This window comes from Myotis yumanensis, unplaced genomic scaffold (assembly GCF_028538775.1).
Source record: "Myotis yumanensis isolate MYYU_CA2020_CCGP unplaced genomic scaffold, mMyoYum1.0.hap1 SCAF_23, whole genome shotgun sequence".
NCBI lineage: Eukaryota > Metazoa > Chordata > Mammalia > Chiroptera > Vespertilionidae > Myotis > Myotis yumanensis.
In genome coordinates this window covers 12,604,263-12,665,910 of record NW_027223774.1, presented here as the reverse complement: position 1 = coordinate 12,665,910, position 61,648 = coordinate 12,604,263, and the positions used below count along the sequence as shown (strand labels likewise).

The following is a 61,648-nucleotide window of genomic DNA, read 5'->3' as shown; positions in this document are numbered from 1 at the left end:
GAAACACCTAGATCAGCTGCCTCCTGCAAGAGCCCTGACCAGGGCCTGGGCAGGGGAGGAGCCTGCAACAGAGGTACGTGCCCTTGACTGGAATCTAACCTGGGACCCTTTGGTTCACAGTCCCGCACTCTGTCCACTGAGCCAAACCAGCCAGGGCCGGCCAGGGAACCTTAACCCTTTCTTCAACCCTAAACCAAATTCTGGTGGTACTGATTGCTACTGATCTCCCCCCCCCCCTTTTTTTTTGGTTAATGATCACCTGAGGATATTTCCGTTTTTTTTTGTTGTTGTTGTTTGTTTGTTTTAATAGAGAGAGAATGGAATGGAGAGGGAGAGACCGAGAGAAACATCGATGTGAGAGAGACACATCAACTGGTTTCCTCCCGCACGTGCCCTGACCAGGGCCGAGGATCCAGCCAGCATGCACCTTGACTGAAATCAAACCTGGGGCCCTTCAGTCTGTGGGCCAAAGTTCTATCCACTGAGCCAAAGTGGTTAAGGCCTGATCCTTACTCTTAGCCTTAACCTGATTGATTTCTAATCCTAATTGGAACCAAACTCCAGTCCTAAGAGCTTTATGTGCCAAGAAGTCATCCCTGATTCTTCTTCGTCTCTCTCTCACTCCCCACAGCCAGTTGGCCAGCAAATGCCACCATGTTGCCTTCAAATTCTCCCAGCGTCCAGCCATTCCTCTCTTCCGCCACAGCCACCAGCATCTTCTTCCTGGACTTCTGCGGGCATCCTCTCACTGGGCTCCCGTTTTATTCCAGTCTCCTAGCCCCCATCCCCTTCAGCCCGTTCCCCACACAACAACCAGAGGAATCCTGTTAAAATCTGAGTGAGGCCCATCTGGCATGGCTCAGTGGTGGAGTGTCGACCCATGAACCAGGAGGTCCCAGTTCAGTTCCTGGTTGTGGGCTCGATCTCCAGTGTGGGGCATGCAGGAGGCAGCCGATCAATGGTTCTCTCTAATCACTGATGTTTTTGTCTCTCTCTCTCTCCCTTTCTCTCTGAAATCAATAAAAATGTATTTGAAAATATAAAATAGGCTGGGGAGGGGTCGATGGCGGGAAAAGGAGACATATGTAATACTTTAAACAATAAAGAATTAAAAAAAATTAAACCTGAGTTAGCTCACATCCTTCTGCTCAGAACCCTCCATGGCTTCCACCTCACAAGATATAGAAGTCAAAGTCCCACATTGGCCCTCAAGACCCTAATTAATAGGGGCCCCTTTGTCTCCTCTCTGATCTCACCCTCCCCCCCACCCTCCCGCTCACTCTGCTCAGCCACTCTTGCTTTCTTGCTGTTCCACATATACTCTAGGCCCGTGGTCGGCAAACTGTGGCTCGCAAGCCACATGCGGCTCTTTGGCCCCTTGAGTGTGGCTCTTCCACAAAATACCACGTGCGGGCACGCACGTACAGTGTGATTGAACCTTCGTGGCCCACGCGCAGAAGTCGGTATTTTGTGGAAGAGCCACACTCAAGGAGCCAAAGAGCCGCATGTGGCTCGCGAGCCGCAGTTTGCCGACCACTGCTCCACGCACTTTCTACCCCAGGGCCTTGTCACTTGCCGTTCCCTCTGCCTGGAGTGCTCTTTCCCCAGGTACCCACATTCTCACTCCCCCCTCTCCTTCAGGCCTTTACTCACGTGTCACCTTTTCAGTGAAGCCTTCCCGTTAACCGTACTGAAAATGATAATGCCCCTCGCTTCCAGCACTATTTCCCTTCTCTGTCTCATTTTTCTTCATGCCATGCATGGTCATCTAGTGCTCTGTATAACTTATTTACCTTGTTCATTGTCTGTTCCTCAGTGAGGTGTCAGTTCTTAAGGACAGGGACACTTGCTGTCCCCTTTGTTCCCTAGTGTCTAGAACAGTGCCTGGCAGTGAATCGAGGGCACATAGCAAATACTTGTGGTGCTTCCTGAGAAGGACAGAGCTCCATTGCCCTGCAGTTCCAAGATCATCAGGGGAGGGAAGGAGCAGTGAGTGAAGAGGCAGGGGGCCGAGGGAGCCACAGCTTCTAGGAGAGCAGGTTGGTTGAGTTGTCAATGACATCTGGCTGACAGAGGGCCTGGCTTTGTCCCCAAACCGCTGTGGCCAGTCCAGCTCCAGCCAGAAACTCACCAACCTCTTTGGGTTCACGTTGCCTACCTGGAGGGACTGGGTTTTCCCACTTGTGTGGAGAGCAGCTGAGAAATGCCAAAGTCTGGGTCCTTTTCCTGGCTCGTATGCAGAATCGGGGGCACCGATACCTTCCCTCCCTACAGCTCTGAGCCTCCGTTCAGCTGGCGATGGGGTGAAGGCTGAGAGGGAGACTCCCCTCCATGCTGGAGCTGGACCTGGCGATAAGGGTGAGGGCGAGGCAGGGAGACTGTGGGGTTCCGTGCTGAGCAGCCAGCCATGAATAAAGAGGACCAGAGAAGGCCATAGAGACGGCAGGACTGAAATAAAACTGGACCGTGAAAAAGAGGCAAAAAAACAGAGACAAAGCCCTAGCTGGTTGGGCTCAGTGGATAGAGCATTGGCCTGTGGACGGAAGGGTCCCAGGTTCGATTCGGGTCAAGGGCACATGCCCAGGTTGTGGGCTCGATCGCCAGTAGGGGGCGTGCAGGAGGCATCTGATCAATGACTATCTCTCATTAATGGATGTTTCTATCTCTCTCTCCTTCTCCCTTCCTCTCCGAAATAAAAAATAAAAAAAGAGTCAAAGAGAAGGCGTGAATGAGAGAAACATATGAACATAGAGAGATAGGACTACAGCATAGGGAATATAGTCAATAATATTGTAATTACTATGTATGGTGCCAGGTGGGTACTAGACTTAAGGGGAGATCACTTTGTAAGTTATATAAACGTCTAACCAGTATGCTGTACATACCTCTTTCTCTCTATGAATGTAATATTGAATGTCAACTGTAATTGAAAATTTTATGTTTAAAATTGAATGTCAATTGTAATAAAATTTAAAAAAACACACACACACACAAATGGACAGTGAGAGAGTGCGTGCAATAATGGGGAGAAAATGGACCCCCCGCAACATTTTATTCCGCGTCACATCTATTTAATTCTCCTACTGCACTAATTGCTGGCTGGGCAGGGTAAAACTACAATTCCCAGAATGCCTTGTGGTTGGGGGCGTGACAGAAATGTACGTTCCACCAATCACATGCCTTCGCGGGAAGCTTGGCTTTCTAATTAAAGCTCAGGTGGGAGAAGGGCAGCTGGTTGGAGTGAGCCGGTGTGGGAGTGAGCCGGCTTCTGATCGCGCCGGGGAGCAGCCCTCCTGGGTGGCCTTTTCTGGGCGGCGGACTGGGCAGTACCCTGGAGGCTCAGCCTTGAGTCTGTGTCTCCTGACCGGAACTGTGTCCCTTCATAAGTCCCAATAAGTCCCTTTCTCCTTTCACTGGCCCACTGGGTCCTGTTGGCTGCCACTGAGTAATCAGGGGGACACAGATAGAGAGAAAGAGGTAGCGATTCAGAGAGCCACACCGAGACCCCACCCCCAGCAGAGACGGGGGAGACCCAACCAGCTCAGGGATACAGCGGATGAAATTGAAAAAATAAAATAAAATAAGTGATAGAAGAAGGAAGATGTGAGACGGACACCCAGAGAAGTACTGAAGGGAAACTGAGGCAGAGAGGAGTGTTAGCAGAGGCAAGGGCAGGGTGCTGGAAACAGTGACAGAGTCCTCCCAGGTTGCTGGAGCAGCCGTGTGGGAAGGGGACCCTTTACTAAAGGTGGTTCTCAACCTTCCTAATGCAGTGACCCCTTAATACAGTTCCTCATGTTATGGTGACCCCCAATTTCATTGTTACAAATTGAACATAATTAAAGCATAGTGATTCACCACAAAAACAATATGTAATTATATATGTGTTTTCCGATGGTCTTAGGCGCCTCCTGTGAAAGGGTCGTTCGACCCCCAAAGGGGTCGCGACCCACAGGTTGAGAACCGCTGCTGTAGAGCCTGGACTCCAGCGGGCATAGCAGTTGGAGGCAAGAGGATGGGAGGACATTGGAGAGGGCCGGACTTGTTGGAATCAGCAAGGCCTTGCCGCCGATGGAGCGTTCTGGCAAAATGTCTTTTTCGAGCCCCAAGCTTCAACAGCCCGACTGAGGGGGGTCGTGTCCCCGAGTGCACTCCCAACCTCTCTGTCACATGCCCGCGGGGCCTTGTCCCTGAAGTCCCAGCCTCCGCTTGATGACCTGGGTGACCCAACTATTTCTGATGTCTGAGGCAGACTCCTGAGGGTAGAGGAAGACTGAGGAACTGAGAGAAGTGGAGGGGACGGAGTCAGGGTCTCCGAGAATAGGAGACAGAGTGGAAAAGAGAGGTGCCCGGGGATAGAGCTGGGAAGACGGAGGCAGAGAGAGCGGAGACCAGGGGCAGAGAGAGGGGCAGTGCGCAAGGCACGCCCGATTTAGGGCTCCAGACAGTGGGCCTGGATGACTTGGCTCCTCTCATAAGTTCTCTTGGCTTCATTATTGCCCCTCTGATCTTTGTTCTCCATCAGGGGTTGCCAGATAAAATGCAGGACAGCTAGTTACGTTTCAATGTTAGATATTTTAGTGTAAGTCTGGCCCCCAAGATTGCATGGGACAATCTTAGACTTAAGAAATGACTGCCCTAGCTTGCTTGGTGGGTGTGGTAGAGTGGTTGAGCTTTGACCCAGGAACCAGCAGTCCCACTTGGATTCCCAGTCAAGGCACATGGCCTGGTTGCGGGCTCAATGCCCAGTAGGGGGCGTGCAGGAGGCAGCCAATCAATGATTCTCTCTCATCATTGATGTTTCTATCTCTCTCTCCCTCTCCCGGAAATCAATAAAAACATGTTTAAAAAAAGAAGAAGAAATTACTGCCCTGGTCGGTGTGGCTTAGTTGGTTGGAGCATCATCTCATGCACCGAAAGGTTGCTGGTTCGATTCCTGGTCCGGGAACATGCCTAGGTTTCGGGTTCACATACTGGAGGCAATCGATCAATGTTTCTCTCATACATTGATGTTTCTCTCTCTTTCTCCCTTCCCCTCGCTCTAAAATCAGTAAAACATATCTTTTGGGTGAGGATTAACAAATACATTACTCATTAAAAATAACCTGAAATTCAAATCTCACCAGACATACTACATTTCGCTAAACCTGGCATTCCCTCTCCATCTCTGTTCTCTTTCTGCTTGCTTTGTTTTGTTTGCTCTTGTCTTTCCCTCTGCCAGTCCACTTTCACCATCTCTGTTCTCTTAATGACCTTGCCCCAAGGTCAGAGCCATCCCTAAGCCCCTGACACCCCAACTAGGTCCCCTCCCCCCCCCCCTCCTCCCAGCCCAGCCCTGTCTCTAGGGCCATCTTTTCCCTCCAGGGACCTCTTCTGTCTTCTTTCTTCATCTCTCTTCTCATCGAGGACCCGGACCTCTGCAATTCTTCCTCCCACCCCCACCCCTGCCCCTAAGAGGAGGTTTGGAGGCTTTGAGGGAGTAAGGAATCCACCATTACTCACCTGCATCCTGGCCTCATGTCCTTTCCTTTCCATCTCCTAGGCCAGAGAGGTCATGAGAATTTCCCAAAGTCACACAGCAGAACAGAGACAAAACGCCACCCTCTCCTCCAAATCCCTTCCAAGTTCCCGGCTTCCTGGTGGAAAATTCCTCTACTCTGCCCTGAAAATGGCCCGACTTGGTGATATTTCTAAATACCAGGCAATATGTGACGGTCACAAGTCAGGACCAGAGGTGCCGGTGAGCAAGGCATGGTAGATTTTTGAGCATCTACTATGTCCTAAAAGTTGGGGATATGGCTCACAGGCTCTTAACACAAGACCAGTGACTTGTCATGGCTGTTGCCATATCCCTAGGCCTGAGAACATAGTAGGTGCTCCATAAACGCCTGTTGAATGAAAGAACGAGTGAACAAATGAAAAACCATACCCCAAGCGGTTGAGGACGCCTTTCCACGTCTCCCCTTGTCTTTATCCCCATCGCTGTCTCTTACTTTGTCCTCGCCTGTCTCCTTTTCCCTCCTGCCCCCCTCCCCCCCCTTGGCTTGTCATTCTCTAGAATCCCGTTGTCAATTTTTCATCCAAGGGGGTTCTCTCCAGTGACCACTATCTGCTGGGCATCTCCTCTGTGTCAGGTGATTCACTGGTGGAATCCTTCTGGAATATTCCAGAAGTAAGGACAGCTTCTGCCGGTTGTTTTCCAAATGTGGAGGCTGAGAGCCAGAAAAAAGGGAGGTGCCCCGGTCACTTCAGAACCAGCGCGTCTGGCCTCTCCCTAGACATGTCTCTTGTCTCTCCCTCTCCCACTCTACCTTTCCTCCTGCTGGACACCTCATCACCTGTCACCTCCAGGCATGGAAGGAGGTTAGTATCACATAGCACGGGGGCTGCAAATCCCAATGCGCCCGGGGGCCAGACCTGTGACACAGCCCCCTGCCCAGGAAGATGGGCAGTGACTCTCCAACTCATCCAGTTATCTCCACCCCAAGAGACCACATCTAGTTTCTCAAGAGGGGCTGGAAAGCCACATTTCCCGAAGTCTCCCCAGGATGAAATGCTGGGATTGAATTCACACAAACGCTGTTTGGCCCGAACGAGATGACGTGTGCCCCAGCCAGGCCGGCTGGCGGCGGCTTGCAGCCTCTGAGTTGATTTTAGTTCCATGTGCCAGCTTCTGTGCTGAGGAATTTCCAGATTCCAGTAGAATAGGCTGAGGCGTGTGGGTCTGTTGTTAATTGCTTTATCCCCAGCACCTAGCACAGCGCCTTACCCATCATAGCTGCTCCATATATCTTTGGAGTGAGTGGTGTATTAAATCCTAGCAGATGCCATAGAAATAACAATAAAAAAAAAATCTCCATTTTGCAGATGGGGAGATGGAGACACAGAGGGGCAAAGTCCCAGGGTTCCATAGCAGCACTGGGACTTGAACCCGGATCTCAACGGACTCCCACACCGTAACCCTAGGCCAGTGGTCGGCAAACTGCGGCTCGCGAGCCACACGCGGCTCTTTGGCCCCTTGAGTGTGGCCACGAAGTTTCCACCGTACTGTACGTGCGCGCCCGCACGTGGTATTTTGTGCAAGAGCCACACTCAAGGGGCCGCAGTTTGCCGACCACCGCCCTAGGCTATCCTGGCGCTGGTGGGGTTGTGCCTGTGCAATGCTGTGTGTGGGGGTGTGTGCCCGGGAGCGTGTCTGTGGGACCGTGGTGCCGAGGATGTGCCATGTGGTGGTGGCCATCCTCCTGGTTGGACACGGAGGCCTGGAAATGAAACTCGGAGCACCTGCTCCCCTCAGACACACCTGCTCTGGGTGCTCATCCCGTCCAGAGAGAACGTTCAGCCCCGCCCGTCCGTCACCCATCCTCAGGGGTCCGCCCACCCGCCTCCCCTAGATGCCCAGACCCCTGGGGGAGAGGGGGAAAGAATCCAGGATGAGGGTGGAGGTGTGGGGAGGAGGGAGAGGGAAGGGGATGGGTTAAGAAGGAGTGTGTGATGTCAAGCAAAAAAGACAACATTAGACACAGATGCTGAGATGGCGTTTATCGCGGCAAAAAAAGGTGAAGTCGCCGAGGGAGGGGGGTGGGGGGAGGGGGTGTGGTGGGGGCCGGGGTGGGGGCCATGGAAGCTAATACATGGTGCACTAGGTCACACACGGACACTGGGGGTGGGTGGTGGGGTGGGCGTGGCCCAGGCATGGCAATGGGGGGGGGGGGGGGAGGAGAGGCAGCGGGCCCCAGCCGGGAGCTTCTGGAGGTGGTGGGGAGGAGGTGGTGCGTCTCTGTTGCAGAGGATGGAAGGAATCAGTTAGAGGGGGTTGAATGGAGGCACTGGAGGCATGGCCACAAGGCGGCTGGTCTGGGCCCAAGAAATGGAATGTGGGGATGGGGTAGCAGACAGGGGGCCAGCCCTGGGCTTGGGCCTCCAATCCAAGGGACCTTCAAGGTCCTCCAGTCCCCCATTTTCCTAGGGAGAGAACAAGCTGGGAGAGGCTAGCTTAGGGTCCTAATCAGGATTTAGCAATCAGTTCTCCAGCCCTCTCCCTACCCCGATTCTTCTCCTACCCTGTCTGTCCCAAGCGGAAACAGGGGAGAGACTCGAACTCCTCTGACTCCACACCATGATCTCCTGGAGGCTCCTCAGGGAGCCCGGAGGACGAGCCCATTTCACAGATGGGGAAAACTGAGTCGTCCTGTCCCGACTACACGCTTTCACACTTCTCCCACCTCCCTGCCCGAGGATCTGTGCAGCCCCTCCCTCTGGGGCGAATACTGATCATCTTGAAACCCTTAGCATTGGGCGCGGGGGAGGGCACGCACCTTGGGATTCTCCCAGATCACACCGGGCTGTGGGCCATGCCTCCAGGCGCCTGAGATGCCAACACAAAGAAAAAAAAATGACTCCCCACGTCCTCTGGCTCAAACCCAGTACAAAAGTGACTATTTACAATGAAGGGGTGGGGAGTGGGGAGGGGGCACAGGAAGGGGTGGGGCCAGAGTGAGCTCTCCGCTGGGGGGGGGAGGCCACGCCCCTGGCCCCCCGCCTTGGAAAGGGACAAAGCCAGACAGATTGTATAAAGGGTCTCTATCCCCAGGGCGGGGAGGACCCTAGGGGGGGAGGGATGGGGGCGGGGCGTGGGATGGGGTGCGGGTGGGCAGGCACGGGCGGTGGGAGGAGATGGAGGAAAGGTAGCTACTGCCCCTCGCCTCCCCCCTCCCGCACCCCCCGCCGGACACACAGTTTTCCGTGGGATGGATACAGAAAGGGTTAATTAAAAAAGTTCGATGAGCGAAGTCTGACTGTCGAGTGGGGCGGGCTGGAGCAATGAGGCCGCAGGTCCCGGTGGCCGGTGGTGATGGAGTCACTCAGGAAATGAGAGGTTGGTGGTTTGGGGGGTGGGGGTGGAGGGGAAAAGAGGGGGAGGGGAGGGGGGTTAGGCGGTCCCCCCAATGATCTCTGGGAGACAAGAGTATCCTGGACTGGCTGAGAAGGGGTTAAAAACCAGCAGCCTACCCCCCCCCCCCCCACACACAGAGACTCCCCCATTTCCCTCCCGGCACCCAGCGCAGACACCTTGCGCACCTGCAGCGGCGCCGCGGGGGGGAATGTCCCCCCCCCCCTCGCCCCGTGGCGTCCAGGCCGCTGACCGAGGCGGAGAGGGATCGCCATGGCAGGGCGACCCCACGAGCCCTAGGCCAGGTCCTGGGCATCGCGATCCCGGTCTCCCCTTCGTGACACCCAGCTCGGGCTTGGGCGACAGACAGACAGACAGACAGCCGGAAGGGGTGCCAGAGCGCCGGGCAGGTGCGTGGCGACCGCCAAGACCCGCGGGGCTGTCGGCACAGGGTGCCCCCAGGGCCCCCAGTCAGCAGCCTGGACGCGCGCGTGGCGGCCTCCTGGCCACTCTCGGCTAACACTTTCCCCACCGCTCGCGCTCTCTCTCTCTCTCTCTCTCAACCTCCAATCCTGGTCTTGCCAGAGCAAGAAATCAATGCAGGGGAATCCGCTCACTTTCCAAACAGTAGGCCACCAACTCAGAAACGAGATGAGGAGGGTGTGGGATGAGGACCGGGGAGGAGGAACAGATCAAGGGGATACTGAGGGGGTTTGGGGGTTAAGCAGGGGAGGAAAATACCAGGCAGATAAAAGCGGGTCCCTGTTGGGTCCCCAACCATCTACAAATGGACTCTTAAACGCCAATGGTGATGCATGTCATGCTCACCGACAAGTCCAGGGCAGGGGTCAGGGCAGACACAGATGGCACGACCTTTGCCTTCTCATCCCTAATAATTATTGCAGCGGAGCCCCCTCGCCCATGCGGAGAAGGCTGGGCGGGGGCAGAAGAAGGTGGCTGGGGCAGGTTGGCTCAGCGCCCCCTCAGACGGGGGACGGAGGAGGTGAATTTGGCACGTTGAACCCCTTCTTCTCGTAAGTGCTTGAGGTCCTTCTCTGCCATCCTTTGGGCCAGCAGAGGAAGGGCTGAGTTTGTCTCCGCTCTCCCCCAATTGCTACAGCTTTGCCCCAAGGAGGCAAGTGGGGGTTCTCCCTGGCTGGTGGCATTTGGGGGACTCAAAAGGTTAGGGGTCAGCCGAAGGGGAATTTTTTTTCTTTTTTTTTTTTCTTTTCTTACAAAGATTCTAAGAAAAACTCAGGGTGGGAGGGGTGAGGAAGGGGGACCCAATTTAGCTAAGTGTCCACAGACTTTTTCAATGCCTCGTAGGGGCCTCCCCCAAGATCAATGGTCCCGTTTCCTGCCCCCTAGCTGAGGTTCCCTCCCCCCCAGAGCGGCTCAGTTCTAAGGAAGTTTGGCACTTTTTTTTTTTTTTTTAATCAGTGGGGAAATTGGGCGGGAGTTGAGAGAGTTGAGAGGAGAAGGGGAAATCAGACATAGAGACGGGACAGATGACTTTGGGAACCACAGGGAGAGGAAGTAGAAAGCCATAGGGAGTCAGAGAAAGAAAGAGAGAGGGAAATGCTGGGGGGTGGGGGGGAATGTTGGGAGTCGGAGGGCAAATGGGAAAGGAATAGGGAGACAATTCAATGCAGCAAACACTTATTAAGCACCAAATGGGTGCTGAGGAGCAGGGTGCGAGGAAGCCACTCAGCGTCTCTGAGACCCGACCGGCTAACAGGGAGAGAGGGGAGGAAAGAGGCGATGCGTTTGTCGATGATCCCCATTTCTGATTCCACGCCCGCGTCCCCTCTGGACAAGCCGCAGCACAAAAAGATTGAGGTCAGATTGCAGAAGGGACTTTCAGGAGAGGCGGAAGATGGTGGAGTGCATTTCCCAGGTGACAGGGAGAAAGGCGGGTGGTGGTCCGCTCTCCAGCAGGGCGAATAAACCCGCTCACTGAGCTAGCAAGCTACCTTCCAGATAACCCTGGCTGGCGGGCTGGGGGCGGGGGGGGGGGGGGGGGGGGGCGGGGGAGAAGGGGGGTATTCCCCCGGAAATGTGAATAGGGAGGGGGCTGTCACACAGATATCCCAAAGGAACACTTTCCAGGAGGCCCAGCCTCCAGAGACGTGTCCGTGTGACAGGATACTGGACCCCCAGAAATGGGTACAGAAAACATCTGACAAGCAGAGGGCAGCTGAGGATGCAAACGGTATGCAAATGAGCACTTTCAAACCCCACCTCCCCACTCCCAGACCTTACTGTTACCTCTCCCTGGCTCCTCGCTCCTCCTGGGGGGCCTGGGGATGGGAGTTGTAGGGGGGGATATTCCAGTTAGACGCTGCAATGCCCACATGTGGGTGGAGTTACTGTGAAATACTGTAAGGTCTTTTTGCCAGGCGGAGAGGAGCAATGGCCCCCAGGGCCGCCTCCACCCCCAATCTCAGGAGCACCCCCTTGCAGAAGATATGTACAAAGTTACATCAAGAATTGTTTTGGCACTCAGATCTCCATCGGGGTTCAGTCTGGAGATTGGGGGTGGGCGGGGGCAGCAGCGGCAGGAGGTAGGGGATGGGGAGGTGGGGCCCGCCCTCCACCCTGGAGATGGAGAGGGCCTGGAAAAGGTAACCCTAGTGCCCAAGCTACAGCCTCCCGTCAGGTGGAAGGGCCAGGGTGGGAAATTCAGTGCAAGGTACCTTGAAGGCTATTGCTTTCTAGGGATTTTTCACATTTTGATTTGGGGGTGGCTCTCTAGCAAGGGGCAGTGGTCTCCTGGGCTTTAGGGGGGCGGGGAATTGTCTCGGGCTTTTCTTCCCTCCTTGTTTGGGAGAGAGAGAGACGAGGAGGCCGATTCCCCCAAAGCCGCAGAGAAGAGAAGGGTCTGGAAGACCTAGGAGGGGACAAATGGGGGAGAGGGTGGGCATGGGGTGCCCCTCCCCCAGAGATGCTGATGATGGAACCAGGGCCCTGGGGGCCCTGCTTGGGGTTGGAGGAAGTGGAGATGGTCTCCGAGCGGGAGGGGGAGATGGATGGGGATAGAAGTGGGTCTCAGCTACCCTGTCGACAGGGTTGTCAGGTCCTGACATCTCAGCCTGCCAACAAGCCTTCCATGTGACCACAGCCGCCGAGCTCAGGGAGCCACTCCCACACCAACTCTCAGGGCTGCCTGGCTTGGCAGACGCCATCAGAACATCCTAGCTCCTCAGGGCCTATGGTGAGAGCGTCAAAACTTTCCGACTCATCAGATACCACCAAAGTGCTCCAGCTCGCGGGACACCACAAGCCAATCTCACCCACTCGGCCACACGAAGCCTTCTGGCCTAGGGCCCCTACCATGGCTCACTGACCTCGACAGCGGGCCACGCCGGCCTGACAGAGCCACCACACACGTGGCTCACCAGACTCAATGACACAAAGCCACGCAGACAGAGCATGCACACACAAGGTGGGGGGTAGGGATGGGGGTCTTTGACAGGCGTTCCCACTAGCTCCATCTCCCGCCCCTCCCCGCCCCGTGAGTTCACAGACAGTGTGTTTGGACGGAGGCGACCCTGACAATATTGGGTCTTTTTCCTTGGAGTCCTTCAGGTCAGACCCAAGTCCCACCCCTTATTCTCCTCCTAGGAAGACCCCCAGGCCAAGACCCACCACAGAGGGGGCGAGGGCGGAGAAAGAGGGTCAGTGACTAACTGGCCATGGCCCAACACAGGAAGTGCATGCTTCGTCCCCGTGACATCACAGGAAGTACCCCGGAAACACCACAGGCAGTCCATGCCCCCAGGATATCATGAAAGCAACCTTCAAGGAAGGCTCACGGGAGACGTCATAGCAAGTACCTATCTCTCCTAGCATCACGGGAAGTGACCTCTGGGGAACGACTTCCTGTGACATCACAAGGAATGCCGGAAGCGCCCCAGAAAGTACTTGACTCAGTGACATCACAACAGGGACTTCCGTTCCTATTACTTTAGGAAAAGCCATAGGAGATGCCATAGGCAGTGGCTCCAGCCTTTCACAAGGGTCTCGCCCACTGGACCGGCCCAGTCTGAGAGCCGGCCTCATTCCCAGCAGCACAGGCCCCCCCCACCCCCCATAAACCTGACAACAAAAAGTTAAAAGCCCCACCTCGGAGGGGTGACTGCAGTGGGGGGAGAGTAGCTGAGGAACTGGGGTTCCTGCTGCAAACGCCTCATTTCAGCTACCTCTCCTCCCACTGCATCCCTCGAGCTGGACCTGAAAGCAGGAGAGGTGGGTGTGGCTTGGGGGAGGCCCTTCATTCTAGGTCACCCAGAGGCTCCCTCCCCTCTTCCCATATGGAAACAAAAACATATATATCAAGGGGGGGAAAACAAAATCCTTACCGGAAAAAAAAGGAGGGAAAGAAAGAGAAAATAACGCTTTGTTTTCTATTAAAATCAACAAAATGCAATATATACAGATATCACACAGACCTGGGCCCTGGGGGAGGGGAGTCCGGCCCAGCCAAGCGTAGGAAGGAGGGAAGGAAGGAAGGAGGGGTCAGTTCAGGGCCAGGGAGGGAGCTGTGGGCTCCATCCCCAGCCATCTCTCAATCCTGCCTATGAGCTACCAGAAGGGAGGGGGGTGCAGTCAGACCAACCCCAGCCCCAATCCCAGGAGGAGCAGGACCACACCGAGCTGAGGTCAAGAGTTGGGGAGGAGAAGGAAGAGGGGGAGGAGAAGGAAGAGGAGGAGGAGGAGGAGGAAGAGGAGGAGGGAGAGGAGGAGGAGGAGGCATAGGGAGAAGGGTGGGGGCACACACCACAGGCCTCATCCCACTTTCTGGGGGTTTGAGGCCCTCACTCCCTGCTCGTAGGTGACCCGCTGGCTGATGAGGTATTGAGCGGCTTGCGTGGCCGCGGGGCTGCCGGTGATGGTGACCCGCCGGTTCCGCGTGCCTGGCAGGAACTCGCCCTTTTTAGAGATCTGGATTCGGGCGCCTGTCAGCTCCTGGTACTCCACCAACGTCTTGCCCCCCTTGCCCAGGATGGCTCCCACCAGGTTCTCAGGCACCGCGATCTCCACCAGCTCCTTGGCACTCTCAGCTGCCAACTTCTCTGCCGTCAGGAAGCCACCAGCCGCCCCCGCGGCCGCTGCAGCGGCCACCAGCGGGCCGCCCCCGCCGCCTGCCCCACCGCCCGCCCCGGCCCCAAGGTAGCCATTGGCGGCTGCGGCCAATGCGAAGGACCCCAAGGCTCCGGGTGGCGGGGGTGGAGGTGGGGCAGCCCCTCCGGCGGGCCCGGCCCCGGCCTCACCCGCGTAGGATGCCAGGAGGTTGGCGGCGGCGGCAGCGGCAGGGTTGGCACCGGCGGCCACTGCGGCCAGGACCCCGGAGGCTGCGGCCGAGTTGAGGCCCAGGCCGAGGGAGTTGGTGTTGTAGCCATAACTGGCCAGCGTGTTAAGGGCGGTGCTGATGGCCAGCAGGTCGGTGCCCGAGAAGGCAGGCAGGGCGGCGGGAAAGGCGCCCACGCTGGCCAGCCCCGCGGGGCCCAGCAGGCCGGAGGCAGCAGCGGCCGAGGCAGCGGCCGCCGCGGGCAGCACGTCGGCGGGGCTGGCGTACGGTGAGCCGGTGGGGTTGGAGTTGGCCACGGGGCCAGCCACGTTGGCGTAGCTGATGTTGAGGCAGCTGCTGCTCTGGGGGTCTTCCTGTACCTTCTGGACGATGGCGCTCACGGCCTTGTGCACCTGCTCGGGCTCGCCGCTGACCGTCACCACGCGCTCCTGCAGGTTGATGCCCTCCGGCTTCTGGGACAGCTGCACCCAGGCCCCCGACTGTTCCATCACGGCTTTCACCGTGGCGCCTCCCTTGCCGATGATCAGGCCCGCCGTGCTGTTGGGGACGATCAGCTTGGCCTGCGAGGAGCGAGCGAGCGGGAGGATCGTTAGGGTGTTCATTGCAGCCTGAACATTAACAGTTGTGTCACTCTCACCTTTGCTCTCAAGTGTCCCAAATCAGGCCCCCGTGAGAGGCGCCGGTAGGTCCTGCTGGTTGTTAAAAAATACCGGGGCCCTGGCCAGTGTGCTCAGTGGATAGAGCGTCGGCCTGTGGACCGCAGGGTGGAGGGTTCGATCCCCCGTCAAGGGCATGTACCTGGGTTGCAGGGTCAATTCCAGCTCCGGTTGGGGTGCGTGCGGGAGGCAACCAATCGATGTGTTTCTCTCACATGTATGTTTCTTCCTCTCTTTCCCCCTCCTCCCTTCCACTCGCTCTGAAAGTCAGAGGAAATATATCAGAATGCTTCCCTATTAGTTAAAAAAGAGCTGGTAAACCAAGTCCCCTCGGTAGCCTCTCGGCCACCCTGTCCCATGCCCCTAGGTCCGCTGGGATCTCCTTTCCATCCAGCACCTTGAAGGCTTCGTGGCTGACCCCGTGGGGCCCCCCAGGACTCCGCTCCAAGCTTGCGGTGGTGCCCATGACCTTCCTTCTCTATCATTACAAGTCTCCTGAGCCCAAGCCGGTTTGGCTCAGTGGATAGAGCGATGGCCTGCGGACCGAAGGGTCTCAGGTTCGATTCCCATTAGGGGCACAAGCCCGGGTTTCGGGCTTGATCCCCAGCAGGGGACGTGCAAGAGGCAACCAATCAATGATTCTCTCTCTTCACTGATGTCTCAATCTCTCTCTCTCTCTCCTTTCCTCTCTGAAATCAATTAAAAAAAACAAAGTCTCCTGAGCCCCAGAAAAGGCATCATTAGTCTCACTTTACAGATGGGCCACTTGAGGCCTAAGATAGTGAAGGAGCTGCAATTCAGCCTCATGGATTCCTGCTCCATTGGGCTTCCCACCCTAAGACATGGTCACCTGCTTAACCTCTTTGTTGTCTTTATGGGCCTAATTGTTCCTCCCTCTACCCTCTCCCCACCCCCCACCCCCCAATTCATATGTGACGGTCTCACCCTCACTACCTCAGTGACTGTCTTTGGAGATGGGCCCTTTAAAAAGGTGATTAAGGCTAAGCAAGGTCATGGGGGCGCTGATCCAATACAACTGGCGTCCTTATAAGAAGAGGAGGTTAGGACACAAACACACACGGAGGAAAGACCAGCTCCAGATCAAGGAAAGAGGCCTCAGCAGAAGTCAGACATGCTGACTCCTTGATCTTGGACTTCCGGCCTCCGGGTCTGTAAGAAAATGAATTTCTGTTGTTTAAGCCATCGAGTCTGCGGGGCTTTGCTATGGCAGCCCTAGCGATCTAACACAGGTGTCTGCTCTGTAAAATGAAGGGAGAGAACCGGTCACTTGACCATGGTGGTCCCCTCTCCCAGCTGGCAAAGCTGCCCATCCTCTGCAGCCATGAAATTGATCAATCTGAATTCCAGCGGGGATATTTCACAACGAAAGGTCTCCTTTCTCGTCTCCAAGAGCATTTCTACACACAAATTCCTCCTTTCCAATCCTTCCCACGCCTCCTCAGACCTGTGGATTCTAGCCCCTGAAGCTCTCTCTCTCACCTCTGCCTCTCCTCTCCACCCCCCAGCCAGACCCTGGGGGTACCTGGGAATTTGTGGGAGCCGTTTTGGTTGTGGCAATAACTAGGGGCAGATATGGGCGTTCAGTGGGCAGGGGCCCGGATGTTTGCACCCACAATGTGAGAGAGAGGCAGCTCCTCACAGTGAATACTCATCCCGGATCCTCTATGACTTTTGAATGTCCCCCTGACATGCATGTTGTAGCAAGTCTGTTTATAAATCTCTGAACACCACGATGCCTGTAAAGGGCCAGGTATTTATTTATTTATTTATTTATTTATTTTTGCACGGGTTTAAGATCTACTGCAATTTCCAGGCGTGCAACTCTTAGGAGACGAAGGGAAGATTGTACTTTGTTTTGTTCTGAACTTTACCAAGAGTTTTTTCATCTGTTTAGAAAACCGTGACATCAGCAGTAATGCCACTTGCATCATTTATATTCCCAATACCGACCTCCGGATCACTGCGTTTGCCGCTGTCTCACTCAGGCGACGTTAGGTATGAACCTTTCACTATCTTTTCTATGGTGGTCCTGGCTGAGCATCTACATATTAAAATGCATCCGATTTTGTGACAAATCACCTTACTTTCATTTCTTCTTTAGTTAAAAAGTCCAATGGGGAGACCAAGATGGCGGCATAGGTAAACACCGGAATTTGCTGCCGCAAACAACCACTTCAAAAATACAACTAAAAGACGGAACGGACATCACCCAGAACCACAGGAAGGCTGGCTGAGGAGAGATTCTTCAACTAGAAGGAAAGACAACAGCATACCAAGGCTCAGAGGAGGCACAGTGTGGAAAATACAAAGGTGCGAAGGTGCGCACGCAAAGCGGGCTGGTGGCTGAGGGCGCGGTTGTCGTTTTCAATCAGGAGGGAGTCTCAGACTCTGAGCTCCAGATCCGGGCGAGTCTCTAGGGTCTCAGACTCAAACAGGAGAAGTGGGATTGTCTGGCATCAGTTGGAACGTGAGGGCAGCTTTCTCTCCAAGGTTTGCAGCGGTGGCTGGGGTTCTGAGAAGCAGAGCCTCTGGGAACGGGACTGAGAGCAGCCATAACTGCTCCCTCCATCCGCCCTGTTGATCCCACCCCACCCAAGCCTTGCACAGAGCCATTTGCCGGATCGCCTCAGGTAAAGGCTAGATTAGCACCTCTCCAGAGGACAGAAGTTTTCCCACTGCAGACACAGGTGATTCTCATAGCCAGTCGGCCTGGTGGTCAAATCCCTCTAGTATTAACTACAACAATCAAGGCTTAACTAGAACAAGACTGTGCACAAAGACCACAAGGGGGTGCACCAAGAAAGCATAAAAAATGCGGATACAAAAAAACATGACAGAAATGGAGGATATAGAACTAAAAAACGCAATTTTGAGGGCTTTCAATAATGTGCTAGAAGCTTCCAATAAACTTGATGAGAGCCTCACGAAATCTAATGAGACCCTCGATGTTGTGATAAAGAACCAACTAGAAATTAAGCATACACTGACTGAAATAAAGAATATTATACAGCCCTAACCGGTTTGGCTCAGCGGATAGAGCGTCGGCCTGCGGACTGAAGGGTCCCAGGTTCGATTCCGGTCAAGGGCATGTACCTTGGTTGCAGGCACATCCCCAGTGGGGAGTGTGCAGGAGGCAGCTGATCGATGTTTCTAACTCTCTATCCCTCTCCCTTCTTCTCTGTAAAAAAATCAATAAAATATATTAAAAAAAAAAAAGAATATTATACAGACACCCAATAGCAGACCAGAGGAGCGCAAGAATCAAGTCAAAGATTTGAAATTCGAAGAAGCAAAAAACACCCAACCGGAAAAGCAAATTGAAAAAAGAATCCGAAAATACGAAGATAGTGTAAGGAGCCTCTGGGACAGCTTCAAGTGTACAAACATCAGAATTATAGGGGTGCCAGAAGATGAGAGACAGCAAGATATTGAAAACCTATTTGAAGAAATAATGGCAGAAAACTTCCCCCACCTGGTGAAAGAAATGGACTTACAGGTCCAAGAAGCGCAGAGAACCCCAAACAAAAGGAATCCAAAGAGGACCACACCAAGACACATCATCATTAAAATGCCAAGAGCAAAAGACAAAGAGAGAATCTTAAAAGCAGCAAGAGAAAGAGACTCAATTACCTACAAGGGAATACCCATACGACTGTCAGCTGATTTCTCAACAGAAACTTTGCAGGCCAGAAGGGAATGGCAAGAAATATTCAAAGTGATGAATACCAAGAACCTACAACCAAGATTACTTTATCCAGCAAAGCTATCATTCAGAATTGAAGGTCAGATAAAGAGCTTCACAGATAAGGAAAAGCTAAAGGAGTTCATCACCACTAAACCAGTATTATACGAAATGCTGAAAGGTATTCTTTAAGAAGAGGAAGAAGAAAAAGGTAAAGATACAAATGATGAACAACAAATATGCATCTATCAACAAATGAATCTAAGAATCAAGTGAATAAATAATCTCATGTACAGAATGAACTGGTGATTATAATGAATCAGGGACATAGAAAGGGAATGGACTGACTATTCTTGGGGCGGGGGGAAAGGGGAGTGGGAGATGTGGGAAGAGACTGGACAAAAATCGTGCACCTATGGATGAGGACAGTGGGTGGGGAGTGAGGGCGGAGGGTGGGGCGGGAACTGGGAGGAGGGGAGTTATTGGGGGGGGGGGAAGAGGAACAAATGTAATCTGAACAATAAAGATTTAATTAAAAAAAAAGAAAAAGTAAAAAAAAAAAAAAAAAAGTCCAATGGGATAAAGAGAATGTCCACCTGCACAACAGACTATTATTTGGCAATCAATTTCAATGAGTGAAGTATTGGTATAGGTTACAACATGGATGAATCTAGAACACCTGCTATGTGAACGAAGCCAGGCACAAAAGACCATATATTGTATGATTCTATTTATATGAGTGTTCAGAATAGGCAAATCTATAGAAAAGAAAGTAGATTAGTGGTGGCTTAGAGCTGGGGGGGTGGCGGTGGTGAGCTGCAGATTAAGGGGTGATAGCTAAGGGGATCAAGATTTCTTTTTGAGGAAATGAAATGTTCTAAAATGGATCCTGGTGATGGGCGCACAACTCCATATCATAAAACCATTGAACTGTACTTTACTGTTAAACATCTTACAGCTCGACCAGTGTGAGATCACAGTTCAATCAGTGGTTGAGATCACAGTTCGATTCCCCATCAGGGCACATGCCCGGGTTGTGGGCTCCATCCCCAGTTGGGAGCGTGCAGAAGGTGGCCATCAGTGATTCTCTCTCACTATTAATGTTTCTATCTCTCCCTCTCCCTTCCTCTCTGGAATCAATAAAAACATATTTTAAAAAAATCTTACAGATCTAGCCATGGCCTTCAGTTGGTTGGAGTGTCATCCTGATATACCAAGGTTGTGGGTTTGACCCCCAAATCAGGGCACATACAAGAATCAACCAATGAACGCATAAATAAGTGGAACGACAAATCGATGTTTCTCTCTCTCTTTCCCTTCCCGTCCTTCTAAAAAAATCAATAAAAATACTAAAAAATGTACATATCTAGCTATGTTTCACAGCTGTATTTTATATATAATTTCAGAGAGTAAGTGGGCATAGCATAGGAAGTATTTGTCGGAGAAAGAGGACATTGGGTCTGACAAGGCTGAGAACCGCTCACTGCTCCACGGGCTCTATTCCCTGTTGATCTCTCTGACTTCACCTCTTCCCTCCCCCCCGCTTGCTGACTTCACTGCAGACACACCGGACATCCTGCTGTTCTAACTTGCCAAGCTCAGTCCAGACTCAGGGCCTTTGCACCTGCTGTTCCATCATCTGGAACACTTTCCCCCCAAAAGAGGCCCACCCCTCCCTTCATTCAGGTCTTTGCACAAATGCACCTCCTCAGAGAGGCCTTCCCTGACCAACCAATTATCAAAGCCTATTTATTTGCCCATTTTATGTCCCCAGCATGGACACCTCAAGACTCTGATTCAGCTGTTAACCTCACAGCTCTAGTATGATGTAGAATGGACACCCCGAGCTTAAAGTCCAAATGGGAACTTCTCATCTTTCTCCTCCAATGTGTTTCTGTCATCATGTTCCTCATTTCTGCCCATGGACAATGCATCCTTCCATTACTCAGACCCAAGATTAGGCACCTTCTATTTCTCTCACACTCAACATCCAATCAGCAATGCTGCTGGTTCTACCGTCAAAACTATCCTAGGATTCTAGATCAAGAGAGACTAATGAGGTATAACAACCAAATGCAACGATTGAACACTGACTGAATCTTGAATAGAAAAATGCATACTCTATAGGTATAAAAGATAATTTGGGGCAATTAGAATATAGACTTTTTGTTAAATAATAGTATGGAATTATTATTAACTAGAGGCCCGATGCACGAAATTTGTGCAAGAGTAGGCCTTCCTTCCCCCGGCTGCCGGCACCGGCTTCCCTCCAGCACCCAGGACCCGGGCTTCCCTTGCAGCCCAGCTTCATCCAGAAGGACATCTGGTGTAATTAGCATAGTACGCTTTTATTATTGTAGGTTTTATAGGTATAATAATAGTAATACTTATATAGGAGCCTGTCTTTGTTCTTGAGAGATAAATGCTGACATACTTAGGGGTGAAGAGTCATGAGATCTACATCTTATTTTCAAATGGATCAGCAACAAACAAACAAAAAAACAATGAGTGTGTGTGTGTGTGTGTGTGTGTGTGTAGAGATAAATCAAATGTTAACAACTGGTGAATCTAAGTGCAGTGTATAGGGAATTCAATGTACTGTTCTTTAAAACATTTTCAAAATAAAAAGTCAGGAGAAAAAAAAATATATATACCCCTATAGTCCCTTTCCTTCTTCTCTGCTTGATTTATTTCATAGCATTTTTTATTCTCTGATATCCTATATATTTTATATTTTATGTATATTACATTTTTTTTTCATCTAACCAGTTTTAATTTTTAAATTGTAAAAAATATTTTTTATTGAATTTATTGGGGTGATATTGGTTAATAGAATTACATAGGTTTCAGGTGTATAATTCTATAATACATCATCTGTATATTGTACTGGGTGTTCTTCACCACCCCAAGTTAAGTCTCCCTAGATATTTTACTTGTTTTCTGTTTCTGATGGAAGATTTATCATCTTCTGTTGGAAGAATTTAAGATCCACATGGGTAGACATGTTTACTCCTGGGTGCTCAGTGCCCAGAGGAGTGACTGGTACACACTCAGCAAAGGGTGGGTGAATGAATGAATAAATGAAAGAATGAATGATGACAGGACCAAGCAGGAGATTTACTGGGCGGAGGCAACCAGGTATGTATCACTTGGTGGGGTGTGTGTGTGTGTGTGTATGTGTGTGTGTGTGTGTGTGTTAGGATGCTGTGCATTTGGGTTACCAAACTCAGGCCCATCTAAGTTTTCTAAGATTAACTTGACCTTCTGACTTATCATATGTGAAGCATCCAAGTTTTTAAATGTTGGCAACCTCGTAAAAATGTCTAAGGACCACTGTGCAGGAGCCAGGCCACCAGTGTGTAGTCTGTGTACACACATCACTGAAAAGCTGCCTTGGACTCTGGAGACACCTGCTCAGGTTCAAATCTTGGTTCCATCACTGATGCTGAGATTTAACCTCTTTGAGACCCAGTGTTCCCATCTGTAAAATGGGGATATTCATACCTCCTCTGCAGGATTATTGTGAGGCCCAACTGAGATCATTAGAAAATGATGAACTTAAAAGTCAAGCATGGTCACAATTAGCCACAACTTAGTATGGCTGCCCTTCAGGTGGCTCACAGAGCCTACCACTGCCAGAATACACCTGGCTTCCTCCCCTTACTCATGTTTCTGCTTGGCCCCTGTGGGCATGTCATCAGACATTCATTCAAACAAGCAACATTTGCTGAGCACATACTATATGTTTAGCATAGGGTGCCACCTGAGTGTGCAGTTAGTATGTGCCCATAGTAGGTACTAAAAAAATGATTGCTGTCATTATTACCTCCTAGACAGACTTGAATTTAAATCTCACATCGGTGTTACAGCCACTTTGGGAAACAGTCTGGCAATTTTTCAAAAGGTTAAACCGATTTATCCTGTGACCCAACAATTTCACCCCTAAGTATTTCCCCAAGAGAACTGAAAACACATGTCCACACATATGTTCACTAACAGCATTATTTATAATAGCTAAAAAGTAGGAACAACCCAAATTTCTGTCAGTTGATGAATAGAAAAAATGTGGTATATTCAGCTCCAGCCAGGTGGCTCCGTTGGTTGGAGCGTCATCCTGTACACCAAAAGGTTGTAGGTTCAATTCCCATCAGGGCACATACCTAGATTGTGGGTTCCATCCCTGGTTGGGGCATGTACAGGAGGCAACTAACCAATGTTTCTCTCTCTCTCTCTCGCTCTCTCTCTCTCTCTCAAATCAATAAACATATCATCAGGTGAGGATTAAAAAATGTGGTATATCCATACAATGAAATATTATTTGGCCATAAAAAGAAATGAAGTTTTTTTTTTTTTTTTTTTAAATTAAATCTTTATTGTTCAGATTATTACATTTGTTCCTCTTTTTTCCCCCCATAACTCCCCTCCTTCCAGCTCCCACCCCACCCTCCACCCTCACTCCCCACCCACTGTGTTCATCCATAGGTGCATGATTTTTGTCCAGTCACTTCCTGCATCTCCCACACCCCTTTTTCCCCCAAGAATAGTCAGTCTATTCCCTTTCTATGTCCCTGATTCTATTATAATCACCAGTTCATTCTGTACATCAGGTTATTTATTCACTTGATTCTTAGATTCATTTGTTGATAGATGCATGTTTGTTGTTCATAATTTGTATCTTTACCTTTTTCTTCTTCTTCCTCTTCTTAAAGGATACCTTTCAGCATTTCATATAATACTGGTTTGGCGGTGATGAACTCCTTTAGCTTTTCCTTATCTGTGAAGCTCTTTATTTGACCTTCAATTCTGAATGATAGCTTTGCTGGATAAAGTAATCTTGGTTGTAGGTTCTTGGTATTCAGCACTTTGAATATTTCTTGCCATTCCCTTCTGGCCTGCAAAGTTTCTGTTGAGAAATCAGCTGACAGTCGTATGGGTATTCCCTTGTAGGTAATTGAGCCTCTTTCTCTTGCTGCTTTTAAGATTTTCTCTTTGTCTTTTGCTCTTGGCATTTTAATGATGATGTGTCTTGGTGTGGTCCTCTTTGGATTCCTTTTGTTTGGGGTTCTCTGCGCTTCTTGGACCTGTAAGTCCATTTCTTTCACCAGGTGGGGGAAGTTTTCTGCCATTATTTCTTCAAATAGGTTTTCAATATCTTGCTGTCTCTCATCTTCTGGCACTCCAATGACTCTGATATTAGACCGCTTAAAGCTGTCCCAGAGGCTCCTTACACTATCTTCACACTTTCGGATTCTTTTTTCATTTTGCTTTTCCAATTGGGTGTTTTTTGTCGAATCTTTTGTTTGATTATTGTACTCCTCTGGTCTGCTATTGGGTATAATATTCTTTATTTCAGTCCGTGTATGCTTACTTTCTAATTTCTTTATCGTAGCATCGAGGGTCTCATTAGTTTTCGTGAGGCTCTGCACAAATTTATGGCAAGCCCTCAAAATTGCGATTCTTAGCTCCATATCCTCCATTTCTGTCATGTTTTTTTGTCTCCGCATCTTTTATGCTTTCTTGGTGCACCCCCTTGTGGTCTCTGTGCGCAGTCTTGTTCTAGCCAAGCCTTAATTGTTGTAGTTAACACTAGAGGGATTTGACCCCCAGGCCGACTGGCTATAGGAATCAGCTGTAAGGAAAACGTCTGCCTTCTGGGGAGGCGCTAATCCAGCCTTTGCCTGAGGCGATCGGCAAATGGCTGTGCGCAGGGTTTGGGCGGGGCGGGATCAACAGGGCGGGCGGAGGGAGCAGTTATGGCCACGCTCAGTCCCGTTCCCAGAGGCTCTGCTTCTCAGAACCCCGGCAGCCGCTGCAAATCTCGGAGAGAAAGCTGCCCTCAGGTTCCAACTGATGCCGGATAATCCCGCTTCTCCCGTTTGAGTCTGGGTCCCTAGAGACTCGCCCGGATCTGGAGCCCAGAGTCTGAGACTCACTCCCGACCGAAAACGACAACCGCGCCCTCAGCCACCAGCCCGCTTTGCGCGCGCACCTCGGTACCTTTGTATTTTCCACACTGCGCCGCCTCTGAGCCTCGATTTGCTGTTCTCTTTCCTTCTAGTTGTAGAGTCTCTCTTCAGCCAGCCTTCCTGTGGTTCTGGGTGATGTCCGTTCAGTCTTTTAGTTGTATTTTTGAAATGGTTGTTTGCGGCAGCGGTCTCCGGTGTTTACCTACGCCGCCATCTTGGTCTCCTCTCAAGAAATGAAGTTTTGATATGTGCTACAACAAGCACGTCAAACTCGTGGCTCGTGGTCCACATGCGGCCCAACCAATATAACGGTATGTAAGAAACATTTCAATAAAAATTTTGTGCCGAAACCGGTTTGGCTCAGTGGATAGAGCGTCGGCCTGCAGACTGAAAGGTCCCAGGTTCGATTCCGGTCAAGGGCATGTACCTGGGTTGCGGGCACATCCCCGGTAGGAGGTGTGCAGGAGGCAGCTGATTGATGTTTCTAACTCTCTATCTCTCTCCCTTCCTCTCTGTAAAAAATCAATAAAATATATATATAAAAAAATTTTGTAACTTCATTTTTACAATATCTTGTTATACATAATTACCAATAACAAATTACAATGTCCGCTAATGACTGATTACTATAATTGTGTTGCATTCATTTCCCTTACGCACCTTACACGCAGGTGCACCATTTCTCTCTACTAATACTAGCAGCGAATATTTTAGCAGCTGATTGCTACCTCATTAGTCTTGGGCTGACTTGTTTGGTGTGCACAACAGGAAATACTTCACTTTTGGAGAACAAGAATAATAGGTTTATGTGCATTACGCTTATTAATTTGTGCAGTGATTCAGTGTCTGGTAAGTTAATGTTCAAGAAAAAATATTAATTTTTATTAAAATGTTCTATTATTTTATGTTAATGATGACATATATTTCAGCCCTTCGTATTCTGCATGTCTCTATTGAAATAAACCTACGTTCCTATGAAAATTGAAGCTTTTGTTTCTTTGTGGCCCACATAAACTTACACCTTGTTTATTTGGCCCGTGTTAGCCTTTGAGTTTGACATGCTTGTGCTACAATATGGATGAATCTTGAAAACATTATGTTAAGGGAAAGAAGCTAGGCACAAAACCCCACATAAATATAATTTAATTTATATAAAATATCCAGAACAGGCAAATCTTTAGACACCAAAATAATCAGTAGTGGGAAGGGGCTGGGGGAGCGGGGGCGGGCAGAGGGAATGGAGAGTGACCGTCAATGGTTACAGAGCTTCTTTGTGAGGTGGTGAGAAATGTTTGGGAATTAGTGGTGATCAATGCATTTTATTGTTATTATGGGAGTTTTTAAGTCAGGAGACAGGTCGGGCTATTCCCATAATAACAATGCATTTAGTATATTTTGTGACTATACTAAAACCACTGAATTACAAACTTTAAAATGGTGAACTTTACTGTATGTGAATTATATCTCAATACAACTGTTATCTCAAAATAAGTCATTAGAAAATAAGAAGTCTAACAAGTGAAAGAGACAGAACAAAAGAAAGTCCAAAACCAGACCCGACAGCAAAGAGGTGCCTAGTGTGTGATAGCGCCTTTCAGAGCCACGGGGGGAGGACGGAATCATTTCACCCCAAAACCGACCACCCAGAAACGGTGAATGAAAATGGCTTCCCCTCTCTGTGCTTCAGTTTCCTCATCTCCCACTCTGACATGCTCACAGCTACTCAGACAATGCTTGGGGATGTTCAACGACGAAAGCGACTGCCTGGTGCCTGGTGCATGGGAAGCCCTCAGAAAAACAGTCGCTGCCTTCACAACAGGCCCAAAATGGAGAACCACAGTATCTTAGAGTGACCCACGGGGGCAGCTCCATGGAATCCTGGAGTCTCAGGATGTCAGAACAGGAGAATCTTAGAATAGTACATGTGTAGAATCCTGGAATCATAGAGCCACTGAATTGTAGGCATTTGAGAGCCAGAAGGACCTCGGAGACCATCTGTCCCGTGATTTGCAAGTCTGGAGATTTTAAACTAACAGTAACAACAACAACAACAACAACAGCAATAACCATGGCAGCAGCAGCAGCAGCAGCAGCAGCAGCTGCTAATGGTGTTTACCATGTGCCATGCACTTTTCTAAACTTTCATACAGTAACCTACTTAATCCTGGCAACAACCCAACAAGGTATGTACAATTATTATCACTTTATACAGATTGGAAAATAAAGGCACAGAGAGGTTCAGTAACGTACTCAAGGTTACAGGTACCAGATAGTGAACATTAGAGCTAGGATCTGATCCCAGGCCAGAGTCCACATTCCGATTCCAAGGCCTTAGCCCCAGAAATTCTGGGTCAGGGTGGGGACCCTGGAGTATATATTGTAAGCTACCTAGATAATTCAGATACCAGCCAGGGCTGAGCATCACCGGTTTAGCAAAACTGGTGGCAAACTGGTGGTCCTTAGGCAATAGCCAGCCTATAGCCACACAGTGTTTTATATATATATATATATATATATATATATATATATATATGATTGATTTCAGAGAGGAAGGGAGAGGGAGAGAGAGACAGAAACATCAATGATGAGAATCATTGATCAGCTGTCTCCTGCACGCCCCCTACTGGGGATAGAGCCTGCAACCAGGCATGTGTCCTTGACCGGAATCAAACCCGGGACCCTTCAGTCCGCAGGCCGGTGCTCTATCCACTGAGCAAAATCAGCTAGGGCGCCACACGGTGCTTTAAAATCGAAGCTGTCCTTTAAAAATCAGTTGATTTCAAATATTTCTGGCTGCTTTTGAAAAATTTGGAAGATGTGGCAACCCTATGTCCACATTGCCAAAGGGCAAGTATCAAGTTTAGTTGAGCAGCAGCTGCCCCCTTAAAGGTGGTATTCTATCTCTATGATGAAGCCTTGGTCCTCAATCCTTCACGTTCCCTTTCTGAATCCTGGAGGCATTTCCATTTATAATCCCTGGTTTGGCCCAGCTCCCACACGGTAAAGAAAGGGAAACTGAGGCTTATAGAAAGGAAGAAGACCCAGAGTAAGTAATACAGCAAGTCCAAGGAAAAAGGGAACAGTCCAACTTGTCTCCTGACTAAAAAAAATCCCATAATAACAATAATAACAGCTAACATTTTTTTGAGAACTTTCCATGCATTAAGCATACATGCTAAGTGATTTTCAAACATCAGTGAACATGAACTGCCACCTTAAGCGGGTACCATAACAAAGCCCATTGTATAGATGGGAAAATGAGGCACGGAGAAATCAAGTCACTTGCTCAAGGTCACACAGGTAAGAAGTATCAGAGTAAGATTCAACTCTACATCGGACTCCAGGGCCCGAGCCTTCAGTCATTATCCCCTTCATTCTGTGGAGTCCCGTTGTAATAATAAGGCGGAGGAAAAATCCTGCTTCTATAAACCTTGGACTCCACGGTCTCAGAGTTCCTGTGGATTAGGGGATGGGGGTGGGAGGCTCAGGCACAGACGGTGCTGACCCCATTCCTCCTGCAACATGAACAAACTCTTGGTGAACCCAGGGTCCCCTGTGGCAGCGACCAAGGTGGAGGGAAGAGGCAATACCCTCGCTTTCCTACAAACTGTGGGTCAGCTGCTGGTGGGAGAGGCCGGCAGGGCGAAGGGAGCGGAGCGGATTCAGCACCAAGGACAGCGACGGCGCCGCAAGCCCCGCCGTCCTTTTTTGGGGGACGATCAGCTGGGCAGCATTCTTCCGAGGCTCTCCCACCACCGTTCCCCCACGAGCTTGGGGAAATGCTGTCCCCCACCTCAAGCAACAAGAATGACCAAGGCTTCCAGATGCCTTTTGCCAAGGCCCTCCATTCGTTTCTAGGCAGACATTCAGGAACCCTCATAAGCGGCCTGTCCGCCGCCCAGGGCTTCCCGCTCCTCTGACACCTCGTGTGCAGGGCGATGGGGGCGGGAGCGGGGAGAGAGAACGGACATGCGCAGCTCGCCCCGCGCTCCCCTCCGCCTGGGTCCCTGCGCTCAGGACGCCGCCGCCAGGGGCTCCGCAGCGGCCCACCTGCCGCACCGTGGTCATGGCAACCGGGGAGGCCTGGGAAGCCATTGGTCCGCTCCCAGCCACGCCCCTGGCGGCCGCCGCTTCCCCGGAACTGAGACGGCGGAGAGACGCTGACGGCTCCGGAGGAGAGGGACCCGCCCCTCGCTCGCTAACGAAACATCCTTTCTCCAAAATGGTGGCTGCCCCCGTACAATAATTCACGGAGAGAGGGAGAATGAGAGGCTCAGCGCCTCGGGAGGTGGACGGGCTGTCGCTGAGGTTACTTCCGGTGAGGACAGGAAGTGGGAGGCAGGTTGCCGGGAGAGACAATGGGATGAGTTGGGGGGCGGAGAGGATGTGGAGGGTCCCAGGAAGGAGGGGTACGCAGGGGGTTGTGGGTCAGATTCTAAGGCCTTCGCACACTCCCTTAGTCAGGAAGTCTGGAGTCCCCAGGCGGACTCCCTAAGAGTAATAATACTAACCACGGCCGTGTATTCGATTGCCAAACATTTGATCAACATGAACCCTCTGAACCCCCATAATCACCCAGTGATGGGAGAATGTGTCACTTCCCGAACCGCACCAGCGTTACAGAAACCCACGCTGCCCCGTGCTGACCTGCTTGGCTCTGTCGGGGTTCATTGTGGTTTGGGGTTGAAGGATGTTGACCACCTCAGGCTTGGTCATCGCCTGTGGGATTTCTCGGACCTTCTCGGCGATAAAGCTGTGCACGGCGTTCAAGGCCTCTGCTGTGCCCTGCACCAGGCATACTCGCTCTGTGGTTCCTGTTGAGCAAGGAAGAGACAGGCCCCGTTTAATGGCAAGAGAAGAGAAAACGGAGGACCTGAGAATGTGGGGTCACATGGGAAGCCCGTGCGAGCTGGCATGGGCTCCCGGGCCATCGCGGGCAGCTGGGAGAGTGAGTGGAATCCCTGTTTTGTAACCTGCACTTCACGGCCCTCCCCTAAAACAACCCGAGGGGATGGAAGAATGATGCTTAAGTGCTTGGCGATGCCCACAGCCGCCCTGGGCAGGGGAGACAGGGCTCAGCTGCCTCTTCCCAGTCCTTGCTGGCTCCCGGTTGCTTTGGCAACCATTCACTCACTCCCCCTCTTCCAGAAGCGGGAGAGCTCAGGCCTGCAACGGTTGCCACAGTAACTGGAACCCCCTTATCGGTCTGGCTGGCCGGGTCCTCAGCCCACCCCCAGGGGGACGAGGGATGAGGCCCTGTTGCCATGGCAACCCCTGAAAGCCTGCAGCGAGGGCCTCTGGGCTTTTGGAGAGGATGGGGAAGGGTTGGGGGATGGGGAGACAGAAGAGAGGCCTGAGTGCCTGCCTGGACCCACCAGATGGAGGGCTGAGGGGTGGGGGAGGGCACGGGTGTGGACACAGGGGAGGGCAGAGGGGGTCAAAGGCAACTCATGGGAGCGTAGGCCATGGGGGACTGGGTGCCTTTGCTGGAAATTCTCCACATATTGGCTCTGGTTCTGACCCAGGCATCATTGTGTGTGTGTGTGTGTGTGTGTGTGTGTGTGAGAGTGTGTGTGTGTGTGCGCGCGCGCGCGCAAGCATGCTGGGGGGCAGTAGAGAGACCTCTGGGTGGTGTTGGGGTAATTTTGTGGGAGACACACACTGGGTGACACTGTGAGAGCAGTGTGAGTATATTTGTGATTCTGGTTGAGTGGCGTGTGTGCGCGCACATGCGTGTGTTCACTTGGGGGCAGGACTGGTTAAATGATCTTTATCTGTGGATGTGTGTATAAGAGAAAGAGCAGGAGAGATGAGAGATACACAGACTGCATGACATAGTGATTCCAGGAAAGGAGTGTGTGTGCACTCTTGTATGTGAGAAAGTCGCTGTGATGTTCAAGGTTAAGCATACTGTGAATTTGAAAGAAACAAAGAATCTCAGGAAGCAGCACTGCGGCTATACAATGAGTGCGTACCACTGTACCTGTATGACAGTGTGTGTGTTTGCCTATATGTGTGTACAGGTGTGGAAGGGAAAGAGACAGCTAGACACCCTAGGTGTTCAAAACACTATCTGAGTGACGGGTACACCCAGTCTGAATGTATAGGCGTGTGACAGTGTGTATAGGATACACACAGGACTATGATTGATGTGTGTGTAAACACAAGAAAGAGACCTACAGGCAGACCCAGGTGTCAGGATGTAAGACCGTGTGGAGGACTGGTGTGTTTATGTGTGTGTGTCGAGTGTATGTATGCCAGCCAAAGAAGACTCTGCTATGAAGGGGCTGGTCTGAGGATGTGAGCGCCTGGGTGAGCTGGCCCTGTTTGGTGTGTGGGGCTGTGTGTGTCTCTCCCTGGTGGGACTCCGTCTGTAGGACCAGTTAGCTCCCTGGTTCTGTAAAAAGTCTTGAATGTGTGCCAGGGTTCACGTGACTGCCTGTCTGGGACACTGGGGCGCGTGTCCAGCGTCCTGGGGGCGTTCTCACGCAGCGTGCTGGTCTGCTGCTCTGACCCCTCGCTTGCCACCTCGCAGCCTCGCAGGCCAGTCTTGCCCTGTGCGGGTGTCCCTGTCTTGGGTCACTTGTGCATTTGACATCCTCCATCTCCTTTGGGCCGCTTGTTCCTCACTCTGACTCCCCCCCCCCAACCCCCCCCCCCCCAGAACAATGGCTTGGTCTGAGCCAAGGGTGAGTCAGCGCGCAGGCTGCCTCCGTCTGGGTGTAAATAGGAAAGGGTGTGGGTCAGGGTGGGAACTGGGGGGATTCGGGGCGGCCCCAGGGAGAGCCTGGATGAAGTGGCCGGGTTCTTCGTCACTGCGGGGTTTCTCTCCGGCTCAGAGAGTCTGTGATCTCCCCTCCCCTGGTGGTTCTTAACCCGGGTCCACAGGTCTTTTACGGGGCCCAGTTAAACTCGGCGAGACTGTCCAATAATAACAGCTGGTGCTTACATAACACCCGGCACCAGGCGCCATTCTAAGCGCTTTATATATATTTGTTCACTTTCATATATAAGACAGGCGACGTTATTATTCCTGACTTACTGCTAAGGGCACTGAGGTACAGAGGAGCTTTGGGGTTTGTCCACGTTCACTCAGCCCGGAGTGAAAGATCAGGGTTGTGAACCCAGGTGTCTGGCTCAGAGTCTGATTTTGTTTTTTTTTTAATCCTCACCCGAGGATACTTTTTCCATTGATTTCTAGAGAGAGTGGAAGGGAGGGAGGAGGCGGGCAGAGAAAAAGAGAGAGAAACATCGATGTGAGAGAGACACATCGATTGGCTGCCCCCCCTCCCCCCCCCCCCAACCCCGCATGTGGAACTTGCAACCGAGGTATGTGCCCTTTACCGGGAACTGAGCCCAGGCCCCTTCAGTCCACAGGCCCAAGCTCTAACCATTGGGAAAACCGGCCAGGGTAGAGTCTGAGCTTTTAACCACTGAGCCACATGTACTGAATTTGCGGGGTGTGAAATATGTGTGTGTAGTGGAGCGGGGGGGAAGGGAGGCATAACAGGATTGCAGTTTTGCTTCTTTTTTGTTGTTGTTGTTGAGGATATTTTTTCCATTGCTTTTCAGAGAGAGTGGAAGGGAGGGAGTGGGAGAAAGAGTGAAAGAGAAGGGGGGGGAGAAAGAGAGAGAGGGGAGAGAGAAGCATCTATGTGAGAGAGACATATCGACTGGTTGCCTCCGAATCAGGGGTGGGGAGCAAACCTGCAACCCAGGTAGGTGTCCTTGACTGGGAATCAAATCCAGGAGCCTTTGGTGCACCGGCTGATGTTCTAACCACTGGGCAACACAGGCCAGGGCTGCTTTTGTATTTTTGACAGTAAAAAAGAATATGTGTGAATTTATTAAGTGGTCACTTAGGATTTTGTCCTTTGGTGCAAATATATATTATAAATCAATTTTTAAAAAGCGTGTGTGTCTGTTTTCCTTCTGGGATAGGGGCCAGGGCTTCAGATGGATGCTCAAATTCAGAAGGAGTTTCGAATCACGAGGGTGTCTGGGTGAATGCGCAGGAGTCTGTGTGGCTTCGGGCAGGGACCTGACTCTCTTTCTGGGTCTCAGTGTCTCCATGGATGACCCGAAAGGATTAAATCTGGGGTTTGGGGCTTCCTGTACCCAGGAGGGATCCCCCTTTGTGTTCTGCCCCTCCCTTGAGGTTAAGGGCCAGTTAGGTGTTATAGTAGACACCCAAGTGCAGTGTGTTTATGTGTGAACCTACTAGGCCTAGCAGACCCTTTCCATGTCTCTCCTGCTCTCTACGCTTCAGCCACACTGAATAAACAGCCCTCTACCTCGCTCACTTATACTTATTGTTCTGGGCTCCTCCTCCAGGAAGCCTTCCTGACCTCCCCAGGCTGAGTCGAGTGCCCCCTCTGCGCTCTCACCATCCTCTGGGCTTCCCCACCTCACCCTGACCACTCTGGATCACCACTCATGTTGGGTCTGTCTTCCGTACTGGGATGTGAGATTCCAGAGGGCAAGGCTGGGCACCTCAGTCACTGCTGTGTCCCCATCTCTGTCCAGCACAGGGTGGCATAGAGGAGCTGCTCAGAGACTGTGTGCTGAATGAATGATTGAAAGGGTGTCAGCCAGAAGCAGAGGGAAGGAGCTGTTTGTCTTGAGCAGCAGCATCTTGTGTTCCCGTGGGTCCCGGGAAGTCCTAGGGACAGGACTAGGGTAGAGTGGCTGGGTCCTGTGTATGAGTCAGGAGCTGGCACAGGCCATATGCTCTGGAGCAGGGAGGGAGGCTGGTCGCACGTCCAAGGACCGGGGACAGATGCTGGCTTATGTTTGTTTGAATTGTATTTATCCCCGGAGAGTCAATGACTGTCCCATCCTCAGGGGATCCCAGCTGCCCGGTCTATGGGGTGTGTCACCGAGTTGGGAGGGGGTGATGACGTGTCTCGTGTCTCAGAATGTGATTCAGGGGCAAGAAACCCAGTGTCCTCGGATGCATGTCCCAAGCAGAGGTCTTATCCGTCTCTTGTGGGCTGGAGGGGCCTGGGGGCCACTGGGCCAGGGGAGAAGAGAAAAGGGGGGCTTGCCTGGTTCCCTGGACTGTTCTCTAAACCTCTTGCCAAAGCTGCTTACTGCGGGGGAGGGGCAGAGAGAGAGAGAGAGAGAGAGAGAGAGAGAATGAATAAATGTGTCCTGACCCTGGGCTCCATCTCTGGTGTTTGACCTAAAAAAAATCCGAGGGGATTAAGGATGAACTAGAACCAGCTGGGGCAAATGTGCGGTAATTTGGGGGCTTCCCTGGAATCCTAGATGCCCAGCGCGGGCATTGGTCCTGGGAGGGAGACATGCAGGGCGAGAGGTACTGAGGGGGATTAGAGAGAGCGGAGGGGCGTTGAACATGCATGGTTGTGGGAAAGCAGACAGACATGGAGGAGAGGCAGAAGAAAGTCTGGGTTTGGAGAGAGGACAAGATAAAAACGAAACCACACAGGAGGGAGCTGAGGCGTAGGAAAAGGAGAGAAACATAAAGGCAGCGACCGGCAAGCAGAGGCAGGGAGAAGTGAGGGGCGATCCCAGCAGAAGATGACCTCATTGAGGGGCGCTACTGAATACTGACTGAATGGGTGATTGGACAGATAGAGTTGGGAGAGCAAGAGAAAGAAAAAGGGGGAGAATATGAGAGGTGGAGGGAAAGGAAAAGATGGGGAGTAGAGATGGGAAGATAGAAAGGGAGGGAAAGCGGAGGGGAGGGAGAGGGAAAGGCAGAGACGGACGACAGCCAGACCGGATGAGAGGCTGAGAACAAGATGTGAGGGACAGCCAGCAGCCAGGGAGACAGACAGGGGCCGATGGGACTGGAGTCTAAGGGAACAAACGGTGGGAAAGTCAGAGATAGAATGAGAAAGAGACAGAACAGGCAGAAAACCAGTGAGACTCAGAGCGGGCAAGATGGGGCGACAGAGAAACCCAAAGGGAAAGAGTAGGGGGAACAGAGTGTGTGTGCGACAAGGATGGCTGGCCCCCAAGCCCCAAGGAGCATCCTAACACCTGCCTCCCTGCCCCTCTGCGCAAGCTCCTCCAACTGACCCAAAGGGGCAGGTGTGTGGGAAGGGGCACATCTGCCAGCACATCATGCAAATGAGCTCATGAATATGCAGCAGGTCCATTGTCTTGCCCTGCCCCCACCCCCATCTGCTCTGGGCCTGGCCCCAGGGGCTGAGAGCAGCTCTGTCCTCACCCCCCCCCCCGCCCCCCTGGCCGCCCCCCACTTAGGGGGAGGGGAGGTCCCCCACCACTCTCACAGTCCCTGGGGCAGCTGCTCCCCCTCCTCCAGGGCCCAGGTGGGAGGGATGGGCAGAGTCCTGGCAGGGGCTTACCCGGATAGAAGTCTTTGGACTTGGAGAGCTTGATGGTGGCTCCTGTCTCCTTCTGTAGCTGCACGATGGTTTGCCCGCCCTTGCCAATGATGGAGCCCGCTGCGTAGCTAGGGATCAGCACCTTCAGGAAGTATTCACCCTCCTCTGCAGGGGCACATGGCGGGAGGAGAGTCAGGGGGAGGGGAATGGCGGAGGGGTCTTCACCTTTAGGGGTCCCCCTTCTTCAGGTGCCAGCACGGGGTGCCTTAGGAAACCACTGGGCTCACAGTAACTAACATACAGGAGCAATGACCATGAGGACAGCAGAAAGGAAAATAACAGTAATGATCATTCATTCACTCGCACATAGTCACTGAGCACCTGCTGTGAGCTTAGCACTGTTCTGGCCAAACAGCCACGAAAGAAGCAACTCCCTGATTTCGCGCGTAAAATGAGGCCGTGAGGGTTTTAGTGGGTAAGCCTAGAGCTTGCACAGCTACGTTCTCCTAAGGGGGGGGACAGACAGCATGGCTGTCAGACGGTGCTAGGGAAACAAAAAGAAGCAGGAAAGGGCTGGGGAGTGGAGGGGCTGCACTGTCAGGTCTGGCAGCAAGAAAAGCCCTCCTGCTTTCTCTGTCAAACATGCTACAGCCCTACTATGTGCTAGAGTCTAGAGCAGCCGTGGGCAAACTACGGCCCGCGGGCTGGATTCGGCCCGTTTGAAATGAATAAAACTAAAAAAAAAAAAAAGACCGTACCCTTTTATGTAATGATGTTTACTTTGAATTTATATTAGTTCACATAAACACTCCATCCATGCTTTTGTTCTGGCCCTCTGGTCCAGTTTAAGAACCCATTGTGGCCCTCGAGTCAAAAAGTTTGCTCACCCCTGGTCTAGACTCTAGACTCTCTCCCAAGTACTTACAAAGGCCAGTTCCTCTAATTTTCACACTGATGCGGCGAGGGAGGTACTTTAAAAAAAACCCATTCTCATTTAGGCCGGTGTTGCTAAATGGTCAGAGCGTTGGCCTACGCACTGAAGGGTTGCGGGTTCGATTCCCAGTCAAGGGCAAGTATCTGGGCTGCAGGTTTGATCCCTGATCCCAGCCCCCCCGTCAGTCGGTTGGGGTGTGTGTGGGAGGCAACCAATTGGTGTATCTCTCTCTCCCCCTCCCTCCCATTCTTCTACGCTCTCTAAAAATCAATGAAAGAATATCCTCTGGTGAGGACTGACAACAACAACCCCCCCACCACACACACACACACACACACACACACACACACACACACACACACCATTCTACAGATGAGAAACAAAGGTGAAGAAAGCGCCCCAGTTTGCATAGGTGACAGGGCTGAGATCCAGGGTTCTAGCTCTGAACCATGCTATCCTGTCCCCCCCCCGGCTGTGGCTATTGGGAGAAAGAGCAAGTACAGAGGCCCTGGAGTGGGGTTATGCCTGGGTTGTTTCAGGGAGTGCGGCGGCCAGTGTTGGGACTGAGTGAGAGAGGAGAGTGGGAAGAGATGAGGGCTCAGAGGGGTGGTGGTGGCGGGGTTAGGTCTTTGTGACCCACTGTGAGGTCTTTGGTTTCTACTCCAAATAAGATGGGCGCCACGGAGGGCTCTGAGGGGTGTGATCTGACTTAGGTTGCCAGATCCCTCTGGCACCCAGGAGGGGAGCAGACTGAGAGCAGCCAGGGTGAAGAGCTGGGAGCCCAGTGAGGAGGGGACTGCAAAGGCCTGGGCAGGAGGTGATGGCAGTCTGACTGGTGGAGGCAGCGAGAGGTGAGAGGGAGGCGGCCGGATTCCAGAAATGTCCTCAACACTCATATGGCCCTGGCGCTGTGCTGCTTGGCAAGGTTGAACTTGTCCATTCCTCACAACCTGCCAGTGAGGGGGGTAGACGAGCTCCATTTTTTACAAAAGAGGAAACTGAGGCACGGACAGACTCAGAGACGGAAGGGCACCACCAGCTCCAGGTCACCAGCCCAAGGGCGCCAAGACACTTAGTTGCTGGGCTGAGATTCAAATGCGATTCCGCTTCGTTCTTGGCCCTCCCTTGTTTAACACCCTCCACTGCCCGTGGCCAAAGGCCAACGTGTTCAAGGACAGTCAGTCTCAAGACCGGAGATGCCAAGGTGGTGCCAAGGGTGTCTGTGGGGCTTGGCCATTCTTTGTGATGGCCATTTCCTTGGTCATGGATGGATAAAGCACTTGGTTAACGCAGTCTCAAGGCCAGTGCCGCGCCTCTCCTACCTTCTAACCAAACTGTTGCCTTCTCAACCAAAGTCCCTTGGTGATCGGGCTCGCCCACCTTCCCAGCCTCAGGTCCTGGTCTTTCTCTATGGGCACTAGACATACTTTCCTTTCTGTTCCTCCGACATTTCTTCCTCCGTCCCACCTCAGGGCCTTTGCACATTCTCTATGTCTGCAACTCCCCTCCCCCAATGAATTCCTTTTGTCCTTCAGATCCCCACTCAAATGCCTCTTAACTCTTAGAAGCTTTCCTTGAACTCTGAGGAAGGGATGTATTCAGAGCAATGTATCACCGAAGCCCACTGTGGGCCATACATTAGAGCTCACCCTGGTGTCCCAGGGACTCACCCGTGCCCAGCAGTAGTGGGCATGCAATAAACACTGGGGGTGGCGGCGTGGGGGGGAATGAGGGGGGGCAGGGGAGGTGGGGAAGCCAGGTCATCATGTCTCCAAAGCTTAAGGTTGTAAAACCCCTCCCAGTGGTTTTCAACTGTTTACGTTAAGCAAAGGAAACCTATTTTCAATGTTCTCCCATGAAACTCCAACATTCCAACATTCAGATAAGGAGAAACTGCTGGGAAAAGTGGGAGCAGAGCAGGGTAGGGGGCCTGGGAGCCCTGCCCATCTCTACCTGGTCCCTTAAGATGGAAGGTTCTGGGTTCCCCGATGTGCTAAGGTGGGGGTCCGAGGGTGAGGGGTTGAATGTGGCTGTGCCTGCATGGGGAGGGGGTCCAGAATGAAGGGGTTTCCCTGAGCCCAAGGCAATCCTCTTAAACTTGCCTAATCAGCCCATTAAGCCTATTAGGTAATTGGCTCACCCCAGGGTGCCTTCCCATCAATCATCCCAGCCCTCCCCCCAATTCCCTTTCTTCCCTGGGTTCCCAGAGGTGGCCCCTTGTCTGCCCTGCCCCTAAACCTGGCTCAGAGATGAGGGCTAGTTCTCTATCTCCTGGAAGGCTCAGAAAGAGGGTTCAGTTACAGGGAGATCCTTCCCCTCTCACGAGGGCTCAGTTCTCTTTCGTCCTCTGACTCCAGTCCCCATCTTCCCTCCAGCCAGCTTCCCTCTTGAAGAGAGAAGATATTCATCTGCTCTGAAGAAAACTGGTCCCCACCCCATTTCCTGTGCCCTTTCTCACACTTCCCAGGTTTTGTCAGAATTCCCATAGGAAATGGCAGAAGCAGCCCTAGACTGAGTGTGAATTTTGTCACCGATAGCCCGTGTGCCCTTGGGCCTCAGTTTTCTCATCTGTAAAATGGGGACATGATAGTGCTGCCCCACAGGGCTACTGTCAGTAATAAAATGATAAACCGTAAAGTACTTTACGGTTTCAGGCACATGGAGCACTTGAAAAATGTTAGATATCATCATCATTATTATTATTTTTATAATCCTCACCTGAGGATACATTTTTATTGATTTTTAGAGAGAGTGGAGAGAGAGAGATAGATGTGAGGGAGAAACATCTATTGCAGTGATGGCGAACCTTTTGAGCTCGGCGAGTCAGCATTTTGAAAAACCCTAACTTAACTCTGGTGCTGTGTCACATATAGAAATTTTTTTTATCTTTGCAACCATAGTAAAACAAAGACTTCTATTTTTGATATTTATTTTATATATTTAAATGCCATTTAACAAAGAAAAATCAACCAAAAAAAAATGAGTTCGCGTGTCACCTCTGACACGCGTGTCATAGGTTCGCCATCACTGATCTATTGATTGCCTCCTGTATGTGCCCTGACTGGGAATCGAACCCACAACCTTTTGTTGTATGGGTGATGCTCCAACAAACTGAGCCACCCTGGCAGGGCAATTATTTCTATTATTATGACGTGCTTCATGAATATAAGTTCTTATCACAGTGTCTGACACATGGAAGTGTTCTCTAAGTGGGGAAATGAGCCTGGAAGATGTGGGGTTTTGTTGGGAAATATGAAAAGGAGGGGAGACCTCTCTTCCTCCATCACTTACCCCCTAGGGGCTGCCCTGGCTTTTCCCTGCTTCGTGGAGGAGAAATGGCTTCTCACTGGCAGAAGTGAGACCCTGCTCCCATTCTCCTGCCTCAGCATCTCTGTGATACTCTTGGTCCTCCTGCCACCTTCTTCAATGTTGCCTTCTTCCATCCCTCTGCACTACTATTTCCTTCCTCCTTCTTGCCCGCTTCCCTCGCTTCCTCCAACAAATCCTTCCTGACACCCACTGTGTACCAGGCCTTATTTTACAATGTGTTTTTTTTCTAAATCCTCACCTGAATATATGTTCCTATTGATCTTCAGAGAGAGAAGAAGGGAGAGAGGGAGAGAGAGAGAGAGAGAGAGAAACATCAATGTGAGAGAGAAACATCAATTGGCTGCCTCCCCTACACGCCCTGACGGGGGATCGAACCCGTAACCTAGGTATGTGCTCTGACCAGGAATCAAACCCACAACCCTCTGGTGCATGGGACAACGCCCGACCAGCTGAGCCACCCGGCCAGGGCCCGGCCTGGTTTTAGGTGGTGGGGACATATCATGACGCAAGACAGGCAGTCCCTTTACCTTAAATCCAATCACTTTTAACATTTATGCTGTGTCTCCCCCACAAAGCACATTCATATGAGCATACGATGGTAAAAATAAAAAAGTCTCTCCATGGCCCCCTTAGACCATCCAGGGGTGCTAGGTGGTCGCTGTATCAGACTGGGGGAAATCTGGAGCCCCCTCCTCAGCCAGTCTCAGCAGCTGAGACCTCCCACCCGTTCAAACTCAGAACGCTAGGTCCCCGGCATCCCCATCCTGGCCACCAGCCTGGTCTTCTCTCCAATCTGCGTGTCCTTCCTATTTGAGGGCACTTCTCACCGGGTGAGTCCCACTTCCCCGGGAAGAAGCCAGGCCTCTGTTTCCCAGCCTGCCTTGCAGCAAGGGGAGGCACGCGACCTCTGCTGAACCTGGAGCCCCCAAGCCTCACACATCCCACCCTGTTTGAATACTCAGGACTCTGCCCATGAAAAAGTTCTTCCTTCTACTGAAGCAGAATCGAGATGCCAGAACGTTCCACCCACCCATGCCCCACCCCCCCTCTTAGCGCTTTCCTTGGGCTCAGGTAGCTCCCTCTACTCATGCCAGGGACTGAAGAGATGCCAGCTTCGGCTCTCCTGATTAATCTGTGTCCCTCCGGCTACAGTTGCAAGTATTTCCACCTTGGGAAGGGGCTGTCTTCCCTCTTCTAGTCTTTTTTTTTTAAAAAATATTTTATTGATTTTTTTTACAGAGAGGAAGGGAGAGGGACAGAGAGTTAGAAACATCGATGAGAGAGAAACAGCGATCAGCTGCCTCCCGCACACTCCCCACCGGGGATGCGCCCGCAACCAAGGCACATGCCCCCGACCGGAATCGAACCCGGGGCCCTTGAGTCTGCAGAACCCGGGGCCCTTGAGTCTGCAGGCTGACGCTCTATCCACTGAGCCAAACCGGTCAGGGCCCTCTTCTAGTCTTTATGAGTCTCTGGTCTCCCACCCGCCCTCGGTGCCCACCTCCTCAGGAGTGTTTCTGAAGGTTTCCAAAGAGCGACCCCCCCCAGCCCCCGCCGCCCCTCTAAATAACGTTTACCTGCCCCGAAGATCTGGGGTGCTGGGAAGGAGTGGCCCTTTTTACGGTCAGAAAGTGGACCCTGAAAGCTGGCTTTGATCTGAATGGGAGGTCACTCATGCAAAGGCAGGGCTGAGGGGTGTACGTTGTGGAGGTGCTGTTTTCCGTGACAGTGGCCTGGGGAAGCCAAAGCCGGGTGCTATGCCCATGGCACCTGCTCCTGCCTGGGGTCCGGGGCGTCAGGATCACGTGTTCTGTGAGGTGTGCGGAGGCTGAGGCTGATGCTGATCTTGTCATGGGGCCTGTGAGGGTGCTGGAGGGTACCGCCGAGGAGGGGGGGCGGGATGCCAGGCCTGGGATGCCTTTCTGTGAAGCAGTGGTTCTCAACCTTCTGGCCCTTTAAATTCAGTTCCTCATGTGGTGACCCAACCATAAAATTATTTTCGTTGCTACTTCATCACTGTCATGTTGCTACTGTGATGGATCGTCATGTCAATATCTGATATGCAGGATGGTCTTAGGTGACCCCTGTGAAAGGGTCGTTCGACCGCCAAAGGGGTCGGGACCCACAGGTTGAGAACCGCTGCTGTGAAGGATGGTGCGGCCTGCGTGTGAGAAGTGTAACACTACTGGAGCGGGCCCCTGGAGGGATGAGCGCCCGGAAGGTGTGAAGCTGACTTTGTGTGGTGACACGGTCTCTGAGTGAGAGAAAGGTGGGTGGGGTATGACTCCCTTGGGTGAATTCACGGTGAGTGGTGGAACAGGACAGTGACATTCTCATGGCAACAACAACAACAACAATAATAATAATAAATGACAGCTATTGTTTATTGAGTGCTTGCCATCTGCCAGGCCTCACTTCACCTACGCAACCTCATTGAACCCACACAGCAGCCTGGAGAGGCAGGGGGAGGACTTACGGTCCCCATTTTTCAGGCGAGGAGACTGAGGCTGAGAGCAGGGAAACAGGGTGCCTGAGGGCCCCACACCAGGCACGGGACCGGGGCAGGGAGGAGATGGGCCCTGGGAGGTCCCACCCGAGCGCCCTTAACCCTGGTGCCGTTGTCTCTGTGTGAAAGAGTGAGGGATGCCGGGAGCAAGACCTGGCTGGTGTAAGCTACGTTTGGGGGGGGTGAAGTGTGCGTTTTTGTTTATATATGGGGGTGACAGAGGTGGGAACACAGCCAGAAGTATGGGGGCCATTCTATTGATCGGCACCTTCAGAGCTATCATCTGTACCCAAGAGGGACACTCTTTGTTACTGCCCCTCAGCCTGGGGTCATCTGCCGCTCCCAACTGGAGTTTCCAGCCACCTCTTCACCTAACGCCTCCAGTCCTCAGAGCTTCATCTCCCTGCCAACCGCCCCTGCCTGCCAGTCACGGTACCCAGAAGCCAGGTTAACAGCCACCGTCTCCTCTGTCGGCCCCCAAGAACGGGGCAGCTGCCATGGGCAAGAACTCCGTCTGCCCCGTCTCCCACAACCTGCTGGGACACCCCGGAGGAGTTCCTCAGCTCACGGAACCTACCCTCACCTGAAAATGAGGTTCCCTACGGTGTCTGCCCACACAACGGAGGCAGCCTCCCGAGTTCGAATCATGGCTCTGCCTCTGATTAGCTGACTGACTTCGGGCAAGTTACTTAACCTCTCTGGGCCGCACTTTGCCGTCGGTAAGATGGATAACATAATAGAATTGTAAGGATTCAATGACTGGCCGGTACCAAATGTTTTCCATAATTGTTCTTGGCACGGCACACTGCAGACCTTCAATGCTCGCCATCATTGTAATTTATTATTATTATTATTATTAATGTTACATCCTAGATACCGGGAGAATTAAATGAATGAAATGCCGCATGTAAGGCATTAAGCAATTATACTGGTAGCTTTTATTATTATTATCGTTGTGGTCACTGTTATTTCCCCATTTGGCAGGTGGTAAGGAACACCGAGGCTCAGAAAAGGGATGTTGACCCAACACCCCACAGTCATGAAAGTGTCAGAAAGAGCCCTCACTTCTGACATGAAAGTCTCAGACCCTTGCCCATCCCTGCCCCTGAGTGTTTCGCTAAATCAGCGGTTCTCAACCTGTGGGTCGCGACCCCTTTGGCGGTCGAACCACCCTTTCACAGGGGTCGCATCAGACCATCCTGCATATCAGATATTTACATGACGATCCATCACAGTAGCCACATGACAGTGATGAAGTAGCAACGAAAATAATTCTATGGTTGGGTCACCACATGAGGAACTGTATTTAAAGGGCCAGAAGGTTGAGAACCACTGCTCCAAATGGAGGCTTGCCCCTTTGCTTTTCCGGGCCTCAGTTTACCCGTGGGTCAGTGGGAGGGGAGGAGGGGCGAGAGCCTGGAGGAGCGGCCCCTCGGGGCTCATCCTAGTTTCCCTGCTGCCGAGAGTAAGCACATGAGCCCCGGAACCCGGCACCGGCACCGGCACCGGCACCGGGGTGGACCGATCCCAGCTCCACCACCGATGAGCTGTGTGACTGGGCCCTGGCTTCATTTCCCCGAGCCTCAGTTCTATTCATCTGAAAAGGCAGCCCAAATCATCTCCCTGGAGGGATTTATTGGGAAATTAATCCACCTCTCAGAGTCTGACTCAGAGTAGGGTGCCAAGGGCTCGGGCCTGACCGCCTTTGGCAGGAAGGTGGTGCTGCTCTGAGTGCACTGCTTTGGAGCATCTCAGCCCCTTTAAGAGAAGAATGGGGTTCCCCTCCCCACCAGTGGGGGCGGGGCTGGACTGCCTGGCCGGGCTGGGCTCTGGGGCCACCTGGGTCCCTGACCCTCTCGGCGACTGGGAATGGCAATGGGACAGGAAGGAGGGAAGGAAGTCGGAGGGGCCGTATTCATGTGTGTGTTGGGGGTGGGGGAGCAGGAAGAAGGACAGGAAACTCACTCCCAAACCCTCCCCCAACTTCCCTTTCCTCCAATTTCTGCTGGACACCCTCAGAGGCGGCCAGGGGGTCCCCGATTCCTGTCCCACCTGGACAGGGGTGGGGGGAGCACTGGGATAGAAGGAAGAGACTCAACTGTGTTAGTCTGGGGTGGGGGGGGGACGGGGGAGGTCCCCACCCGACCCTCTCCAGCGCCCGGCAGCCCGGCAGCGGGAAGGTGCACCCTGCCTGAGGCCATCCCGCTCCCATCCCCAGGAAAAGGCCGGAGGAAGCAGAGATTTTGGCCAAGGTGACCGCCAGGAGGGGCCTGTCTGCTCTGGGGTCTCCCCTCTTCCAGGGCTAATGGGCTGGGCTCGGAGGACCCCCCCCCCACTAATTGCCTGCTCCTGAGACACACACCTAGCGCCCCCAGCGTGTCTTTTATTCTCCCGTACACATCCCTCTTCAGGTCACACACAGGGACGGCCCCTCTTCCGTGGTGTCACACACACACTCCCTTGACAACCACACACAATCATCCCCACCTCCCCGGTGTCACACACTCAACCATCACACACACACACACACACACACACACACACACACACCTCTCCCCTTGTTACAACTATACACACGCGGGCTGTCACAAACGCACCCTTCCCTGTTCATACCCCTTGGGTGTCATAGGCACATGTTCCCTGTTCCCTGTTCACCCCCGGAGCCCCAACCTCTCCCCCGTCATACACCCACCTCCGCTGGTGGCACACACCCCCTCTGATGTCATTGTTGCACACCTCCATGTGTCACACCCAGCCACAGCCTCTCTGGAGTCACACCCACACCATTTTCTGGTCACATACCCTCACCGGCTTCTCCCGGTCCCACCCCACCCCAGACACGCCTGTGTCACATACTGAACTGCCTCCCCCCTGATCCGCACAGCCTCTCATGGCTCACACCCAGAGCCAGCCCCTTCAGCATCCCCCACACACCCGCTTGCATGTCACACACACCCTCACTCCTCTACCGCGGCCACTTTTGGGGTGACATGCACACACTTTTCCTTGTTACACATACCAGGGTCTCAAACATGGATCCCAGCCCCTCTCGTCTGCCCTCTCTCTTACACAGACACACACACCCTCTTTCCTGCTGTATCCATGATCCCTAATGCCACACATTCAGGCCTTACAGGGCCCACACGCACACACGAATACACACGAACACACACACACACACACCTGTCCCAGCCACACATTCTCCCACCTAGCTCTACACACCCACCCTTTCCTCCATCTCACCAACACACCCACCCGCTGGTGCCCACACACAATTGCGCCCCCGTGGCCCGCACATGCCTCCCTCCAGGACATCCCCGCTCAGGACATCCCCAGGGAGGAGACTGGAAAGCTCCGAGTCCACAGGCCTCCTCTCCTCCTTCCCCTCCCCCCGCCAGGACGCGCCAGCCGGGAACACCCCTGCCCCAAAGGGTCACATCACACACCCCTCAAGGACACGGACACCGGCTCGGAGGGACCCACGCCCCCATCCTTTGCGCCCCCCCAAGGACACTTACCACCCCCTCCCCCCCCCAACTCCTCTGGTCGCAGACAAAGCTCCCAGCCCCGGGCCGCGGCCAGAAGGGGAGGGGGCCCCGGACTCTCCCCAACTCCCCGCTCCGCTCCGCTCCGGGTCTAGGGAGGGGCGCCTTTCCCCTCCCTAGAGCCCTTGCACCTGCCAACTGGGGAGAGAGGAGGATGGAGAAAGGCGAGGCCCCCTGCCCGCTCCCCCACCCCGAGCGCAGCCCCCTCTCACCTCCCGTGTTGCTGCGCTTGGTGCAGACCACCTCGGGGGGCGTTTCGAGGGGCCTCTTGCGGGAATCCGGGGCCTCGGGCTCCATGGGGGGGGCCTGGGGCGGCGGCTGCTGCTGCTGCTGCTGCGGCTGCGGCGGCGGCGGCGGCGGCGGCTGCTGTGGCGGCGGCGACGGCTGCTGGGGAGGCTGGGGTTGCGGCGGCGGCGGCGGGGGCGGCGGCGGCTGCGGGGCCGCGGAGGCCGTGAAGAGGCCGTGCACCGCGCCGGCGGCCATCATCCTCATGGTGGGGGGGGGGGGGGCAGAGGGGAGAGGGGAGGGGGAGGGAAGGGGATGTGGGAGGAGGAGGGGGCGGCGGCGGAGGGGTGGGGGAGGGGGAACCCCGGAGAGGGAAGGAGGGAGGGAGCTGGTTCTGGGGGGCTGACAGAGACAAGAGAACGGATGTGAGCCGTATGGGAGGGCCCAGGGGGTCTCCGCTGGGGTCCGGAGGAAACTCAGGGGTGGGGTCTCTCTCGAAATCAGGGAGCCCGGGGACTGGCCGCGCCACTGGAGGGATGGGGCTCCCTTCTTGGCTACCCCGGGAGGAGGGCCGAGCCCCCCAGACCCTGCTCGGGGCGGGGGGCCGGAGCTGGGAGGCGGAGGCAGCCGCTAGTGGGGACGTGGGGGTCGGCGGGCACGGGTGGCAGCGGCGGCAGGGCTGGCGGTGGCTGCTGGACCGAGCATCTTCTTTCCCGGAGGCTCCCACCGCGGCCTGGCCCCGCCCACCCACGCAAGGCCACACCCATGCCGGTCAAGGCCACGCCCCTCTGCTCCCCATTGGCCTGTCCTTGAAGCCTAGACCACGCCTCTATGTGTTGGCCACGCCCCTCCCGCGGCTGCCCGAGGGACCCAGCTCCCCCAGACTACAGTGGGACCCGGGACTCAGGCAACACTTCCCCACCCCTCGCCAGTACAGCACGTTTACTGAGCACTTGCTATGTGCCCGGTCCGGTGCTAAGTAAGCGCTCCACAAACATCACATTGAATCCCCAGAGCAACCAGCTCCTTTAGGTACTCTTATTATTCCCATTTTACAGGTGAGAAAACTTAGCCTCAGCAACTGGACATCACTTGGTCGAGATAAGAAATTCCATGTCACATGTCCCCCACCCCAGCTGGGACGTTCCTCCTCGAAACCTTTCATTTATTCCTTGAAGAATGAACACAGGGTTACTGCAAGGCCCCTGGGTATTAACTCAATGAATACCTGAGTTAAAGCGTGAAGCTCTGAGCCTAGCGCACCGCTGGTGTTCAATTCAATCAACATGTTAGGTGCCAGGCACTGTCCCTTACAACGCTGGGGGACAAAACAGTCGTCCCTTGTAAAGTGTTACTATTCATGTCATGGAGAAAAACAACTTTTCAGATGACAAAGTGGAGGCCCAGGAGGGTGGAGTGTGGCTCGTCCAAGGGCACACGGATAGACAGAGGGGGAAACTGGGATTTGAATGAAGGACAAGTTTAATTTCAGAGCCTAAAAATCATTGAAAGTATGGGGTATTTCCTTGGAATTGATCATTGCTAATAGTCAATGTTCACTGATCCATTAATTTTCTTCTCCTTGGATTCCTGGTCTCCAAGGATTCTTTCCTTCCTTAGGTCAGCCAGAGGCAAGATTAGGCTCAGAAGAGGCCTGGGTGAGGGTGATTGTGGCAGCCGGGGCGGGGGGGGGGGCTTCTTCCTCTGCTCCATCCCACTGCTGCCCCCCCTCCCTTGCCATGCTCTCAGGTCCCCAGCATGGAGAGGGGAGCAGATGGCCTGAGGTGGATGGGGTGGCCACCCATCTGTCCCCTCCCCCTATTGTCCCCAGAGCCAAGGGGGATCGTAGGGGGTTGTGGTCCACTGCAGTCTGGATCCTCCCCCTCCATCTTCCTGGAGGAAGCTGAGGAGCTGGTTGCCATGGAGACGGAGAAGAGGCAGAGGGATGCAGGGAGATACTGGGGTCAGGCGGAGATCCACACCTTAGACCCTTTGAGTCACATATACTCACACCACACAGGTACCTATTTCAACATCCATGGGATTGGGTGTGAAATCCAGCCAGTCCCAGTCACACAGGCCCTCTTGCAGACACACAGGTACACACTCTCAACAGTTTCACGTAGGCACACTCTGATGTATGAAGAAGACTCATGGGGGATAGGCGCACGGGTGCACACACACACACACACACACACACACACTCCTTAATAATGCATAATGCACATTTAGTCAGGCAGACCCAGAGCCATACCACAGACACTCACACACAAATAGACACATGCACAGCTGATATCTGAGTATTTCCCAGGTGTGCACATTCAGAGCCAAAACTACTCCACACTTGGCCACACACGCCCTGAGAAGTTAGGAGTACATGATTGCAGCCACAGAACAAGCACAACCCATGTTACATAAGGCATACATGTTAGTGGCATGTGAAATACACTGACACACAGACTCCAGTGTGTCTTCCATGCAAAGTGGGTAATCACACACCTTTAGATACATGTCCCCCATAGTCTCATGCACACAATACAGGAGACCTCACAGATCACTCAGCAACATACACAACACACATGGAGTCCCGTGTGCAGCTCAGCCCCCACCCCCTAGTCATGCCTGCAGCCCCAGCTCTACAGTCCCCCCCAAGCCCTCCCAGTCGGACACACACAACAGCATGGTCGGTCACGCACTCACACTCACACACAAACACAAACCTCCTCCTAGATATTTTTAAACCCAGGCTAGTTCTGCTGCTATGGTAACCGCCCCAAACCCATTGCCATAGCAACCCGACGTCAGCTTTCCAAGCACCAAATCCTGGGGGATTGCAGGGCCCCAATCAGAGGCCAGTGGAGGGGGTGGCTGCACCCTCTGCCATCATCCGTGCCACCCCAGTACCCTCAGCCTAGAGTCTTCAGGGAAGCAGCCACTGGAGGCTGGGCAGGGGCCGGAGCCAGGAATACAAGACCATCAGACTGAGCTGGGACAAGGGTAACCCTCAACTTGCTTTTCCCTCTGGCTGATCAGAGCTTTCTGGAGGGGACCATGGGACCAAAGTCAGCCTGCATCTGGACACACAGCCTGGGTTCAAAACCTGGGCCTACCATTTACATGCGGTGTGACTTGGGCATATCCTTAACTCTCTCTGAGTCTTACGTTCCTTCATTTGGAAAACCTTGCTGCTGTTGCTGTCGCAACTAACATCCCAAAGGACTATTGTGACTCGGTGGTGAAAAGCCAGGCAGACTTGCATCCCAATTCTGACCCTCCCGCTTTCTAGCTGTATTAACTCAAGAAAGGGTCTCCCTTGTCCTAGCTGGTTTGGTTCAGTGACTAGAGCACTGGCCTTCCGACTGAAGGGTCCCGGGTTCGGTTCTGGTCAAGGGCATGTACCTCGGTTGTAGGTTCAATTACTGTTTGGGGCGTACAGGAGGCAGCAATAATAATAATAATAATAAAATAAAAAAGAAAAAGAAAAGAAAGGGCCTCTTTGACAAAGTTCAGGGGCAAATAGTAGTCCAATTACACGGGGGTGGGGGTAAGATTTCCAACAAAGGGGTGTGGTTGCTGACCTAATAATTTTGCACGCATTCCAACATATTTAAGTCTTAAGCGTAGCCTTGGTGGCAGATACTATTATTATTTCTGTTTTGCAGAAAAGGAAACCAAGGCTCGGAGAGCTTGCCTGGGATCACACAGCTACAAAGTTTTGAAGCATGGGATTTGAACCGAGGCGGTGAAAGACACATGTTTAGCCACTGCTCTCTCCTGCTTCTCCAAGAGGGGAGTTTGGAGAGGGGGATAGAATGGTTGATTCTTGGAAATGCTTTCTAGCCTCAGTTTGCTAGCCTGCAAAATGGGAGTGAAAATGATCCTGCTGGCTGCACTGTTGGAGGATCTATGAGGTAGCTTGCACCCGGGGGCTCTGAGGACAGGCTGGCACACTTGAGTGCTTTGTGTAGGTGGGGAGCAAATTGGGAGGAGTAGGGCAAGCGGGCAACTGGGTAGGCACAGGAGAGAGGGAGGTGGCTGGGGCTCAAGCCCTGCTTTTCTCTTTCCCAGCCCGGTGACCTCAGGCATGAGCTTTCTCTAGTCTGAGCCTCAGTCTTCCTATCTGTCAAGTGGGTGGTGAGAAATCCAGGAGCCAAAGGAGGTAAGACCGCTTAGCATGGGTCCCAGTGAAAAGCTGATACTAGCATCATCTATCCAGTCTGTACATGGGATCTAGGAGAGGTAGGACGGTTCCATGCAGGGTTCTGCAAACTTTTTTGACCCACAGTAAGAAATACACTTAGTCAGTCCACTGGTGTGGCTCAGTGGTTGAGCGTAGCATGAACCAGGAGGTCACTGTTTGATTCCCGTCAGGGCACACGCCCGGGTTGTGGTTTCAATCCCTAATAGGGGGAGTGCAGGAGGTAGCTGATGGATGATTCTCTCTTACCATTGATGTTTCTATCTCTCCCTCTCCCTTGCTCTCTCTGAAATCAATAAAAACATATAAGAAACATAAAAACACTTAAGAGAAAATAGAATGGACAGGGAAGACCTCACTGAGGAGGTGACATTTGAGCAGAGACACGAAAGAGGTGAGGTCAGGTGGATCTCCGGGGGAAGAGCGGTCCAGGCTGAGGGAAGAGCCAGTGCAAAGGCCCTGAGGCGGGAGTGTACCTGGCAAGTTGGAGGAAGGAGGAGGAGCCTAGGGAAGTTGGTGAGTGGGAGGGATGAGGCCAGAGAGTTAGGCAGGGAATGGACTGTGTCTGCTCTGAGGGCCACAGTCAAAGACTTAGCTTTGACTCAGAGTGAAATGGGACCATGGGAGAGTTTTGAGGAAGGATGTGAGTTGATTTAAGTTTTATCACAAGATCCTTTTGGCTGCATGTGAACAATACTGCCGGGGGTGGGGGAGTTGGTGGGGTAGAAGTACAGAGATGATCTTGACCACGCAGGTGGGAAGTGCCGGTGGCTGGGCCCAGGTGACAGGTGGGAAGACATCACTGGAGTCCTGGTTCTGCCATGTGACTGTGGGCAAATCATTTCACCTCTCCTGAGCCTCAGTTTCCCCATTTACCAAACGGGGGTGATGATAGAACACCCACCTCTCAGAGCTCCTATGTGGTGTCAGTGTGACAGAGCTGAGACAGCCCTTGGCACAGAATGTGTGCTCAACAAATACTGCCTGTCATTGTCAACCTTACCCCCCAGGCTCCCAGACCAGGGAACTTCTGTGTTCTGTCCACGGGGGCAAGGAGGCCTTCGGGGAGGATGGGGAAGAGGGGTCTGACACTGCGTAATGAGTGTGTGTAGATCTGATCGCGGGCTATTTGAGTCAGAGGATCTTGGAGCAAAAGTCTTTGTGCTGCCAAGGTCTCGAGGGGTCCTTTGCTCCTCACAGCCTCTTTGTAGAATTGGGAGATGGGGGTCCAGGATGGTTTCGTTGTGCCCAGGAGCCCACAGTGAGCTGGGGGCTGAGCCAGGGCTCGAATCCATCCCAGCCCTGGCTGCCTCCTTGGTGATCATGGCATCTGACCTCGTCCCCTCCCCCATCTCCCCCAAGCCTTAATATCTTCCTATGACTTCCTACTGCCTCTGGGATCAATTCCAAACTCTCCCAGTTGTTCAGGCCAAAAACCTTGCATTTGCCCTTGACACCCCCTCTTTGCCTCACACCCACAGCCAATCCATCAGCAAACGCTCTCTGCTGCACCTTTAGATTCCAAATCTGACCTATGTCGCCGCCTCTATCAACACCACCAAGGACCAGGCCCTCAGCAGCACCGCCCCCCCTCCCCGGCCGGACTCATAGGACCTTTCCTGCTCTCCCCACTCCCACCCGTGCCCATCATTTCAACAGAGCCCCCCTTTTTTTAACTACAGCATTAGTTTTGATTGAAATTTATATTTCTTTCAACATGTGGTATTGGGACAAACAAGTCAGTAATTTGAAAAAAAATTTAGATCTTTAACTTAGACTGTAAGCAAAAAGATATAACTCACAATATATTTGAATATGCCATGATACCTAGAAAAACAGAGTTTTAGGAGAATTTTGGAGAAGGCCTACATTGTTAAGTTTAGAAGTAAAATAAACATTTTATTTATTTATTTTTTTAAATATATTTTATTGATTTTCCACAGAGAGGAAGGGAGAGAGATAGAGAGTTAGAAACATCGATGAGAGAGAAACGTCGATCAGCTGCCTCCTGCACATCTCCCACTGGGGGATGTGCCCGCAACCCAGGTACATGCCCTTGACCGGAATCGAACCTGGGACCTTTCAGTCCGCAGGCCGACGCTCTATCCACTGAGCCAAACCGGTTTCGGCAAAATAAACATTTTAAAGTTAAAATTACTAGATTTAACAGGACAATACTTTTTATTTTTTTTAAATATATTTTTATTGATTTCAGAGAGGAAGGGAGAGGAGAGAGAGATAGAAACATCAACAATGAGAGGGAATCATCGATCAGCTGCCTTCTGCACGCCCCCTACTGGGGATTGAGCCTGCAACCTGGGCATGTGCCCTGATTAGAATTGAACCCGGGACCCTTCAGTCAGAAGGCCAGCGCTCTATCCACTGAGCCAAACCGGCTAGAGCAACAGTATAATTTTAAAACTCTTCATGCTAAAGGCAAAACCATCTGTATTATAAGGCAATCAATCGATTATATATGACAGTATTTCTATCACTTGTCAATCAATGGTCCTTGGTGCCAATTCATTGCCAACAGGAATCCCCAGTTTGGGGCGAGGTGGAGAAGGAAACTTGATTCAGCACTCAGCTCCATTGTGATACAGCAGGACGGTGAAAACAGCACGGCGGGGAGGCAGCCTGGGGCCAGCAGCCCTGGGCCAGGCCCCACTCTGCGGACAGCTCGCTCCGCTCTGCTCCAGACTGACCTGCGGTGCTGGTCGGTGCGGGGCTGGTCGGCCCCACCTTGCTCTGGGCCGCTCCACCCTGTGCCACTCTGCTCTGGCCTGCGCTGCCCTGTGCTGGCAGGACATCTTCCGGGTTTCAGCTCAGCCAGGCGGTCTTCAGTCTTCCATGGGAAGGGACAGTGCACGCCCAGAGTCATTCTTTTATTTATTTATTTATTTATTTATTTATAAATATATTTTATTGATTTTTTTACAGAGAGGAAGGGAGAGAGATAGAGAGTTAGAAACATCGATCAGCTGCCTCCTGCACACTCCCCACTGGGGATGTCCCCGCAACCACGGCACATGCCCTTGACCGGAATCGAACCTGGGACCTTCCAGTCTGCAGGCCGACGCTCTATCCACTGAGTCAAACCGGTTTCGGCCAGAGTCATTCTTTTAAAAAGCAATTCAGATCATACAGGGCACTGTGGGCAAGAGAAAATTTTTTAAAAAAAGGGATTTCTGGCCCTAACCGGTTTGGCTCAGTGGATAGAGCGTCGGCCTGCGGACTCAAGGGTCCCAGGTTCGATTCTGGTCAAGGGCATGTACCTTGGTTGCGGGCATATCCCCAGTGGGGAGTGTGCAGGAGGCAGCTGATCGATGGTTCTCTCTCATCGATGTTTCTAACTCTCTATCCCTCTCCCTTCCTCTCTGTAAAAAGTCAATAAAATATATTTTTTTTTAAAAAAGGGGATTTCTGTAAGAACTTTGAGGAACAGTGTAGATTTCTGGCCTTAGGTTCGTGGAGGGAGAGGAGCTTTCTGTGCATCTCTCCCACAGCGTGGGCATTTACAAATATTACGGACGGGGAAACTGAGGCACAGGAGCTTAAGTCACTGGCAGCAGACCTGGGACTTGAACCCTGGCCACCTGGCTGCAGAAGCTACCTCCTGAACCATTCTACCGCCCTGCCTCTTTCTCACATGTCTCTCTCTGTTCAGCCAACTTTCTCCAGGTATGCACCGCGCCCCCCCACCTCCCCACCCCCACTTAGCTGCTCCTCTAGCTCATCACAGTGCATAGGATGAAGCTGATTCTATGCAATCATTTCTGCTTGAATTTAATTTTAGTAATTTCTCCCCTTCATCTTCGCCCCCTCCCATAGGTACCCTCTCTAGGGTGCTGAACTTTTGGCCCCCAATCCCTCTTCTCTTCTTTCATTAAAATCCATGTATATAGCCTTCAAGGTCATTTTGTCTTATATATGTCTTAAATCTGCAAACACGCCTTTGAGCCACAAACCTCCCTTTCTGTCATTGGGCTTCCTGAGAGCTCTCTGCGTGGTGCTGCTTATTTCTAGCTCATGATGAGGGAGTCTGAAGAGGGCTCAGGAGAGGCTGCCTGGGCTGAAGTCTCAGCCTGGCTGCTCACAAGCTGGATGGCCTGGGGCAGGTGTCTTAACCTCTCTGGGCTCCAGTTTCTCCATTTGTAAAACAGGGGGTGCCATCCTGGCTGGTGTGGCTCGGTTTGTTGGGTGTCGTCCTGTGCACCGAGAGGATGCGGGTTAGATTCCTGGTCAGGTCTTATGCACGGGTTGTGGACTCGATCCCTGGTAGGGGGCGTGCAGGAGGCAGCCGATCAATGTTTCCCTCAATGTTTCGATGTTTCTCTCTCTCTCCCTCTCCCTTTCTCTCTCTCTAAAAAAGAGGGCGTTATCATATGTGGAATCTAAGTAACAAAATACACTGATGAACGGAGTGGATCCAGAGACATGGAAGCATGGAACAGAGTGTGGAATCTGGGAGGGAAATCAGGGGAGGGTGGGTGGGTGGGAGGTAATCAACCAAGGACTTTTTATGCATAAATGCATAACCCATGGACACAGATAATGGGGCAGTGAGGGCCTGGGGCGAAGGGGGGGGCAGTCACGGGCTGGAGAGGGTCAATGGGGGGAAAAAGGAACATATGTAATACTTTCAACAGTAAAGAGTTATTTTTTAAAAATAGAGGGTTTAAATAATGGTGCCTTTCTGATAAGGCCGTTGCAAGCTGGCATCTTCAAGCATTTAGCATCAGGCACTTACTAAGCATTGCACTGGCTCCTTCTATATGACTGTGTGGTATTCCCTCATGTACCCCACATTCTGCTTCTGGAGCCCTAATAATGGACATAAAATTCCTTCCGACTCTCTGCGACCTGAACTGCCCTCATTCTCATTTGCATACATACCTCGTTCAGGAGCCTGCTGGAGAGAGGGGAAATTGGGTTGTCAGCCATCTTCACATTTAACTTCCCAAAGGATTGCCAGGTTGCTCTCTGGAAAGGATGCACCCAATCGTACTCCTACCCTCAGTGCTGGATGGCCCCTCTTCCACTCTCTTCTCTAGAACTTGGTGTTCTTAGGTGGCCTAAGTTTGGCCAGACTAATGCATGTGAAAACATTACTTTACTCTCTTACGCAGATCAGTTTAGCACAGGGGTGGGCAACCCCTGGCACGCGTGCCAAACATGGCACGCCAGTAACTTTTGCAGGCACGCGAAATCCTCTCTTATAATCTTCCATTTACAATTTTTTTCTTAATATCGACTTTTTTATTTTTCAGATAAATTCAGTGTAGGTGCATCTTAGATAAATAAATAATTTTACATAACAAGTTATCTTAAAGACCATAGACATGGATTGATGAGAGAAGGGAAGAGCAATTTCTATGCCTCTGCCTTCACTCTCCCTGCCTTCCTAGATCTGACCAGTGTTTTGGTTTCATTCACATACGCTTGTGAATCTTTGTTCTCAGCGATAAATTTTGTTAAGTCTCATAATAGGAGTAGCCTGACGGATGAAAGTAGTAGCTCGTGCATATCTCTGAAGGTCACGAAATATAAACCTGATGTAAAATCTCTGTCATCAGTGATGCAGCAGCAAAAGTCCCACTGATCATATCAAACGGAGTCATGAAGTTTTCTGTCGGACTATCAGTGTACATGTATACATTAAAAAATAAACGTATTTTTCATCATCATATACTGTGTTTTTGTCGCTCGAATGAATTTCATTATTTCTTCAAGGTTCTTCACATACGTACACCTTAAGAGATATCAAGTAGGCGTAACATGTTCTCAAAAAATAATTAGGGTTGGCACGCAGAAGAATTTTGAGTCAGAGATTTTGCTGGTTTTGGCACGCACTCACAAAAAGGTTGCCCACCCCTGGTTTAGCATTTCTGGGCTTTAGTCTTCATCGCCACCCAGAATTACTAAACATGAACACATGCCTCTGTGTGTGTGTGTGTGTGTGTGTGTATGTGTGTGTGTGTGTAAGGCTTTGAATGCTCACACTTTAATATTTTAGCCCCCGTCACAGCAAACAAGGGGGTTATCATAGAACCTTTCTCCCTTGTTGCTAAGATGATTTAATGAAATGACAATGGTCCCTGCTTATTGAGTGTTCACTGTGCTAAGCACTTCACATGCATCAATTCATCTATTCATCCCCCAAACCACTCTGGGGCACAGGCTGCTGTTATCATCCCCATTTCACAGGTGAGACAACTGAGACACGGAGCAGTTGACTGTAAGAAGCAGAGCTGGGATTCAAACCCAGGCGGACAGGCTCAGTAACCACCTCACTGCCTGTCGCTGAGGTGACACAGGAAGAGCACCTGGGGCTGAAAGAATCCTCTCTATTATCACAGCTTTCATAATCAGACAGGACAACCTAGAGGGGCTTGGGCAATGCTTGCTGCGTCAGCAAATTTGATCATGGATTTGGCTTTTGGATCATTTTATAGGCATAATAATATCGCATCCCATATTTTTTTTAAAAAATATATTTTATTGATTTTTTACAGAGAGGAAGGGAGAGATAGAGAGTTAGAAACATTGATGAGAGAGAAACATCGATCAGCTGCCTCCTGCACATCTCCTACTGGGGATATGCCCGCAACCAAGGTACATGCCCTTGACCGGAATCGAACCTGGGACCTTTTAGTCCGTAGGCTGACGCTCTATCTACTGAGCCAAACCGGTTTCGGCTGCATCCCATATTTTTAAAAAATCAGGCCTGAAACTTGGAAGGGACTCACCTGGGCCTCGGTGTCCCCATCTGTAGCCCCCATCCTTTTCACAGCCCTTCCGTTTCCTAAATCAAAGCACTTGTAGCTATCACAGTCAGCTTCCTTTCCAGCACCCACCGGGAGACATGTCCCGTTCCCAAGTTCCTGTGTGAATGAGACTGGTGGGCAGGTGTCACTCAGCTCTCCACCTATTCTATGCCTGCACCCGCCGAACACGGCTGGACAAAAACACACGCTACAATGAGACTGGGCTCACTGTACGTTCAAGATCACTCCTGTCCATTCACTCTCCCATGCTCCCGGAAGGCTACTTTACACGTTCTCATCCCTCCTCTGACCTCTACCACCTCCTCACGGTCCTCGCTCTCACCCTTGACCCCACTCCTATTTCACAGCGAGAGGCGAGGCCATCGGAAGAGAACTTCCACAGGTTCCCAGGATGTCTACCCTGCTACCTGCGCCTGAGACCCTGTTCTCTGCTTTTCCTCCTGTCAAAGTCATAAACACGCCTGGCCAAGGCCACTTCCTCACGTGCGCACTGCATCCCACCCTTTCTCCCCTACCCAGGACGTCAGTCAAGCAGTTCTCTGCCTCTCTCCTGCATCATCAGTTCTCCTCTCTCTTCTCGATCTTCTCATTGGCATAAAAACACGCTCTGATACGAACATACTTTATTCCCTTGTCTAGCTACAGCTCCAAAGTTCTTTTATTCTTTATTCTTTTTTATTTTTTTTGTTAATCCTCTCCTGAGGATATTTTCCCATTGATTTTTTAGAAAGAGTGGAAGGAAGCGGGAGAGACACACAGAGAGAGAAACATCAATGTGAGAGAGACACATTGGTTGCCTCCCACACCCCCCAATCAGGGCCATGCCCTTGACCGGAATTGAACCCGGGATCCTTCGGTCTGCGGGACGATGCTCTATCCACTGAGCAAAACCGGCCAGGGCTCCAACATTCTTTTATAACAAAACCCTCGAAAAAAGTGACCTGTACTAAGGTCTCCAATTCTTTTCCTCCAAGCATTCTGGAATCGCTCCAGCCAGGGTTTGGCTCCACCACTAGGCCAAGTCAACCCTTGAGGACCTCAGCGACCTCCATGTGGCTCAGTCCAACAGTCCAGTGACCCACCTCATGTGACTAGAGCCTCTTACTGACAATCACACCCTCTGCCTAGGTTTATTTTCTTACCTTGGCCTCCAAGACACCCCACGCTAGTGATTTCCCTCCTTTCTTGGTAGCTGTTCCATCCCAGTCACCTCTGCTGCTTCTTTCTCATTTTTTTTTAAACACTGGAGGGTCTTGGGGCTGGGTCTTTGGCCCCCTTCTCCTTTCTCTCTTCATCACTCCGTTGGTGATGGTCTCCAAGTTTACATATCTCTCTGTTTGGACCTCCCCCCCCGCCAACACACACCCTGATTTCAGATTCATATATTCACCTATCCTGTCAACACGTCCATTTGGAAGTACATTAAGTACCTCAACATGTCCAAAAACAAACTCCTGATCCCCCCTTCCCCATGTAACCTCAATAAAGGAAAACTTCATCTTGGCAGATTCTCAGATCAAAAAATCTTGCAATCATTTTTTACCTCTCCCTCCCAACACCCAATCCATCAGCAAATTCTGTCAGCTCTACCTTCAGAATATATGCAGATTCTAAACATGTCCCACCACCCCCACTGCTACCACCCTCATAAGAGCTACCATCTCTCTTTTGAATCATTTAAAAAAAAATCTTTTGCTTAAAAATTTTTTGAGGTGAAAGCCACATATAAAATTAACCACTTTAAGTGGCACAATCCAGAGATATTCAGTACATTTGCAATATTGTGAAAGCATCATCTCTATTTAGTTCCAAAACGTTTTGTCATCCCCAGAGGAGACCCCACACCCATTAAACGGTGACTCTCTGTCCTTACGCCCATCCCCCAGTTCCTGGAATCACTGATCTGCTTTCTGCCCCTGTGGATCTGCCTACTTTGGACATGTCATATGAGTGGAATCACACAATATTTGACCTTTTGTATCTGGCTTCTTTCGTTTAGCATAATGTTCTTAAGGTTCATCTATATTGTAGCATCGATCAGAACTTTATGTTTTTTTTACGGCCGAATAATATTCCATTGTATGGCTATACCACATTCTGTTGTCCATTCATCCATTAATAGACACTTGGGTTGTTGCTACCTTTAGGCAATTCTGAATGGTGCTGCTGTGACTATTTATGTACAAGTATTTGTTTAAACATCAGTTTTCAGTTCTCCTGGGTGTCTACGTAGGAGTGGAAACACTGGGTCATATGGTAATTCTATGTTTAACTTTCTGAGGGATCGCCAAAATGTTACCTCATTTCACTTATTTTAACAGCCTATTTTTGACACAACCACCTGCAGGACCACGTAAGGCACGAGTAAAGTTACGCTCCTGCTGCCCTCCACCCTCAGTGGGTCCCCTCCCACTCAGAGCAAAACCTGAAGATCTCATTCACAATGGCCTACAGGACTGGGCTTCTGACTGCCTCCCAGACACCTTCTACCACACTTCCATTCACTCAGATTGGCCTCCTCACTGTTTTTTATATATATATATTTCAGAGAGGAAAGGAGAGGGAGAGAGAGATAGAAACATCAATGATGAGAATCATCGATTGGCTGCCTCTTGCACGCCCCCTACTGGGGATCGAGCCCAAAATTGGAACCCTTCAGTCTGCAGGCCGACACTCTATCCACTGGGCCAAACCAGCTAGGGCCTCAATGTTATTTAAATGCATCAGCATGTTCCCACCTCAGAGCCTTTGCATTAATTGTCTCCTTTTTCTGGAATGCTCTACTCCTGCGCCCAGGAGGCTGGCTCCTTCACTGACTACAGGTCTCTGCTCTAAGTCAGCTTCTCTGAGATGCCTTCGCCGACCAGCCTGTCTCCTTTATTCGGCTTTATTTTCTCCCCAAACACTTATCTTCATCTGACATTCATTCATTCATTCATTCATTCATTTTATTTATTTATTTATTTATTTATTTATTTATTTATTTATATGTTATAGTTTATCTCCCTTTCACCAGGTCATGAGCTTTTTCTATTTGTTCATTGATACACCCAGCACCCTGGAAAGTTCCTGGAACTTGGCAGGTGCTCAGTAATGTTTGATGAATGAATGAATGAATGAATGAATTGAACTCTATTTATAGATAGAGAAAAGTGGAGCCCACAGAAGATGCGCGATTGGTGGGAGTGCCCCCAGCTGGTAATAGGAAGCATTGGGTTCTTTTCCATGTCTCTCTGACTGCAAAGCTCAAGTTCTTCTTTTAATAGTGATATGTGTGTGTGTTTTTTAAAAAATATGTTTTTATTGATTTCTTTTTTTTAGAGAGAGAGAAAGGGAGAGAAAAACTTCAAGTGACCTCCTGCACACCCTACTGGGGCTCAAGCCCGAAACTCAGGCATGTGCCCTGACCAGGAATCAAACCAGCGACTTCTTGGTGCAGGGGACAATGCTCAACCCACTGAGCCACACCAGCCAGGGCCAAAGCTCGAGTTTTTAACTGGACTATTTTGTGACTTTTATCGCTAGGTCTCATCACAACCCTAAATGTCAGTCTGTCATCAATACTCAATTCACAGGCGGGAAAACTCGTACCCAGAGAGGAAAGGGGGCCCCGCAACCAGTTGGTGGAAATGGCACGACTGGCTGTTTTGCCTCAGGGTAGGATTTCTGGTACTAGCTTCTGGCACTCACTGGTCACTCAGGAAATGCGTCATGACTGGTTCAGGGTGGGTTTATAGTAAAGCTCATGTAAGCTTCCGGGCCCATGATTGGCATAAGCCAGTGATGGTGAACCTATGACACGCGTGTCAGAGGTGACACGCGAACTCATTTTTTTGGTTGATTTTTTTTTTGTTAAATGGCATTTAAATATATAAAATAAATATCAAAAATATAAGTCTTTGTTTTACTATGGTTGCAAAGATCAAAAAATTTCTATATGTGACACGGCACCAGAGTTAAGTTAGGGTTTTTCAAAATGCTGGCACGCCGAGCTCAAAAGGTTCACCATCACTGGTATAGACCCTTCCAAGACCCTACCGATGTGTTCTTATGGTCTCGTTTAAAGAAGGACATTTAGAATGCAACTGGTTGCTATCACTGTGTTTTTCCAGTTCCCTTCCCCCTGTTGCACTTCTCTTTACCATGGTGGCGATGGAGTAGTCAGGCATTTATGGGACCTCGCTGGGGGGAATGGGGTTTGAGGATACACTGAGTTTTGTGGGTTATTTGGAGGGGTTCAGAGACACTGTCAGATAGACTTAAATGACCTACCGAGTTTCATGGTGTAGGAATGGCTTCCAGGAATGCTCCTAACGTCCAGGGTGCTAGCTCAGTAGATGCAAGGCCTCAGTCTATAGTGGCATGACCTGTCCTATAAGTATCTCACTCCAGAAGCACCTCACAGGGGAGTTGAGTGAATAATTAAAAGGAATGAGCCAAGCCCTAGCCGGTTTGACTCAGTGGATAGAGCTTCAGCCTGCAGACTGAAGGGTCCAGGGTTTGATTCCTGTCAAAGGCATGTACCTCAGTTGCAGGCTCTTCCCCAGTCCAGGCCCTGGTCGATGTATTTCTCTCACATCCATATTCTCTGTCTTTCCCTCTCTCTTCCACTCTCTAAAAATCAATGGAAAAATATCCTCGGGTGAGGATTTAAAAAAAAAAAGAAAAAGGAATGAGCCAGAAGCCAGTCTGTGGAAACATTTTCCAGAACTTCCAGCTAACAGATGAGTTAAACTTCATGAAAGTTTTCACAAAATTCCTGCAAATTTAGATGACATCACCAATACTGACTTGTGAAGCTGAAACTTAAAAAAAAAAAAAAAAAAAATTCTGCCCTACCCGGGTTGGCTCAGTGGATAGAGCATTGGCCTGCAGACTGAAGGGTCCTGGGTTTGATTCTGGTCAAGGGCACATGCCCGGGTTGGGGGCTCAGTCCCCAGTGGGGGGGCGTGCAGGAGGCAGCTGATCAATGATTCTCTCTCATGGATGTTTCTATCTCTCTCACCCTCTCCCTTCCTCTCTGAAATGAATAAAAATATATTTTTAAAAAAATCTAATAACTAAAAAAAAGTTCTATCAAATATGCTAGAGGAAGGAAAATGTACTTTTCTCGCTGGAGATAAGGATATTGTGAAATAAGTATATGAAGCCAAAAAAGTAGGAAACATATCACAGAGGTGTGTCAGGCAGTAAATTAATAAAAAACATTACGCTATCATCTTTTGGGATTTAGCAATGTTTGCAGTATTTGTCAGCTTAAAAAAAAAAAAGGATTCT

At 51.4% G+C, this 61,648-nt stretch overlaps 1 protein-coding gene and 1 pseudogene across 1 annotated transcript; both read right to left on the bottom strand.

Moving 5' to 3' along the window:
- The window catches only part of LOC138999825 (PRELI domain containing protein 3B pseudogene), a 2,872-nt pseudogene extending 1,670 nt beyond the window's left edge, over positions 1 to 1,202 (bottom strand).
- A 12,064-nt stretch (positions 1,203 to 13,266) lies between these two features.
- Positions 13,267 to 46,095, bottom strand: NOVA2 (NOVA alternative splicing regulator 2). Its single transcript, XM_070401747.1, has 4 exons — positions 45,373 to 46,095; positions 34,867 to 35,010; positions 29,177 to 29,343; positions 13,267 to 14,764 (listed from the first exon to the last, which is right to left on the bottom strand). Exons 1-4 carry the CDS (start codon positions 45,650 to 45,652, stop codon positions 13,682 to 13,684), a joined length of 1,674 nt encoding a protein of 557 aa, XP_070257848.1. The 5' UTR covers positions 45,653 to 46,095; the 3' UTR covers positions 13,267 to 13,681.
- Between the last annotated feature and the right edge of the window lie 15,553 nt (positions 46,096 to 61,648).

What these genes read in the sequence shown, in the direction of transcription:
- NOVA2 (XM_070401747.1), bottom strand. Translation starts at nt 45,652, where the DNA reads ATGAGGATGATGGCCGCCGGCGCGGTGCACGGCCTCTTCACGGCCTCC. An exon ending in CAAGCGCAGCAACACGGGAG is followed by an intron (nt 35,011 to 45,372) that starts GTGAGAGGGGGC and finishes GTGCCCCTGCAG; the next exon opens with AGGAGGGTGAATACTTCCTG. An exon ending in GTCCAAAGACTTCTATCCGG is followed by an intron (nt 29,344 to 34,866) that starts GTAAGCCCCTGC and finishes CTTGCTCAACAG; the next exon opens with GAACCACAGAGCGAGTATGC.